This window comes from Neoarius graeffei, chromosome 14 (assembly GCF_027579695.1).
Source record: "Neoarius graeffei isolate fNeoGra1 chromosome 14, fNeoGra1.pri, whole genome shotgun sequence".
NCBI lineage: Eukaryota > Metazoa > Chordata > Actinopteri > Siluriformes > Ariidae > Neoarius > Neoarius graeffei.
Window position 1 is genome coordinate 1,645,187 of NC_083582.1, and position 72,089 is coordinate 1,717,275.

The following is a 72,089-nucleotide window of genomic DNA, read 5'->3' on the forward strand; positions in this document are numbered from 1 at the left end:
TGTTGTTCACTTGGTTGGCTGTTGTGAAGGGGTTTCTCTTCACCATGGAAATTATTCTGCCATCATCCACCACTGTTGTCTTCTGTGAGTGTCCAGGTCTTTTTGCATTGATGAGTTCACCAGTGCTTTCTTTCTTTCTCAGGATGTACCAAACTGTAGATTTTGCCACTCCTAATATTGTAGCAATTTCTCGGATGGGTTTTTTCTGTTTTCGCAGCTTAAGGATGGCTTGTTTCACCTGCATGGAGAGCTCCTTTGACCGCATGTTTTCTTCACAGCAAAATCTTCCAAATGCAAGCACCACACCTCAAATCAACTCCAGGCCTTTTATCTGCTTAATTGAGAATGACATAATGAAGGAATTGCCCACACCTGCCCATGAAATAGCCTTTGAGTCAATTGTCCAATTACTTTTGGTCCCTTTAAAAACGGGGTGGCACATGTTAAGGAGCTGAAACTCCTAAACCCTTCATCCAATTTTAATGTGGATTCCCTCAAATGAAAGCTGAAAGTCTGGACTTTATGTCCATGTCCATTATATAATTACACTGTAAACCCGAATAAGTTGAGTTTACTTAAAAAAATTGAGGAAAGTGGTTGCCTTAAAAAAAATAATTAATTATTAATGATTGAATTGAGTACCTTAAACTTACAATCTTCTGGTAAGTTTAAGGTACTCAATTCAATCATTAATAATTACTTATTTTTTTTAAGGCAACCACTTTCCTCAATTTTTTTTAAGTAAACTCAACTTATTCGGGTTTACAGTGTATAACTTGAATATGTTTCAGTAAACAGGTAAAAAAACAATTTGTGTCAGTGTCCAAATATATATGGACCTAACTGTAGGTCAGATTCCCACTTTATCCTAAGGCTGTCCAGACTGTTCATGTTATGTGTATTGAGTAATGTATAAATTCTGTCTTTTATTTTTTTCATGTCAACTTTACATTTTAAAATTGTTTCAAGCAGAGATTCAGGAGGGCTCAGTGGGAAACAGTCGGAGTTGGAAGCCACAAAACCTCTAAGCTGCAAATACCTGTAGAAGTGAGATTTGTGAAGACCATATTTCTGTTGTAACTGTACAAAAGAGGCAAACTTATTTTCAGTGTAGAGGTCAGATAGTGTACCTGTTCCACTTCCCGTCCAGACATTAAAAACTTCATCCATCATTGACGGAACAAACATATGATTCTTTATCAATGGTGTAACAAGTGAAAGATCAGTAAGATTAAAGGTCCTTCTAAACTGGTTCCAGGTTTTAATTGAATGGATAACAACTGGATTAGTAGTGAAGGCTGAGATCGGCTGTTCCAAAGGTAATTTGGAACATAATAGAGCTGCTGGGGAGGAAGACCCGATGGATGCTCTCTCCAACCCTGTCCATTCAGTACTATTAACATCCGAGCCATCATCTCTCAACCAATACAGCAAAGCTCTTATATTGGCAGCCCAGTGGGAATACATAACATTTGGAAGTGCCATACCACTTTCATAATCTTCATCGTCCTTACTCTCTCTATGTTGCTTTTTGCCAACAGGGGCAAAAAAGGACATAATGTCCTTCTTGCTCCTTTCCATGATGACAGCCTACAGTAGGCCTATACTAAAAAGTAAACGGAGAGGAATGTAGCCTCTACATATCACAAGGCCATCCGAGTTTTACAAGAAGGTTAAACACTGTCGGTTATTTTACCCATTTCCCAAAAATATTAAGTTAGGCTACTTATTGCTGTGCAACGCACTTTTAAGAAAGCGCAATAAAACGGATTTATTATTGTAGTGAACAACAACAGTAAAACACGGATATGTGCAAACACTGATGTTACAAAATTGAATAATTTTCCTTACCTTCGCCTCTTTGCAATAGCCTAGTTCTTGCAGGGCTGAAGCTGTTATCTCTCACGTCCAAAGTTTACAATTCGCACTGCCGCTGGTCTTTCTGCTGCAGGTAACAGTGTGCATGTAGCGCTTTAAGGAGTCCGTGTAGAACACTCCGTCATGTCAGTTCCGATCTTCGAGCCAGCGCACGTCGAAATTAATAAAGCTTATTATCTGTTCAGCACAGGGGCCACAACAGGGGCCAGGAGCAATTTTACAGGGGCACTGGCCCCCCCTGGCCCCCGTTTAAAACCGCCTATGGTCCCAACACTCCAGGTCTTGTTTAAGATTACTTAAGAGGGGATGATAATTAGCCTTATAGAGATCTTTGTGATTACGTGTGACCCAAATACCTAAATATTTTATTTTGTTAGGACTAAATTTAAAAGGGGTCATCCCAAAGTATGATCTGTCTGCAGAAGAGATGGGCATAAGTTCGCTTTTCTCAAAGTTGACTTTATAGCCAGATAATCTTCCGAACTTTGTGAGTAAAGTCGATAATTCAGGAAGGCTTGAGAGGGGTCCGATATAAATAATAACATGTCATCGGCATAGAGTGAGACTTTATGCTCCAAACCTGCCCGGTGTGTCCCCTTGATGGTGGAGCACTGCCTCAGGGCTAATGCAAGTGGCTCAAGTGCAACAGCAAATAAAAGTGGTGGCAGAGGACACCCCTGTCTCGTACCCCGCTTCAGCTCAAAATAGGTGGATCAATTATTATTGGTGCGAACTGCAGCCATCGGGAGTGCGTATAGGATTCTAATCCAGGAGATGAATTTAGGGCCGAAATTAAACGCTTCCACAGTCTTGAAGAGAGAGTCCCACTCCACCCGATCAAACGCTTTTTCAGCATCGAGTGAGAGCATCACCTCAATATTCCCAGGATCGGGCGGAGTGGCACAATAAAGGATATTAAATAAACGCCTGATATTAAAAAATGAATCGCGATTTTTTATAAATCCTGTCTGGTCGGATGAAATAATAGAGGGGACAATGTTTTCAAGATGACAGGCCAAAATTTTGGCAAGAATCTTTGCATCTGTATTCAGCAGTGAGACAGGGCGCTATGAGCTACAGTTGAAGGGATTTTTATTCTTTTTAAGTAATAAAGAGATGACTGCTTGACGCATAGTTTGGGGCAAGGAATTAGTGACTAAGGATTCTTCAAACACTGACAATAACAGAGGAGATAACTGGTCGGAAAACTTTTTGAAAAATTCAGTTGGGAATCCGTCTGGTCCAGGAGATTTGCCACTTTGCATGGCACCGATTGCTGACACCATCTCCTTAACTGAGAAATCCCTTTCCAGTTCAGCCGAGAGTTCTACACTTACAGAAGGCATTTTCAGGGATTTAAAAAAGTCCTCTGGGACAGAGGGATTGGTGGGCACATCTGAACTATACAATAATTGGTAGAATTTCTTGAAACAGGAATTGATTTTCTCATTGTCAGTGCATTTTATACCACATTCATCATTAACTACAGGGATGGTTTGATTAGCAGTTCTTTGGCGCAGCTGGTGAGCGAGTGCTCGGCCGGACTTTTCCCCACGCTCATAATGACCATGTCTGGATTTGGAAATCAGATATTCAGCCTGTCTGGTGGACAGGAGATCAAACTCTGTCTGTAATGACGAGCGTTTTTTGAGTATGTCTGCTGATGGGGAATGGCTATGCAGCCTGTCTAATTCTAATATCTCATCTGTTCATTTTTTAGTACGGTCAGTGCTAGTCCTTTTTTTATTTGCACAGTATGAAATAATTTGGCCCCTTAAATATGCCTTTAGCGACTCCCATACAGTAGATGACGACATCCCTGGGGTTTGATTGATGTCAAGAAACATTTTGATTTCAGATGATATGAACTTAGTAAACTCATCTTCTGACAGAAGCAAGGGGTTAAACCGCCATGGACGCTATGATGACTGTGTCGGGAATGTACATTTTCATGATTAAGGGACCATGATCCGAGATGACCATAGCCCCGTAGTCACATTCTTTTGTAAGATGCAGAATTCTTTTATCCAGGAAAAAGTAATCGATACGTGAATACGTCTTGTGAACTGGGGAGTAGTAAGAGTATGCTCTGGAGGTGGGGTTGCGAAACCGCCACACATCCGCTACACCGTAGGTCTTCAGAAAGAGCTGAATAGATTTTGCTGACTTCGACAGGGATGCCCTCCTAGAAACACTCCTATCTAAGAGAGGAGAAAGTGCACAGTTAATGCCACCACCAAGTATAAGATGATGTGAAGTCATATCTGGTAAGTGAGAAAAAAAATTCGTGAAGAATATAGGATCATCCCAGTTCGGAGCATAAACACATGCTAAAATAACTGGGAGTGAATATAATTTTCCTACCACGATCACAGATCGCCCTGCAGAGTCAGCCCGCACATGAGATGCCGTGAACTGTACACCTCTACTTATCATAACTGCAGCACCCCGAGCCTTTGAGCAGAAATTGGACTGATGCACCTGAGCAGCCCATCCCCTAACACGACGAGAACCATCACAAGAACGTACAGTGGCGTGCACAGACATTTTGGGGGGCAAGTGCTCTGGGGGGAAAAAGGGCACTTTTTTGCACATGTGGAACACCTTATTATAAAAGTCTGAGATTTAACCCTCCTCTTGTGTTCATAATCATATCAAAGTTTTGGGTATTTTTCTGTAGTTCCATCTTTAAAAAGTCTGATCTTCCCGTCACTGACTTGAGTCTCAAGACTGTGTTTATTCACAGAGTTCCGTGAGATCATCTTAAAATTTGTAATGAAATATACACACTCAATGGGCTCAACGGAGCTCTCCTTTATTTGCATAACGGCGTGCATACTAGCACAACGTGATATTCTTAATCATGTTATAAAAACAGGTCGGAATTGATGGAGAGTGGGGTTGCCTCAATGGTTTAGGCTACATTTAAAATGTTGTTCAGTTTGTTTCTCCATATGGAAAGGGAGCAAATAAGCTGGCAAAGGCTGCCATGTGCAGTTGTTTCTGTATGCGACGGGCTACTTCACGACAAAATAATTACAGCTTGGGCTTAGAGGGCAAACAATACATTTTCACTCGATTCATGTGTTAGCTGGCTGGTGGGGCAGGGGAAGAGCTGACTGACTGCCCGATGTGTTGTCTGCGCTACGACAAGGCCGTGGCTTCCAGAACGCTATGCTGCTGCAACCTCACATTGAATGCACTGCACGCTTGTTCACGTGACAGAGCAAGAGAGACAGAGGTCCGGTGTGTGTGTGGAGGGGGCACACATCGGGACATTATTTTCACACACGCTTTTAATGCCGCGGCTTTTCTAAAAGATCATGTCGACATTGGCCTCAGTAAACTGTAAAAAAATAAAATAAAAATTTCAAAAGGGCACTTTTTTGGACAGAGGGCAGAGGGGCAGGTGCTTGAGCACCACCTCGTGTCTATCTGTGCACGCCACTGAGAACGTATATGGGTCTCTTGTAAGAATGCAATATCTACTCTGAGCTGTTTTAGGTGTGAGAATAGCTTTTTAAATTTCACTGGATGATTAAGTGATTTAACATTCCAACTTATGAAATTAGCAGGGCAACCATCATAACCTCTGGTGTTATTTATATTGGCCATCTAGTGTACACAGAGAAATGAGCACCATATATGAAACCCAAGGACACAAAAACAAACAAAAATAAAAGTCTGGTGGAGTAGATTCAGTTCGTACAGAAGTCCAGTAGTTACCCACCCCTATCACCCACACGAGCAAGGGGATTACAGCAACCCTCAGAAATAAATCCACACATTAAGTGCTTATGGTTAGAACTATGAAGCTCAGCGCTCAGGCTCCCGTCGAGCCTCAAACATAAAGAAAATAAGAAAAAGCAAAGGGCAAAGTAGTACATTTTTTAGCTATGCATAGTAAACTGAGGCCATGTACACACGTAGCCGGGTATTTTTAAAACCGAACATTTCCCCCTCTCCGTTTATAAAAATGTTTTATCCACACCACCTCGTCTTCGAAAAAAATCCCTTCCACACATAACCGAACATCTGCGTTTTCAATCACATTCATAAGCATTCCAAACCTGTAGATGGCATTATTTCCCCAAATCCTACCCCCTAATCACATCAGAATAGCACCTGCAGAATAATTAACACTTTCAAGGCACTACTCTGATCCATTACTCTTTGTCCATGCTTAATCTGGCTTCTGCAGTAAACAAAGGTCGCACGTTTGACGTCAGGGCAGATTTGTTGTCATTTTTTGGCGCAGATTGTGACGTCCTAAAACGCAAAACTCCGGTTATCTCTGTCTACACAAAAAGGCATACACGGAGTTTTCAAAAATCTTCACTTTGCCCGGAGTTTTTTTAAATATTCGTTTTTGATGTGTTTTCATGTGGATGACAGGCCAAAACGTAGAAAAATATCTTCGATTTAGCAGATACCCGGCTACGTGTGGACGGGGTCTTAGATTATGATTCTTGGGAGAGGATGTATTAGGCTAATCGTGGTGTACTTCCTTAATTAACATTGCATGCCATCAAGTGTAACGTCAACAGATAACCAACTATGGCCGACCAGATTGACCCATAATAGTAATCAGGAACTGAAATAGCATGTCTTTAATTTTAACTATGATATCCTAGAAGTAAGAACATCAAATCAGAACCTAGTAACACTAAGCCAAGCATGAAATACTGTCGGCCCATGAGCACACAGTTCAGTCAGATATTTTTCTTGACACAAGTCATAGCCGGCGGCACGGTGGTGTAGTGGTTAGCGCTGTCGCCTCACAGCAAGAAGGTCCTGGGTTCGAGCCCCGGGGCCGGCGAGGGCCTTTCTGTGCGGAGTTTGCATGTTCTCCCCGTGTCCGCATGGGTTTCCTCCGGGTGCTCCGGTTTCCCCCACAGTCCAAAGACATGCAGGTTAGGTTAACTGGTGACTCTAAATTGACCGTAGGTGTGAGTGTGAATGGTTGTCTGTGTCTATGTGTCAGCCCTATGATGACCTGGCGACTTGTCCAGGGTGTACCCCGCCTTTCGCCCGTAGTCAGCTGGGATAGGCTCCAGCTTGCCTGCGACCCTGTAGAAGGATAAAGCGGCTAGAGATAATGAGATAATGAGAAGTCATAGCTTTGTCCGGGTCAGTAAACTCCCTGTCCTCGCCTCTGAACGGGACTCGGAATCGCGCTGGAAACAGAATCCCGTACCGGACTCCCTCTTGGTCGCGAAGTAGCTTCCTCACCTCTGTAAATGCCGCCCGCGCTTTAGCCACCGCTGCCGTGTAGTCCGGGAAGATGGTCATTGGTTCCCCGTTGAAACGGAGCGGACCCCGGGTGCGAGCGAGTCGCAGTATCTGGACACATTCCTGGTAGTAATGCAGCCTAGCAACGATGGCTCGAGGTTTTCCGCCCGGCTTCTTCGGCCCCGGTGGGATCGATCGATCAGCGGCTCTTTATCCAACTGTAGCACCTCAGCTAGTAGCTTTGATACAGAGGTTGTGGTGCTGGAGTCGGGTGTCTCGGGTACACCAATGATTCTTATGTTGCATCTCCTCGACTGCCCTTCCATATCCTCACACTTCACTTTCAGTTCTGCAATTTCTGTCTTCATCTCACTCACAGTTTCTTGTAAAGTAACCACTTCATCCGACCATGCTGATAGCCCCCCCCACCTCTTTGATGCTAACTTTGGCCTGGTCGATCTCGTACTTCAGCGCCGCAGTGTTGTTTATTATCTCCGTTTTCACCGCCTTCAGCTCGTTCTTGAGGATTTCAAAATAGTCAGCGAGGGCATTTTTCAGTTCTGACTTCAACACCGTTGAAACGTCCGCTTTCAGAGAGAGAAGGATTTCTGACTTCAAGCCTTCAACGTTCATCTTTCCCGAGGCAGGTGAGGGCGGAGTTACTTTAGCTGGGATCTTGGCAGTACTCTGGTCCCCGGAGGTGTTGGGCCTTGTGTTGGAGGGTCCGGTGAACTTGAATTTATTCAACCTCGTTTCCATCTGGACGTCGCCGTGGATTTGTTACACTGTCCGATTGAGTTTAGAAACAGTTTACTGTAGCATGAGATGGATTACCCTTTACTTTTTTTGCTTAAAATAGAGGCTTAACGGGAGCTCGCGTCAAACACAGCCTACTCCATAGCGTCCAAGCCACGCCCCCCATGCAGGATACATTTTAAAGAAATTCATCACGTGAACGGCTCTGTGATGTGCTGAATAAACTGAAGGTTCTGGTGGAGCCCGGACTGAAGGTCAGTGAGAGCGTGGTTGTGGGGAGATGTGCTGATGTCTTCTGTTTTAAAGGAGGTTTAATGATATTTTTCACCAAACTGCAGGGTTTTTTAAGATTTTAAATTGTAAAATTTATGATTTAGATATTTAGAGAATACATTAAGAAAAATAACTGCACTCAACCCTTTGCATGGTTTATACTTTTTATTCGTGATGTATTGAGTCTGAGGGTTTGTTCAGTCAGGAACTTGCAGATAGAAGCTGAAACAACTGACAGAATCCACTTACTGTCTCAATTTTGATTCATGTAAATTTTAAGTAATCTGAAACTGTCGATTTAATTTTATTACTTGATTTTTCTAGATTTGTCACTGGCCATGTCGAAACCTGACCTTGTCCCAGATCTCAAACTCCCTCTTCACCTGGACTGAACATGATGCAGGAGTTCTCGGCCCACACTGTGTCTGATGGGTTTGGGATGTTATGAATGATTTTCTCTGCTTTATTTATATTTTTAGCCCCAGCTCTGTCACACTTCCTGCCATTATGATCAGATCAATTTCACCACATTTAATCAGGGATGTGAAAATTCCCAGATTGTTCATGATTCTGTGATGGTGAGTAAATCACAAGGGTTTGTGTTTTAAATGCAGTTTTTAATTCCTGTGTAATGGAGATTCGTCCACTAGGGGGAGCCTTTTGTTTTTGTAATTGAAGCTCTACTTGCTGAGGGACTGGAGTGAAGTGGAATTGCAAAAGTTCACAGTGCTGGAACCGGTTTTAAGGCCGAGGCCTTTTACAGCTATAGACCAAAGTCATATAAATAAAAATTTATGGTGAAAGTAAGAAATCCCGTTACCGACTCGCTCAACTAAGACTGATTTGACTTCACTGATTGTGGTTTGACTCTCATTAAAACAGGATGGGTGTTATAACTTATGCAACATACATGTACATGCATGCATTTTCACTGATAAAACGTAAAAGGCTCATTAAATAATCAGATGAACTGAGACAATCACATTCTGAAGCAAATTAAATAATCTTATACCGCTAACTTCAACACACAATACAAGTTACATGGATTAATCTAAATGCAGAGAAACTTTTTTTTTTTAATCCAAATGAGAGTCGGAGCTTACCCGTCTGTGTTCTCACTTCTTGTAGCTGATTCTTTTGAAACAGTCTGACTTTTGGTTGTTCATTCAGTACTTCGTTCATTCGCTTCTTCCACGTAAGGGCGAGATGGCAGCGATATCCAGTTTAGAAATCAGATGGCTGCACCACTCATTCACTTTTCTCCATGCTGTGTACTCCGCCATTACTGCTGGGCTCAGGCAATTACTAAAACCCGGGACGACACCAGTTTTAGCAACAACTGCGGGGAGGTCACTGCCCGAGCGATATGTCCCATCCCATCGTGTTCCATCCCAGGTTTTAGCAACAACCCTCGGCTCACTCGAGGAGGACTGGTGCAACTGAACTCACTTTCCTTTATTTAAAAATTAAAATAAATACTTTTCTTGTAGTTTTCTTTCCTTTAATTGTTGGTACTGCACCCTCTTTCAATCCGGGCTTATAGCCAACGCTCCTCAACAGATCAGAGGTCTCGTACGAGTCTTCAGTAAAATGTGCAGAGCAGAGGAGAGACCACTTCGTAGGCGCCCAATGTGCCCGTGAACTTCTCGCAAAACACGTCCAAATCTTTGCAGTTTGCACATTCTTGGGCCATGAATGCAACGTAAATCCACCTTCTGTTGTGTTGCTGCACTGGCCAGCAACACATCTATGTGACATGGCGATAAATTAGCTCAAAATGGAGGATCGGAGTTGCAGTCAGCTCTGTGTTTTAGTATAGCGGAAATGGTGATGAGACCGATAGACTTCCTGCTGTGACGTCACAGACATTAAGGTCATTCACTCAGACCGCTACCTATATAAATCACTTTAATCATAAAAATTACTATATTAGATTTATTTTTAACGCTTAAAACTATTCCTGTGCCATTCTTGAGGTCTCAAGGCATTTATAAACAAAAAGTGAGGCTGTGGTTCTGCGTATATGCTTTAAGAACTAAGAGCAGTTAGACCAACAGGCACACAGACACGTATATGTAATCTATGTGGATAGTAGGCACCTAGAAAGTAGCCTATATTGTATAAGTTCATTCTACATACTGTACATATGGAAAGTTTTTGACACACACTGATTTTTAATGTAAATGTTCTCATGGGAAGGTAGCCTAGTGCACCCCAATGTTTCAATGTTCATGTTCAGCACGCCCTTACAAAAATGCTCCACATTATATTTCAAATTTATGAAATAAATAGATTTAAAAAAAAAGAAAAATCCATATGGGGCAGAAACAGGCAGTGCATCCCACATTTTTTATATTAACCTTCAAATTCAAGTTCATCTTATGGTTTATTGTATTAAACAGAAGTTTTTTGTCGACTACGTTTCATCTTAATACATATTGACGTGATTCACAAGGACGTTATGTCTGTTGAACGCAGCAGCATATCTTGAAAACCATACTCCGCCACAAGTCTCCTAACCTCTTGAGGCTGAAGGAGCATCTCAGAGCGGGAGAACGTTAATTTTGGCTGCTTTGTGATTTTATCGCCACTCTCATCCTCCGCTTGCTTCCTTGCTAACTTCATGTTCCTGCGGCACCTCTGTAAATGTTTAGTTAAATTACTGGTGCTATTTCGGGAAGTGGACAGTTGACTATGATGTTCTTCACATCCTTATTTTTCACAAACTTAAAGTAATAGGCGTGTGCCCATCTGGAGAATGTGCTATCCGACGTTAGATCAGCTGCAGGTTCACTCCTCTCTCTCTTCTGTGTGACTAGCCTAAAGGAAAAGGAAGTGAAACATTTTGCGCAGATGTTTCACCTCTGCTGATCTCGCGGTGATTTTGGCAAATTTGTATGAAGGAAAAAAAACCCCACCACTTCATTCCAGGTTAAAAATGCATTTTAACGCGCGTTACTGACATTTGTACCGAGTAAAATATTACCAAATTTTTCTCTGTAATGCCTTTCATTACCACATTACCGCAAAAAGCAATGCATTACAGTCATTTGCTACTTTTGTAACGTGTTACTCCCAACACTGTCCACAAACTACCAGCACATCAGCATTGTGCTTCCACAAACTAGCAGCAGGTCAGTATTTTTCTTCCACAAACTACAAGCATGTCAGTATTTCTCATCTATAAACTATCAGCAGGTCAGTGTTTCTATTCCTCAAACTACCAGCAGGTCAGTGTTTCACATCCATAAACTCCCAGCAGGTCGGGATTTTTCTTCCACAAACTAGCAGCATGTCAGTATTTCTCATCTATAAACTACAGGCAGGTCAGTGTTTCTATTCCACAAACTACCAGCAGGTCAGCGTTTCTCACCCATAAACTACAGGCAGGTCAGTGTTTGTATTCCACAAACTACCAGCAGGTCAATGTTTCTATTCCACAAACTACCAGCAGGTCAGTGTTTCTCATCCACGAGCTGGGCTTCCCCCAACAGGAACGGCAGTAGGTGAGCCGCCCACTGTGAGGTTGGCCATGAGCTCGCTTCTGCAACATGCTCGACGAAAGCGTCGGGTCATCCTGCGGCCCCATCTTCACCAGCTGGACGGGCACGCTGGCTGCAGGAATGACGGCTGGAGCACCCACAGACTGGACCCAGCTGCATATCACCTGCTGATTCTCTGCCTGGGCTTCAAGCAGAGCCCAGAAGCGCCGGTCCAGGTCGACGGACAGCACGATGAGGGTGTGCTGCTGACGCTGGAGGTCGTCGCCGAGCGTTTGGAGGAGTTCTTGGACTGGTTCGGATCCCATGGCGGCATTTGTTCCTCAGTCCTCGGTTTCGGCACCAGTGTAACAGTTCTTGGACTTTGGGAACCTGAGGAACAGGAAGCAGGCTGCAGAACAGGTGAGTTCTTTTATTCTAGCACACTTTTAGTGGCCAGTCACAAACAAAAACACACACACACACACACACACACACACACACACACACACACACACGACAGGGTGTCACAGCTTTCTCTCTTGTTTGTCTCTTGTTGTTGTCATTCACAGCCAACGTTTGACCACGCCCCCACTGCCACAATTTGGTAGAAAGGGAAGATCACTGAGAGAACGTGATCGCTGGAAAGACACGATGGCAATAACATCATTTTGTGCGATCACACTACATTCAAAATCAATCAAATATTTTAATTATTTATTATTATTATTATTATTGAAATCTGTTGTTTTTTTTGTTGCCTGGTTATTTATTTGTTTGTAGAAGTTGCTGTGGACCCCACAGTTGTTATTTAGAACCTGAAAATAAAAACAGAATTGAAGGAGGGTGTACTTTCTTTTCTCCCTCAACTGTAGGTTTATTTCTGAAATTTTCAACCAAAGCGATGACCTCGAGGAGTCAAGTTGGGGATTTTGCGTTCACCTATGACAGTTAAGTATCTGAATAATTTTTTAAAAGTCGTGGTAAAGTCCCGAGCGTTGTACTGTACAGTTTAAAGTTAACAGGTGTTAGTTGAGCAACAAGGATAAAAATTAAACATCTTAATTCCCATAAATGAAGATCTCATCTCATCTCATTATCTGTAGCCGCTTTATCCTGTTCTACAGGGTCGCAGGCGAGCTGGATCCTATCCCAGCTGACTACGGGTGAAAGGCGGGGTACACCCTGGACAAGTCGCCAGGTCATCACAGGGCTGACACATAGACACAGACAACCATTCACACTCACACCTACGCTCAATTTAGAGTCACCAGTTAACCTAACCTGCATGTCTTTGGACTGTGGGGGAAACCGGAGCACCCGGAGGAAACCCACGCGGACACGGGGAGAACATGCAAACTCCACACAGAAAGGCCCTCGCCAGCCACGGGGCTCGAACCCGGACCTTCTTGCTGTGAGGCGACAGCGCTAACCACTACACCACCGTGCCGCCCCCTGTAACCTTCATGGCTGAGGTTTTATACTCCATGTACAATGATCCTCAAAACATCTTGTATCTGACTTTTTTGAAGTCAGTGCTGGGTGAGGTACAGTTGGCCATCAAGGCTTTTGAGGGAAAGCAGGTAGATCCTCTTAAACTTCTTGACAGCTTGGTTAGCTTTGTAGGGACAGCCACAGTCCCCGTCCAGAACTACATATCCCATCAACCAACTTCCGCGATGACCTAAGTCACGGCTGGGCGGGATCACCTACGTCATGTCCTCCATGACTCTATAAGTGATCCGGAAACCTCCAACTTGCTCTCTCTCTGTCTGTGGACCTCGCGTCATACGGACATATAGAGATACCTCCGCTCATCGGACCGTCCGAAATCACGGCGTCTGCCTTGCAAGAAAGAAGACTCAACGCACTTTTGTATATACCACTGGCCACGGTAAAGAGTACCTAAGTTGCGTCGTCTCACTCAATTGAGTTACAACCGGTTTATTTGTTTATTATAAGTAACGTTACGACTGCAGCCCAAGCAGTTAATTAAAAGTTAGATGCGACCGGATTCCTTCTGACTTAATCGCTGTGCACATTGTTTGATCAGAGACTTTTCCTCACGAACAACGAAGTTCGGATCAAGGAATTCTCTGCGCCTCCACCCGAAACCCCGCGAAACTTCGGGACATCTTCGCATTCCTACATAGGAGCAAAATACTGGAAGTAAGGCTAGCATTTGGGCAAACTAGTCTTAGGAATTAGCTTTATGAAGTAGTATGAATTTAAACTCAGAAACTGTTTAACTGTGCACACCGTAGACACTCAGTGTTGAGTTGATCATTGTTGTTCTATATTGTTCTCTCAGTTGTTTTAATAGATAGGTTGTTGCATGCTTTTCTCTTTCCTTTCTAACACCCTTAATTTCATTATTACACACTTTGACTTCATCAAGATTTCAGAGGATTTGGTAATGTTATAAGTTAGTGAAATTAGCAAGCACGACGAATTCCTTTGTCTCAAGAAACCACGAGGTGGTATTCCTTTGTCTCAAGAAACCACGAGGTGATTTCCCTTCCCCCCCAACACCTTAGATAACATTCCAAACTTTACAGCTCTCCCTCATACACACACACACACACGCTCACACACACACACACATATTGCTGCTGACCATATTGAATGTATTCAACTGCTATTACCCATTTAGTATCATTGTTATAATAAATTCTATTATTCTGTTAAACTGTGCTTGTCTGTTTGCTGCTGTATCCTTGAAGTCACACAATCTCAAAGAATTCCAAATTGCCTTCACCCAAGTGTATATGAATACTATTGGCTGTAGTGTCTATGTAATACGGTAAGTAATACATTATTGCTGCATCAGTAGTGATCATAATCTCATCTCATCTCATTATCTCTAGCCACTTTATCCTGTTCTACAGGGTCGCAGGTGAGCTGGAGCCTATCCCAGCTGACTACGGGAGAAAGGCGGGGTACACCCTGGACAAGTCGCCAGGTCATCACAGGGCTGACACAGACACAGACAACCATTCACTCTCACATTCACACCTATGGTCAATTTAGAGTCACCAGTTAACCTAACCTGCATGTCTTTGGACTGTGGGGGAAACCGGAGCACCCGGAGGAAACCCACGCGGACACGGGGAGAACATGCAAACTCCGCACAGAAAGGCCCTCGCCGGCCACGGGGCTCGAACCCGGACCTTCTTGCTGTGAGGCGACAGTGCTAACCACTACACCACCGTGCCGCCCCCTAAATGAAGATTACTGGTTCATTATTTTGAAAAAGACAGAGCAGATCTCCCTGAAAGCATATGACATAGTCAGAAATGTGTCTCTCAATGACTTCTGACATCGCTGATGTGTAAATTTGTCTTTTTGAATCTTTAATAGCTGTTTTTTTCCTGTTTACCCATTTTTAATTCCTGCTTCTTATCCTGTTTTTTTACTAGAACAGCTCATATGTCACAGAACGCACAAACACACACTCACTCTCTCTCCCTTTACACAACTGTTTCACTCCTGTTATGCTGTTTTGCAGACACCACAGTGTGCACAAGGAAAAGTGAAAGGAAAACCACACTGTGGCAGCGGGGGCGTGGTCAAGCGCCGGTCTGTGACAGGAGGGCGGAGTTGGGGAAGGTAAGTGGCAGAATCGCTTCACCTGAGTGTCATTAACCTGTGTTTTGTGTGTGTTCTCCCCAGTAAACCGCCCTACTTAAGGAGGGAAAGGGAGAGCGGAAGGGAGCTTCTTCCCCGGCAGAGCCGACAGTGTGTGTGTGTGTGTGTGTGTGTGTGTGTCTCTGCCTGCTTAGTGTAAACATTGTTAGACTGAAAAGTTCAGCAATAAAGCCATCTGAAGAACCTTGATCTCTGTCCTGCCGTCCTCTGTGCTCCACCCACACGCTATTCGTGCTACACACACCATGTTTCAGTGAATTCATTCCCGTGTCATGTGATTTCAGGGAAAATGGCCTGATGTTTTTCTAATCACTCTCAGCAGTAATTTTCAGTTTCAAGATGAGTTAACACAACACACAAGCAACAAGAGCTCGCACAAAGCTGAACTGTGCCTTTAGAAAAGTAAATCCTTTCTCTTATTTCTACGCTGTGACGGGCACGTTAACATTTTTATGCTTCCTGTACTGTTCATTTCAGTTTATACAGTTTACTGAGTAAATGATAGTGTACTAATACATTAGAAATGAATTTATCAGGCTATTTAAGTGAAAGTTGTTCTTTTGTCTTCAGTCAGCTCTTTATGATCGTCAGGTACAGGGCACCGTTTATTAAAACAGTTGAACCTTTTAATGGGTGCCATTTATTCATCATTTAGCACAATGTCAGGAAGAGAAAGGCACGTGGAAGTGGAAGCAAGTGCAGACTTGTCTTTAAGTAATCTCGTCAACATCAAACATAAAAGCATCAAATCAACACACGGTCCTGGAGCCTTAATAGTTGTTACTCAAATCTAAATGAACAAAGTAAAAATAGTTCTAAGTTCAGTAGAAATGAAGCTCTCAGAAGTCTGTGAGGAACAGCAGGTTTTTACTGCAGCACAGTGAACACGAGAGTTCAGCTCAGGCTGATAGCCATCTTTTATTTTCTCTCACACTGCGCTACACGATCTTATTCTAGGAATTCACCGGACACGTTTTTCTGAACCATGCACCTCCTTTAACTGACCCTGTGTTTTTCCACCATTATAACTGGTTCTACCTCTTTCTTTTTTGCTCTCAGGGCCTCATGTTTTCTTTCCGTTATTTCTGCTCTCATCACTGTTATTTCCTCATTACCCAGGCCAGCAAGAGGCCAAGTGTTTTCTACCAGTATCATTATTCCTCAGTCAAGTCAAGGCAGTTTATTTATTTCGCACCTTTAAGAGTAGACATTGCTGCAAAGCAGCTTTACAGAAAATAAAGATTTTAAACATGAATTAATAAATTTATCCCTGATGGTGAAGCCTGAGGTGACGGTGAGGAAAAACTCCCTCAGACAACATGAGGAAGAAACCTTGAGAGGAACCAGACTCTAAAGGGAACCCATCCCCATCTGGGTGATAAGAGACAGCATGATTATAAATCACTCACTTCTCTAACTGTGTCCTACAGAGTCGCAAAGTACAACTGCGTAACCAGGAAATTCATTATAGTTTAACAGGAAGTCTGTTTTGTTGAAGTTATAAACTGTTCACTGATGGAGACTTGAGTGTAAAACTGTTCATGACGACTGCAGTCCTAAAGTTATCATGGGGATTGGAGTCCCAAACCATCGGAGCAGAACTGTTTGCATTAAGTGTCCAGAGCCATCTTGTGAGTTCCCTATTTTCAGGCCCAGAACTTTTATTTTAACTATTGTAACGATCTCTACATTTTTACTCCTCCTTTTCACAGGCCCCTGCACCTCCTTTACCTGTTTCTAAACGCTCTTATAATTCTTATACTAAGAAGAAATACATGATTGTCCCTCTATGAGGATCACTCAGGGGTAGATGTTTTTTTTAGAATTTTCCTCCACAGTTTCATTCCAGTGTGAACATCTGCAGCGACATCTGCTTGCTGCCATGTTTTCAAGGTCACAAAGTCCAATACTGCTATAGTTAGGAAGCTTAGACTTTGAACATTATATTACATTACAGGGGGCGGCACGGTGGTGTAGTGGTTAGCGCTGTCGCCTCACAGCAAGAAGGTCCGGGTTCGAGCCCCGTGGCCGGCGAGGGCCTTTCTGTGTGGAGTTTGCATGTTCTCCCCGTGTCCGCGTGGGTTTCCTCCGGGTGCTCCGGTTTCCCCCACAGTCCAAAGACATGCAGGTTAGGTTAATTGGTGACTCTAAATTGACCGTAGGTGTGAATGTGAGTGTGAATGGTTGTCTGTGTCTATGTGTCAGCCCTGTGATGACCTGGTGACTTGTCCAGGGTGAACCCCGCCTTTCGCCCGTAGTCAGCTGGGATAGGCTCCAGCTCACCTGCGACCCTGTAGAACAGGATAAAGCAGCTACAGATGATGAGATGAGATGAGATTACATTACAGGCATTTCACAGATGCTCTAAACAGTGTCATGTGATTTCAGGGAAATCTCTTCTTCAAAGACCCAGGAATGCAGCACACCTGCGTTTCATTTGGAGGAAGCGCTTCAAGCAGCAGAGAGCAGAAATCTGAACTGCCTTTAGACAGGTAAATCCTTCATACTTCTGATAAACTCTAACACATCCATTTATTATGTACGTGTATCAGAGGGGGACAGTAACGAAGTACATTTACTGGTTAGCATGTAAACATGGAGTTACGCTAACAGGAATAATGTGAACTTATCTGATGTGCTTTCAGAAATATGTTTTAGCATAATCTTGCCAAATAAACAGAATGTAAAAATCTTTATTTTCTAGTAGCATTAGCTACCCAATATGATTTCGAGTTTGAAAGGCGTTTGCTAGCATGTCAGGTGGAGCTTCACTGACCAGCTAGCTTAACATTAAGCCACCATGATTCCACAGGCAGATTCATATGTGCATGAATACATACACTTGTGTATGTGCGAGACCTGTGAGATGGACAGTATTGTACTAGTCAGTCACAAATTGTTGGTGTTTTTTGTTTTGATGTCAGATGATGGTCTTGCACTTTTTTTGTCTTGCTTAAAGCAGTGTTGCTGTTGGGCCGTTATTAAGCTCGAGGTGTGGATCTGGGTTTTAATCTGGTTGGATTGTCACTTATTTTCTGAGGAAGCTGCATTTCCAGCTGTTCCACTGTCTTCCTGATTAACACACACATGCATGTGTGCACACGGCCAGAGCCGGGTCAGAACACTGCCATGCTGCTTTGTGGGGGACGGGAGGAGTGTGACAAGTAAAAAAAAAAAAAGACAACGGCTCTTTTTCAGTTCGGTTGTGTTTCATGTTGTAACGTTCTACCAGGCGTTTTATTCTACAGGTTCTACAAGTTAGTCAGTAAATCCAGTCGGTTGTTTCAGAGGCGTTAGGGTTTTGTAAGCGTTGTGGCAATAATACAACGATGCACTGACAGAAAATGTATTTTTAATACTTAAGTATTTTTAAAAGCAAATACTTCAGTACTTTAAAGTAAAAATTTGACTGGACAACTTTCACTTGTATCAGAGTAACATTTGACCAGCGGGATCTGCACTCTGACTTCAGTAAAGCTGGGTTCTTTGTTCACCTCTGACGTGTATATGCATTATTTGTGTGCCTAAAGAACTGCTGCAGGAAAAAGTTGTTCATCCCGAATATTGATTTGTTTTAATTTTTAGTGTTAACTGAATGTTAAATAAGTATTTTTTATATTCAGGATCATTTAATTTCACTAATATTCAAAAAAGTATTTATATTACAGAATTTAAATGTTTGTACAGTGCGTGTGTCAGAGAGAGATCTATATAAATATCATAGAATGTAAGAGATATACCTCAGTGTTATTAGGGGTCAATAATCTCAGTACTGCATCTTAAATATTCTAATTAATTAATCAGTGTCATTTATTTTAAAAATTGAAATGATAAATGCAATATAAAACAGTAATGGACAAACTGGCAATAAATAACTAGAGAGAGATGGACCTGGAATACTGACTCATCTGAACACAATGGACATTTATGTTGGTGTTGCTCAGCGTGCCTGCTCTCTTCCACTGCATCCATTTCAAAGGTAAAGTCTTCTGTCATGTCATGGGCAAGAGACGGATGTCAGTCTGGTGGTGGTAAATGTCACTGCAGAAGAGTTTATTAAAAGCCATGCAGGCAAACGATCCAAATCTGCAGGAAAAATCATGAACAGTAAGGTTAAGGGTTTTTATTTGTCATGTAGCCTCCCACTCAACTCTAATGTGTTACAGAATTGTTATGGCCTACACCTGATAACCCCTTAAGCATGGGAGGCAAATTGGAGGGAGTCTACTAAAAATATAAAATTTGGGACATATCTACTTTAACTAGAGCATATGACCCTGACTTGGATGCCGAGAGGCCTAGTTAGCTGATTTTATAGCTATACCGTCACTGTTAGCTTACAGCCTCCCATGCATACCTTTCAACACACCATAGCCCAACCCGAACCACATTTATTGCACATAAAACACTGCAACTGCAGATCTACATTGCAACAACATGAAATGCTTAACACACAAACAGGCATCACCCCTTTAAAATGTCCTGGTGGCCCTTGAAATCAATAAAATAAAATAATACCCGGGGTTTTGTAAAACTCAGTGATGGTACCATGTCGTTGGTGCGCATGTTGGAGCTCATTTGAATCCTCATGAAAAGTATTTTCTTAGTATTCACTGATCCTTGGAAATTCAGAAATAGTTAGCAGCAGTTTTCCTCAAACTCTCTGTTCAGTGAAGACAGGTGAGATGAGATGGAGGAACCAGTCCAGAAGACAGGTCCATGTGCAACAGTAGGTTCCCTAGAGGCAGTGCGAAGTCCCGAGCGCCCTCTACAGCAGCAGCAGCAGCGTTGCCAACTTGGCGACTTTCACGCTAAATCTGGCAACTTTACAAATCCTCTTGGTGACTTTTTTTGTCAAAAGTGACTAGCGACAAATCTAGTGACTTTTACTGGTGTTACTGGAGACTTTTCTGGTGTTTTGGAGACTCTGACGTGAACGCACGTACATTTCTGCAGGTTCTGTCCTCAACGAGCAGCAGGTGGTGCCGTGAGCCCCTCCGCCCTCCCACAGCACTCACAGGCAGACAGTGTCACAGCGGCCTCGCGCAGCCCCAGCTGCAGTCAGAGTGGAGAGGAGTGGTGGGGGCGGGGCACTCCTCTCCACTCCACACTTCTAATGAATCGCGCATCATGTGCAAAGCCGCCGCTGTTCCCGCCCTGGCTTAGAGAGCGGGATGTAAATGTTTCTTCACTGTCACACTAAAATAAATCACTGCATTTTACTCACACAGCCTCAGTCACTTACTCACCTCGTCCACTGTGTGTGCGCCTCTGACATCAGCTAAACATCTGGCTAGCTAGCTCATCATGTCTCAGTCCAAACTGTATACTCAAATACAGAAAGCAGTGGGAATCAAACCCTGAATTCAAAGGCTGGTTGAAAGTTTATTGGGGATGATACGTGGGCATACTGCCTGAATTGTAAGGCTGATTTCTACGCCAAACTTTGTGTCATTTAAAAAAAAAAGGCAACTCAAAAAGATACTCAAAAGGCAAAGCCTTATAACAGTTCCACCCAAAGCAAGCTGCCATTAATGTGTAAAAAAAAAAATTGACTCTGCAAAAAAGGCTGAAGCCACCATGGCATTAGCTCTTGCTGAACACTGTTCCCTGCTGGCATGTGATCACATTAGGGAAGCATGTAAAGCTGCTTTCTCAGACTCCACTGCTGCTACTCACTTCAAAATGCACAGGACAAAGTGCACGGAAATGATTAATGGTGTTCTAGCATCATACTTTCTAAAAAAGTCGGTTGCAGATGTGGGTGACCAGCATTTCAGCCTCCTCCTCAATGAGTCCATGGATGTAAGCGTTTCTAAGTACTTGGGGGTTGTGATAAGGTTCTTCATGCCCCTTTTCCACCAAATCAGTTCCAGGGATGGTTCAGGGCCAGTGCTTAGTTTGGAACCGGGTTTTCTGTTTCCACGGACAAAGAACTGGCTCTGGGGCCAGAAAAAACGGTTCCTGGCTAGCACCAGCTCTTTGCTGGGCCAGAGGAAAGAACCGCTTATGTCAGCAGGGAGGCGGAGTTGTTAAGACCAACAACAATAGCAAGACCACGAAAGGTTGCCATTTTTAAGCGACAAGATATCATGGATGCAGTAAAGCAGCAGTGGTCTGTGGAGGAGACAACCTGTCTCCTAGTGATATGGTCCACTCAAAACCTGTCGATCAACACAAACATATTGGATCTGCCGTTTTCTGATCCCAATGAAGCACCGTAAAGCCAGAAGCAGCAGCTGTACAAACGCGAAGTCATCCGTTGTTGTTGCTGCTTCTTCTTCTCCGTGTCATTGTTGCTTTGATGTTCGCGCCAAGGTTTATGCAAATTCAGTGATGTAACTGACGTATACAATGACGTAATGACGTGGATCCCCTTAGCACCCCGAGCTATGGAAAAGCAAACTGGTTCTCAGCTGGCTCACAAGTTGAACGAGTTGTGAACCAGCACCAGCCCTGGAACTGATTTGGTGGAAAAGGGGTATCAGTGACAAACACACAATTGTCTCAACATGTCTGGGGCTAGTTGAGTTGGAGGGAGGAGATGCCAGATTTATAACCTGAGCTGTTGTGGCTTTCCTGGAGAAGTGTTGTCTTAAAGAGAAACTCCTGGGGATGGGGACTGACAATGCCTCAGTTATGATGGGGATTAACAATGGGGTTCATAAAGTGCTAAAGGAATAGTATGGCCTTAAAGATCTGGTTCTTATTCGCTGTGTATGTCACTCTCTGCAGCTTGCTGTGAGCCATCCTTCCAATGACTCCATCCCCCGTAGTGTGGAGTACTTGGTACGGGAGACTTATAACTGGTTTTCAGTGTCTCCAAAGCGCAGGGAGGGCTACAAAGCACTATGAGACCATCAACTGTGGGGAGAAACCCTTACAAATAACCAAGGTGTGTGCTACATGTTGGATCTCCATTGAACCAGCGGTTTCACGCATTTGACCAGTGGGAGGCGCGTAAACTGCATTTCGCAGTCACCAAGTCCAGTGAACACTGCTTCATGGCTGAGGTTTTATACTCCATGTACAATGATCCTCAAAACATCTTGTATCTGACTTTTTTGAAGTCAGTGCTGGGTGAGGTACAGTTGGCCATCAAGGCTTTTGAGGGAAAGCAGGTAGATCCTCTTAAACTTCTTGACAGCTTGGTTAGCTTTGTAGGGACAGCCACAGTCCCCGTCCAGAACTACATATCCCATCAACCAACTTCCGCGATGACCTACGTCACGGCTGGGCGGGATCACCTACGTCATGTCCTCCATGACTCTATAAGTGATCCGGAAACCTCCAACTTGCTCTCTCTCTGTCTGTGGACCTCGCATCATACGGACATATAGAGATACCTCCGCTCATCGGACCGTCCGAAATCACAGCGTCTGCCTTGCAAGAAAGAAGACTCAACGCACTTTTGTATATACCACTGGCCACGGTAAAGAGTACCTAAGTTGCGTTGTCTCACTCAATTGAGTTACAACCGGTTTATTTGTTTATTATAAGTAACGTTACGACTGCAGCCCAAGCAGTTAATTAAAAGTTAGAAGCGACCGGATTCCTTCTGACTTAATCGCTGTGCACATTGTTTGATCAGAGACTTTTCCTCACAAACAACGAAGTTCAGATCAAGGAATTCTCTGCGCCTCCACCCAAAACCCCGCGAAACTTCGGGACATCTTCGCATTCCTACATAGGAGCAAAATACTGGAAGTAAGGCTAGCATTTGGGCAAACTAGTCTTAGGAATTAGCTTTATGAAGTAGTATGAATTTAAACTCAGAAACTGTTTAATTGTGCACACCGTAGACACTCAGTGTTGAGTTGATCATTGTTGTTCTATATTGTTCTCTCAGTTGTTTTAATAGATAGGTTGTTGCATGCTTTTCTCTTTCCTTTCTAACACCCTTAATTTCATTATTACACACTTTGACTTCATCAAGATTTCAGAGGATTTGGTAATGTTATAAGTTAGTGAAATTAGCAAGCACGACGAATTCCTTTGCCTCAAGAAACCACGAGGTGGTATTCCTTCCCCCCCAACACCTTAGATAACATTCCAAACTTTACAGCTCTCCCTCATACACACACACACACACGCTCACACACACACACATATTGCTGCTGACCATATTGAATGTATTCAACTGCTATTACCTATTAAGTATCATTGTTATAATAAATTCTATTATTCTGTTAAACTGTGCTTGTCTGTTTGCTGCTGTATCCTTGAAGTCACACAATCTCAAAGAATTCCAAATTGCCTTCACCCAAGTGTATATGAATACTATTGGCTGTAGTGTCTATGTAATACGGTAAGTAATACATTATTGCTGCATCAGTAGTGATCATAATCTCATCTCATCTCATTATCTCTAGCCACTTTATCCTGTTCTACAGGGTCGCAGGCGAGCTGGAGCCTATCCCAGCTGACTACGGGCGAAAGGCGGGGTTCACCCTGGACAAGTCACCAGGTCATCACAGGGCTGACACATAGACACAGACAACCATTCACTCTCACATTCACACCTACGCTCAATTTAGAGTCACCAGTTAACCTAACCTGCATGTCTTTGGACTGTGGGGGAAACCGGAGCACCCGGAGGAAACCCACGCGGACACTGGGAGAACATGCAAACTCCACACAGAAAGGCCCTCGCTGGCCACGGGGCTCGAACCCAGACCTTCTTGTTGTGAGGCGACAGCGCTAACCACTACACCACCGTGCCGCCCAGTGATCATAATAATTTGGAATATACCATAATTTAGCTGTTTGGTAATTTATTATTAAACACCAAAATTAATGGTATTATTAATGAGACTGATTTAATGAGACTGATTTAATGAGACTGATTTAATGAGACTGATTTAATGAGACTGATCACTTAAGACCAATTGCACCCACATATTTATTGGTGCCCCATGGGAGGAGATTGGTTTGTTGACTTCTTGAATATTGTTGCAGCAACAGATAAACTATCAGTTTGATTAAGCCACTGCCAAGGTATATCCCCAGGTGTGTTAAACGGTTAACAATAGCGCGATAACCATATCACAAAATACTAATAACCTTTTGATAACTTAGGATAAGAGATAGCATTTCCAAACAAAAACAAACTTTATTAATTGATTGATTAATTATGTAGTTAATATTAATTAATAATTAATAAATTAACTCTAATTAATTACCTAATATCCAACCTAAGTAAAATGGCATCCCCTCGTGTCTCAGACACTGAAGACAACGCTCAAGATGTGTCTCTCTTTGATGTCATCGCAGACCTCATTCACTGCTCTGCCTCCGAAAAAGCAAACATTAGGAACATGAGTAAGGGTGAATGCCAAAATAACATAGATAACTCAATAAAACATATGAGAGATCCAAAAAGAACAACTATTAGTGCCCAAGAGGCACTAGGTAGGCTATTCCTGTTACACCTCCAAGATACTGATTTAGAAATCAGATACCTCCGTGGAGAGGTTGACAGGCTGACCACCAGCAATGCCGAGCTGGCAGCCAATAACGATGATTTATATAGGGAGCGTGGGCTCTTGAAAAACTCCCTTGATGACTGCGTCAAAAGGCTAGAGAAAGCCGAAAAGGCTGCCAAGGAGCAAACCCCCCAAGAAGGGTGCAAGGGGCGTGAAAGACCCCCAGCAATGCACCAAAGCTCAGAGCGGGAAGAGGCATCCGAACCGGACACCGTGGATTACCTGGTCGTGGACCAGACACCCTGCCAAACTCAGGGTTCCTACACATTTTCAAATTTAAAATTCCAGACTTTTTCCATACTCAAATTCTCAGGTTTGGAGACTTCAGCGAACAAACTACTCATATATTTAAAAGAATTACTTGAAAATCAAACAGGTCCTCACATTATGACATACCACCAAAATGCATACCATATTTAGCTTGGCCTAAAATTTGTATCAGTGCCCTGTTTTTGTCATAAATATATATACACATTACACAAAATACAGGATGCCACTCTGACGCACACGTATCTGATGCACACTTCAAGACATTAAAACACAGGTGTGTGAAGATGTCAAGCACATACAGGATGTCCCGAAAAAAAATGTATACACACGTTTAATCACTGTAAAGTACTGTATGTGTTTATTAAAATCCATGTAATTTTCAAAGAGTAATAGAATTTACAGACATTTTATTATTTAGTCACCGCCTGTTCTCAAACTGACATCCATTCTGGTCCAGTCACTGCTGACAATGCAAATCACATTCAATTCTCTTGGTATTTTTGGACATTCACTTTCAGTGACTGTTGCAGGTCTCATAGCGTAGACTATAAACATCAGTTAGAGGCAGTGATAAAACAATAAAGTGATGTCTGTAAATTCTATTACACCTTGAAAATGAAATGAATTTTAATAAACACCTACTTCACAATGATTCAAAGTGTGTATACATTTTTTCGGGACACCCTGTATGTTGTGCACACACAGAAGTTTACTGAAGCTTCTAATTTGAAAACAGTCATTATGGCATTTTTTGTATTTACTATTGTGTTTTATGAAGGCCCTGTGTTAGTTCCACTGTAGATCACATTTTGTCCACATACCAAGAGATGGCAGACGTGGCCGAGACGTGGCCACCCTAACCAGTATGTAATGGCTGCAGTGCCCTTGAGCAAGGCATTGAACCCCACATTGCTCCAGGTTGTAACCATGTTGTACCCTGTAATAACTAAGTGGCTTTGGATAAAAGCGACAACTAAATGTAATCAGAGATGCCTACCCCAAATTTAGAATTTTGAATCTTGAAAACATTTTTCAGTATTTTGGAATGACTTTCAGTAACATTAATTTATGTGCATTTCCATTATAAAAGAGGTGTATATACCAATATGTTTAACATTTAAATTATTAAAAAGTACTGTTTTGTGTGAATTGAATAAACAAAACACGAGCAGCCATCTCAACTGAATTTCCACTCAACAAATTTCTAGAGCATACAATATATCACATTTTTCTAAATACAATAGTGTTCCCTGTTTGCAGACATTACGGTTGACTACCAATCATTGGTATTGAATGTAACTCCTCAAAAGTATTATATTATATTGCCTGGCAAAATGTTCTACCTGTTTACGGATTCTAATAAAATTAAAAAAAAATTTCTTAGTTCATGCCAAAGAGAGTCCGACATTGTTATCTTAATGTCCCAATATATAAATACTTCAGCATAATGCCTCAGAAGAGACACTGAATAAAATGACATTTATAATTGTATTTAAAACAGTGGAATGATCCATTTTTTGCCACAATCCCAACAACACTAATCATAAAATTCTGTTTTTGATCATACTACATGTACATTTGCACTTGCAACACTGAAAAGACTTTGAATTAAAGAATTACAACCACTGTTTGATATTTCAGTGAATAAAAATCAGACATGTAAAAAGAAACTGAATAAGTTTAACTCACATTTCATGGCACTAATTGGCAAGTTCAACTCCAAGCACAGGTCAACCATCACCGCTTCAGCACGCGTCACGTTCCGTGTCTTTTCATCCACAGATTTCGTAAAAAACTGCTGGAAACCCCCAGATTTACTTTCCGCCTGACTCGCCATTTCAGCATACTCCATATGTTTGTTTTTTTGTAGTTGACATGCCGCGTGCAGTCATCGCGACCACCATGAGTGATGTTAATGTCAGTTCTACACAGTTTGCAGTGCGCGTATCCATTGCCTTTTTGACTGGGTGTAACGCACGGCCATTCTACCGTATCGAAAATGGTGCGAGCAAATGTGCGGAATCTGCGCATGTCACACACAGCATGTGTGGTTGTCGTAAAAATAAATAGCCGTGAATTGCGCATGGATTGAAAAAGTCGCTTGGACATTTAAAAACAACTCACTGGAATTTTTTAAGACTTTATAATAATTCCGTACAGAATAACACTGTTTGCCGTAACATCGTATTTACGTAACTTTTCCGTACAAAATACGGCCAATCCGCACTAGTAGGCATCTCTGTGTAATGTAATTATAATAATAATAATGTAATAACAGCATTGTTCAGTTTATATGTACGTTTGCGTACACAGCCTTCATATTTTTGTTGGCAGGTTTTTTTGTCTTGGGTCGCTTGTTTTCAGGGTCCATGTGCCTTATTTTTCTAGCAAATTCTGGCAACACTGCCAAATAAGCCATAAGCATTTTTACACCGACTGGCGCTATGATGTGTGTTCACGCGTGTTCAAGAGGCATTTTGTAGCAGGGGGTTTTCCTGCGTCTTGTCCAAAGTCTTGCAAGAAGCAAGCAGGTTCAGGGGGTGTGGCGGAGCGCATGCCAGTACAACAGAACACCCGTTTCCCTCCCTCCGCATTTCAACACATTTCTTTGGCAAAATTCAACTGAATGTCGGAATGTTGAGCTTCATTTTACTATGTAGCGGCAAAGGTCTGGAAACACAAATATTTCTCCATACCCTAATTTCCATTTTCCATACTTTTCCAGACCGGGAAAATACTAAAATCAAATTCCATACTGCGTAGGAACCCTGAGTGCGCCCAGAAGTTTGATATTTAGCTGTGTCACGCAACACAATTATTGCAGCGTTCAGTGAAGGCTTAGCTAAGTGTTATATTTCCTCCTCCCCTCCCGTGTCTTTTTGGAGTGCTAGTTTTAACTGTCTGTAGTAGCCAACAGGATAAAGCCCTGGCAGATACATGCAATAAACACGGGCAGTCATGGAAAGATGCTGATAGCTCCTGTTTTAATTAGTTAGTTAGTGCTAGTGTAGCCTGGTGGCTATAAAGCTTGCCAGTTGTTGTTGCTAATTAATGAAAACTCTGTGCATGAAATTAGACAACAGAAGAAAGATGCAAGCCTTGTGCAGGTTAAGAATCTGTGCTTTTGTCACTATAGTTTTCTTTTTGCCCAGTTTGAACTCAGTCATAGCATAATTTCTTTTCACCTGAGCTAAATACATCATGGCAACATGTAGGCTATATTCCAGTCCTCATGTTTGTTAAAAATGCACAGCAAATTTCCCAGTGTTGAATTAACACTTTCAGAGTTCATTTGTGTCCAATTGGACACATATAAACACAGTAGGGTGTTAAATCAACACTCTGGGTGTTAATTCAACACTGGGGATTTTGCTGTGTGGGTTCATGAATCTTTTTCATGAACATTTTGTTTGATTACATAGGACACAAAGAAGTGTAGCGCCAACCAGGAGGAGGTTTCGACAGAGGAAGCAGAACCTACAGGTGGTCAGGTGAGGTGTAAAGTTAAGAACAGGCATAAGTAGGTCAGCAATGACACTGAATGTGATATATGTTGAATAGGGCAGCCAAAAGTTAATTCACATTGGTCTGAAATAAATAGAGCTCTGAGACACAGCTCCCAAGATATGTCTACTAATTATATGTTCTTTTTCACATAGGATGTTCAGACATCCAGTGAAGGGGCAGGACAGATAGAAGGAGAGGTGGCTGGAGCTTCAGGGCTCCAGGTGAGGTTTTGGTTCTCTGATGTGACATATATGGAATATACTAACAAATGATCTTAGTAAATATGCCATTTGAAGTGTTCGTCTTTATTAAGTCAAGCTAGTGTGAATATAAACCAGGTTACATTTTGTTTGCTCTATAGGAGGCAGTCAGTCAGTGCGTTTACATGCACATAGAGAAAATCGAATTTCTGCCGTTGCTCGACTGAAATCGAAGTTCTAAATGGCATGGAAACACCTTAGCTCGGCTGAAATTGAACCGAACTTGATTCCTCGTAATCGAGCTACACGACCTGGATTATGCGATTTTTGCCGAGCTACTTAGTGGATGTAAACCCTATCGAGCGAGCTACTTACTTCAGCACTGCCCCTTCCGGAAGTGACGAGTGATGAGACCGCAAGCGGGAAACACAACAGCCTCAGTCGAAAAAAACAACAAACAGGCTCGGTCGGCATGACACGTCACCTTAGCTGCCACTTTATTAGGAACACTTGTGTCTGGGCATGTACGCACCCATTTCCAATTAGTTGGTAAGTTATTAGCATGTTAGCAGGCTAACAGTTAATATGTTCACCATTACAGATCAACTTCAACTTAGTGGCCATTTTAGAACTGATAACTTTGTTTATATAGTGTTGCCAGATTGGGCAGTTTTAAGTGTATTTTGGCGGGTTTTGAACATATTTTGGGCTGGATAACGTCAGCAGTATCTGGCAACACTGCTCTTGAATAGCTCTTCTTCATGACAACAACCGGAAGTGTACCAACACAATGGGGCGTGTAGCGCCACCTGTGGCTCGGGTGCACAATGTACCTCACACAATAGCTCGATTTCCTTGTGTGCATGTAGGATTGGATTTCTCTGGCACCCCTGCTGGGACCCTTTGCTCGATTACCGACAGCAGCTTGATTTGGATGTGCATGTAAAAGTACTGAGTGTGAGCGCCAGTGACCATCAAGCAAGTCAGGGTAGCAGTGTCCTGGACATTGGGAGTGCGCCATACCAGCCTGATGCAAAATTCATTTCAGCACAGCAGCTGTCCAATAGGAGGCTGCTGTTTCAGGCCAAATGGTTTAGTCTCTATCCATGGCTGCATTATAGCCCCACCATACAAAAAGTTCTTTGTTTTGAGTGTGTCAAAGCCTTTACGATCAAAAAGACCTCCCTAGAAAAAAAACACGATCCTGCATTTAGCCTAAATGGTTTTGGCAATTGGAAAAATGCTTCTGAGAGCTTTACCCGCCATCAAAATAGCAAAGCACACCTTCATGCGGTCACTGTGAATGCAATGGAGCAAACTCCAGTCCATACACAGCTGGCCAGTGCTTTAGCCAAGACGCAGCAGGAAGCCAGGCATTGTCTTGTGGAAATTATGGAGTGTGTGAGGTATCTGGCTAGGCAGGGACTTGCAGTGAGAGGGCATGATTCAAATGAGGGTAATTTGTTCCACCTTCTGAAGTTAAAGGCAAAGGATGACCCAGTCCTAACTTCCTGGCTGACTCGCTGCCATGATTATGTAAGTCCGCAGTGCCAAAATGAATACTTGGCTTTGTTTGGCAACACAATTGTGAGAGGAATTGCCACAATGATTAGGTCCCTCCCTGTTGTCCAATTTTCCATCATTATGGATGGAACCCAGGACATCCAGGGCAAAGAGCAGGTCTCTATATGCCTGAGATATGTTGATAAAGACCTGGTGCCAGTGGAAGCATTTCTGGGCTTGTACAATACACCAGCAACAACTGGCGAGCAGATGGCAAAACTAACTGTGGACGTGCTCCTCAGACTAAACCTGCCTATCTCAGGTTTGCGAGGACAGACGTATGACGGGGCAGCAAACATGGCAGGGCATTTTTCTGGGGCCCAGGCAGTGCTTAAAAAGGAGCAGCCCCTGGCATTGTATGTACACTGTGGCGCACATTGTGTCAACCTAATTACACAATGTGCATGCAATTCCTCACCGTTACTGCGTGATGCGCTTCAGTGGGTCCATGAACTTGGAACACTGAGCAACCAATCTGGCAAATTTAAAGGCATACTGGCACAGCATACTGTACCAGAGGGGCCCACCAGGACAGTTAAACCACTCTGTCCCACAAGATGGACTGTCCGTGGGCAAGCTGTGCAGGTAGTCCTCAATGAATATGAGGCTAACCTAAACAGTCTGGAGGAAATGGCCTCATTTGGTTCGGACACAGGCACTAGGGCAAATGGTCTATTGGAGCGATTCCAAAAGGGGAAGACCATTCTGGGCCTCTTTCTAGCCACAGAGGTGCTCGGAGAGCTTGAGTGTTTGAACAAATTCCTGCAGAATCATTCCCAAACAATTGCCGGCATGCAGACTGCAGTTCTATATGTAAGCTCAACTATTCAGGAGAAAAGGACTGAGGAAAAGTTTGCAGAATTGTTTGAGAAGGCAGTGCAGATGGTGGATAATTTAGGGATTGAGGCTATTGAAATTCCTCACCAAAGAAAACCCCCTAGGAGATATACTGGTCAGGCTAGTCATCATCAGCCAAAGACAGCAGAGGAGTTCTACAGGATTGAGTTTTTCAAGGTCTTGGACTGTTTGGATATGCAGTTCAAAGACAGATTCAACCAACCTGATCTGGAGAAATTCAAACAGGTTGAGGATGTGCTCCTCACCGGTAGGCTTAATGACACTATTGGAGAGTATCCAGAGATTGACAGGGAGAGTCTGAGGATTCAGCTTCCCATGTTTCTCAACAAGCATGCACTGAAATCAAGTGGAGAAGCTGCAGATATCCTGAGAGGGATGCCCAGTGAAGTATGTGGCCTGTTTGATGAGGTGGAGGTGGAGAAACTTGTTAGGCTGTTGTTAGTTATCCCTGTGGCATCAGCAGAAGCTGAAAGAAGCTTCAGTGCTTTGAAAAGGCTAAAAACTTGGCTGAGGTTGACAATGACCCAGCAGCACCTTAACAACGTCAGCGTATGCCATGTGCATCAAACAGCACTTGACCTCATTGATTTGAAAGAAATTGGGCAGCAGTTTGTGTCTGCTAATGACAGACGGAGGCATGTGTTTGGTGAATTTAAATAACATTACAGACATATTCATACCCCTGTAAAAATCTGCAGATTACACTGCATTTAGATGGGTGTAAAAGTTCGAAGCATTTATGTTTACATATTTAGTTTTGCCAGTTGATAAACACAGATGCACATAAGCATGCAACAAACACTGCAATAATACAGAGATTTTTATTTATTTATTTTTATATAGTGCAAGATATTATTTATTTGTTCTTTTCTGGATATTTTTCTCTTAAATGCACAATATCCCAATAATGTAGAGATTGCATCATTTACCTGAAGTGCAAGAAGTTATTTCTTTGTTCTTATCTGGATTTGTGTTTGCTGTATAATACAGAAGATCCCAATAATAGTTATTTATTTTGATCTTACCTGGAATGTTTTTCTCTTAACTGCATAAGAGGACAAAATGCAAAATGTATGCTGAATTTGGAAAAGGAATAAGTAAAGTGTTCTTGAGCTGTTCCGCTGAGTATGAGTGTGGTTGTGTACAGGCCAATTTACGCTGACAACCCAGTCCTCGCAGATAGCGTCGCAGACAGTGTCTGCGTAGCCCCCTCCACCTTCGCAGACGCTCTGCACACACCTCCCAAAAATTGTTACCACCGCAGACAGCCTCGCAGACAGCGCCGCAGACAAGAGGGCTCTGATTGGTCCACTCTACATCCGCTGTACACGCACTTCTGCTTCCCTACTTTCCCGGTTTGGTTTGTTTTCACGACCGCCATTTTTAAAAACACAAGCAAAGATGGAGCAGTACGAAGAGCGGTTGATCGAGGAAGTGAGGAAGTACGTACATCTATACGACTCCAGTTCTAGTCATTATAAGTAACCGGAGGATAAACACTCCACTAACCACACCCACCAACTACTCCTAGCGACTTCGCGCCCCCTTGCATTGTGCCGGTGAACAACATCGCGCACGCCTATTACTCCCCGCTCAACAATAAATTACAACTGTCTGCGAAAAGCTATCTGCGAAATTCTTGTCGCAAGAGCATGCAGAGGCCATTACATGTGATGTATGATCAAGTTATGGGGGGGGGAGTGGGAGTAAGTTGTAATGTCCCTACCAAAGCTTAGACCAAACCTACGCCCTTGCCAGGACTATTCAAACTTTTGCCCCATAAGCCGCACTTCCCATGTATTTTTTGGGAACTCCCATTCCCAGTTTTTGAGGGTGAACCACATTACTTTTAATTTTTTTAACCTCTGCATGTTTTCACTCATAAAGCTTTCTATGCAATGAGCATAATTGTAATAGCTGCAGACTATAATGTAGCCACCTTTAGTGTATTATCAGATTTACAGCTCAGTGTCAATAAATACTGTAAAATGTTCTAATAATTTACTGGCAGATTTGCCAGTAGAGTTCTGCAAATTTACAGTAAATAATTGTAGTATCTGTACCTTTTAGTGTAATTGCTGTGGGGGTTTTTTGTTTTTTGCCGAATACCACTGTATGTTTTGAGTAATATAGTCTCATCTCATCTCATTGTCTCTAGCCGCTTTATCCTGTCCTACAGGGTCACAGGCAAGCTGGATCCTATCCCAGCTGACTACGGGTGAAAGGCGGGGTTCACCCTGGACAAGTCGCCAGGTCATCACAGGGCTGACACATAGACACAGACAACCATTCACACTCACATTCACACCTACACTCAATTTAGAGTCACCAGTTAACCTAACCTGCATGTCTTTGGACTGTGGGGGAAACCGGAGCACCCGGAGGAAACCCACGCGGACACGGGGAGAACATGCAAACTCCACACAGAGAGTAATATAGTGTAAATTTAAAATAAATAATAATACCCTACATTGCTCATTTGGCTGACATTTTTAAGGTTAAGGATCCTGCTCCAGTATCCAAACAGAGCAATTTGGCAATACTGGTGTGGACGTGGGACCACAATGTCCACGGCCAAAACAAAATTGGAGTAGAATCACAGTAGCGACTGCACCACCCTGAGAAAACCAGGGAATCTATTGGTTTGATCCAATGGCAAATAGAACAAGAAGACAGAGTCGTCTATATCCCCGCCCTATACACCAAGTTTCAAGATATTATTTGTCACATTTTTCAAGTTGTGCTGCAGGAACCCAACCCGACCTCTTTACACTGATCTCAGCAGCCCATGGCATAAATACCCACTGGGTCTTTGGTCCAGGGGAGCTAAAAATTAACATTTCTCACATTTCTTAGTATCAAAAGGCAGAAATACATTACAGAATCAACACATTTACCAACTTTCAACACCAAACCACTCATAGCTTTCAAGTTCTGCTCCGGAAACAAAACCTGCCCCTAAGACTAACCTGAGAGACTAAGTCTGAAATTGTTTCCATGGAAACATTAAAAATTAAAATTTCTCAAATTTCTTAGTATGAAAAGTCACATCTACATCACCTTGTTAACATGTATACCAAGATTCAAATCCGTATCAGCAATAGTTTTGGATATATGCTCCAGAAACGAACATTGCTCTTAGAAACTAAGTCAAAATAAATTTATGTAAAAATTTGAAAAATACTTTTTTTTCAAAAATCCAAAATGGCAAAAGGCACCAGTTCACATGTTGCTTGATATGTATACACATTTTCATGAAGATATCTTCAGTAGTTTTAAAGATATGGCCCGGAAACACAGATGGAACCCATTTTTATATCCCCCACTCAACTTCATTTGGGCGGGGGATAACAAGTACGAGCTGTGTTGCTGCCCAATCACAAGCCTTTTAACTGAATGAAAGAAGACAAGCAGAGATGTGAATTCTCAAATATGTTCTTATTTATTGCAAGGAAAAAGAGTAAAAATAAATAAATAAAATCCACTGCAAAAAAGAAATCGCATTAACAGTAATTAAAAACTCTCTACAGCTTTACTATGGTCGAACAATATTATCAGCTGCTCAGGTCTTTCCCAGCAGTACCCCAACCTACCTGTGGAGGAGTCCAACACCAACATGCTAGGGGCAATCCAGTAATTCACACCTACTCAATTTTATGAGATACACACCAAATCTAAATTCCACTACATTGACCCACACAATACTGTAGCCCCAGGCACTGCAAAATGAAGCTCTCCATGTTGGCTCGGACCCCGACTGGGTGATGCTCCTGGAACAACCAAACAACAATTACAAATTTGATCATTCCAGTTGGCAAGACAATAGAAGAAAATGTTTGCCTTTGTCCTATTGAGAGAAGCCAAACATCCAGTCAACAGGAACATACTGAAATATAATAACTAAAAATATTTTTAAGGGAGGGTGGCACGGTGGTGTAGTGGTTAGCGCTGTCACCTCACAGCAAGAAGGTCTGGGTTCGAGCCCCGTGGCCGGCGAGGGCCTTTCTGTGTGGAGTTTGCATGTTCTCCCCGTGTCCGCGTGGGTTTCCTCCGGGTGCTCCGGTTTCCCCCACAGTCCAAAGACATGCAGGTTAGGTTAACTGGTGACTCTAAATTGAGCGTAGGTGTGAATGTGAGTGTGAATGGTTGTCTGTGTCTATGTGTCAGCCCTGTGATGACCTGGCGACTTGTCCAGGGTGTACCCCGCCTTTCACCCGTAGTCAGCTGGGATAGGCTCCAGCTCGCCTGCGACCCTGTAGAACAGGATAAAGCGGCTACAGATAATGAGATGATGATGAGATTTTTAAGGGAAAGAATTAAAAAGAAGAAAAATAAAGGGAACACTACAGTAAACTCAGCTTAATCACAAATTTAAGAAAGGGGGAAAGGGAGGTGAAAAAGACCAAACAAAAAGAGAAAGGCTGGACTTTTGGAAGGACTGGGCTGCAGAGGAGCAAAAATAAATATAGAAATATATATGAATTTTGTTTTCAGCAAATATCTTTATTCTGGTCACCATGCTGCAAGTGTGCTGTGAAAGTCAGAAGGCCTGTAGAACAATTTACTATACTTCAGGAGGCTCTCCTTCCATGCTAACTGGAATACTACCAATTTAGTTTGATGCCATTTCCGTTCTAATTTTTCAGTGGTCTGTCTTCAGGTGTAAGTGTGATTGTAGATCCACTTGGTTTTGAGTCACATTCCAACTCGTGTTTTAGGATTTTCAAGCCAAAATGATTTATTTCTCCAAAAAGGCACAACAAAAATTAACAAAACCGATTAAAATGCTTAAAAACTGAAAAACTATTTCCTTATCTTAATATTTTTACATCCTAAGTCCTAAAACTGCGGTCAGAAAAGGTGAGACTCCATGACCAAAACCCGAATGGTTTTGTCTCCTGATCATGCCTATTGCTCGTGACTTTCTAACACACAGTAATTAACCAAGTCTCAATGACTACTGCCACCTACAGGTACCTAGTGGAAACACATTTCTAATACCATTACTGTTATACTAATACTGGCACTTACATATCCGGCCCCTAATTGTCTTGTAAATAAACAAACAATTACCATAAACATTAAACTATACTAAAGTACTAAACTTAATAACAGTAAACAATTTGTTATATAAAACAACCAAATTTTGTACAATCTTCCTTTTTTTTTTACAATGTTTTCACGTCTGGAACTTTTTTGATCATGTTTTCAAAAAAGGGATGTTCAAAGTTTAATCTCTATTAATGCCCAATATGTCTTCATAAACTGGAACAACATGGAGTCAGAGGTTCAAGCACATGACTCACCGTTGGAGATCAGTCTTTACCACTGTCTCATGCACCAAGCAATATGCTACATATCTGCTTCAAGTAGGAGACACAGCTTGGTGACTGGTCTCAGGAGAAGATTCGTGCTGGTCTTCAGTCGAACTTGTCGAACTCTTCCCCTACTGTCCTGGATGGTCTCGATGACTCGCCCCATGATCCAGGAACTTCTGGGAGCCGAATCATCAATCAGAAGCACAATGTCCCCAACTGCAACATTACGCCTTGGGTGCAGCCACTTTTGCCTTCGCTGCAAGTCTGGCAAATACTCCTTAGTCCAGCGTTTCCAAAACAACTCTGCCATATGACCTGGCGCCATCTGCGTCTGGAGTAGATATCCTTGGCATTGAAGATACCTGGAGGTATTACAGGTTTGGTCTTCATCAGAAGAAGATGGTTCGGGGTAATTGCCTCCAAGTCGTTAGGATCATCCGACACTTTCGTGAGAGGGCGGCTATTGATGATGGCCTCAACCTCACACATAAGTGTTTGCAGACCTTCCTCATCCAAAGTCTGCTGCTTCACGATAGAATTCAGGATCTTCCTCACTGATCTTATCTGGCGTTCCCACACCCCGCCATGGTGGGACGCTGTTGGGGGGTTAAAGATCCACTTAATGTTCCTTTGTGCCATTTCAGCTTCAATCTGTTCCTGATTCAACTCCTGTACTGCCTGTCGCAGCTCACGTTCTGCACTGATGAAGTTTGTGCCGTTGGCCGATCCGATCACTTTGACTTGACCCCTTCTAGCAACAAATCTTCGTAGGGCATGAATACAGGAGTCTGTATCAAGTGAACTTGCCACCTCGGTGTGAACTGCTCTCACTGCAAGACACGTAAAAAGCACTCCATATCTCTTCAATGTTGTACGGCCTCTCTTGACGTCGAATGGGCCGAAATAATCGACACCGACATTAGTAAATGGCGACTCGTCAGGTAAGACTCTGTCTTTTGGAAGGTCGGCCATAATCTGACTGCTTGCAGTGCCGTGAAGCCGTCTACAGGTGACGCACTGAGACAGCATGTTCCTAATGACGGCATGAGGCTTAGGCAGCCAATACTTTTGCCTCGACTTTGACAGCATATAATTGCGACCACTATGTCCAACTTCTTTATGAACTGCTCTTAGGATAAGCAATGTAATGTGCATATCCTTTGACAAGATAGCCGGGTACTTTGACTCTTCAGGCATACTGGCTCTATTCAGTCTGCCACCCACTCTCACAATGTTGTCCTGCAAGACAGGTGACAACCTGTAGAGGGGGCTGCTCTTTGAGACCAACTTCCCTTGTTCCAATGCAGCTATCTCTTTAGAGAATGCACGTTGCTGGCTGATTTGTACAATCTCTAACTCAGCCTCCAAGATGTCATCCAAGGATGGAGGACTGACACACAAAGAAGCCTTCAGTTCAGCCATCCTTCTTTCCACGTTCTTCTTATCCTTTCCAAGACCATCACTTCCTTCTTTCAAGGCTGATGCAAATTCCTTTTGTTTTTGACTTAGAAGCTTCAGGGTGTTCTTAAGCTTGATCATCCACGCAACCACTCGCTTCAGACGATGCCAATCTGAATAATGATGGATGAACTTTAGGACTACATCCTCTGCGTTCTCAGTGACCACAGTGAATACCGCAGCTTCCTTCACTTCAGGATCCTTCACCAGAGACTGATTGAAACTGTCTGGAAAGCTAGGCCATGCGTCCTCAGGCCGCAACAGGAATTCCGGCCCCGATAACCAGGTATTGGCCCTCAGGAACGCTTCCACTGTGCAACCTCTGGAAGCATGGTCCGCTGGATTGTTGAAGGATTCCACATACCTCCACTGGCTTACTTTGCACTGTTCCCTGATTGCTGTAATCCGGTTGGCAACAAATGTACGAAACCTTGCTGATTCATTCTGGATGTACCTAAGGACTGTGGTACTATCAGTCCAGAATACCGATTCCTCCAAATCCATGTCTAGCTCGGCTCGTATCATGTTGTCCATCTTCGCAGCTACAGTCGCTGCAGTGAGCTCCAGCCTGGGTATCGTGACTGGTTTTAGAGGCGCAACTCTTGCCTTTCCCATGATGAAAGAACACTGTTCTTCATGCTTCTCATTTTTCAAGACCAGGTAAGTACAAGTGCCATAACCTCGCTCACTAGCATTGGTGAAATGATGCAGTCTGGCTGTTGTAGCTGTTCCAAAGTCATGTGTCTTAACACATCGCCTCACTTCCAGCTCTGACAACTTGTGCAGGTGAGTTATCCATTGTTCCCACTGCTTCACTAGGGGTTCTGGCATATCATCATCCCAACCATGTTTCCTCACACACAATTCCTGCAGTATACCTTTCACTGGGAGGATTATGGGAGAGAGAATTCCTAGAGGGTCATAGATGGAACTAACCATGGACAACAAACCTCGTCTTGTAAGCACTCTCCTCTGAATGGTTACTTTGAACTTCAAGGCATCTGATTCAATGCACCATTGTACCCCTAGAGCTCTTTCCAGAGGAAGCGAGTCTTTGTCCAAATCCAAATTTCTGACCCCTGAGGCCCTTTCCTCTTCTGGAACTGATGCCAGGACTCGGCGGCTATTAGAGGTCCACTTGGTCACTCTAAATCCGCCCAAAGCGCACAGAGCTCTTACTTCCTGTATCAGTGCCACTGCTTCATCTTCAGATGCAACTGACCGTAGGCAGTCGTCGCCATAAAAGTGTCGCATCACTGTCTTGGATGCCTCTGCACTGAACTGATCTTGAAAGCGCTCAGCACACTGCCTGAGTGCATAGTTGGCACAACTTGGGGATGAGGTTGCCCCAAATAAGTGCACAACCATCCTATGTTCCTCCAACTCTTGTCTGTGGTCCCCCTGTGGCCACCACAGGAATCTCAAAAGGTTCACATCTTTGGCAGGGACCCGTTCCTGATGGAACATGCCTTCTATATCTGACATGAAGGCTACTGTTTCTTGCCTGAACCTTAACAAGACACCAATCAAGGAGTTGGTTAGGTCAGGTCCTTGAAGTAGCTGTGAGTTCAGAGAAATTCCTTGGAACTTGGCTGCACAATCGAAGACTACCCTGATCTTATGGTTGGTAGGGTGGTAGACCCCGTGATGTGGGATGTACCACGTCCGCCCGTCATCTTCGTTGTTGTGGACCTCATCTTCGGGAATTTTCTCTGCATAGCCCTTCTCCAGCATGTCACTCATGAACTTGACATAATCCTGACAGAACTTCTCATTCCTCATGAATTTCCTTCGCAGATGCTCTGCCCTTTGCACAGCTATCATGGGGTTGTTTGTTAACTTGGCATCCACCGCTTTCAGGGGAAGACCAATGCTAAAGTGTCCGTCGACCAATTGTACCGACTTAGACACGGAATCCATGAATCGTCTGTCTTCTACAGACATTTCTACTTTCTCTGCTTGCTGAGCTTCAGGAAAGTCAAGCTTCATCTGATGTTGAATGAGATTGTCAAGACATGCCACAGAAATTCTGTTCGCTGCCACTTCTGGCCATTCCTCATCATTCTCCATTGGGTCTTCCTTCTGTAGAGGGCCATTTACAACCCACCCAAGGACGGTTCTGATAGCATAAGGCCCATTACCCTCGCTATTAACAACCTTCCATGGCTCCAAAGCCTTCGGCACATTGGTTCCTATTAATAATCCTACGCCAGCCTCAATCTCCTGGACATGGATTTCTTTCAGGTGTGGCCATTTATCCACATCATCTTGTCTAGGAATGCAGTCCTCCTTGACGGGAATTTCCTTTTGTGAATACACCTGAGGCAGTGACACATAGGAATCACCTTCCAATCCACAAATCTCCAGTCCTGTGACAACATATGTGCTAACAGGTCTTTCTTGTCCCATCATGCAAAGTAAGATGTTTGTCTTTCTTCCAGTCACATTTAGGTCACGCATCAAGTCTTCAGAACAGAAACAAGCTGAACTGCCTGAATCTAAAAATGCATAGGTCTGCACAACATGTGTTCCTTTCACAGACTTAACTTTCACTGGAACCACAGCTAGGGCACATTTTGCATCCCCGGCCCCAGTGCAACCACAAGTTTCCTTATCCAGAGATGGTGGACTGCTGTCAGTCACTGTCTTGTTATTCTCGGTTTGGCCAGTAAGCTTGCTGGCTATGTGCAGAATAGTAGGGTGTTTCAATGAGCACTTCTTGCATGTTATTTTCTGCTCACAAGTTTTGCTCAAATGCCCAGGTGACAGGCAACCAAAGCATAAGCCTTTGGACTTCAAAAATTCTAGCCTCTCCTTGTGAGGTTTCTGCACAATGGTCTTACAAGATGCCAGCTTGTGTTCTTTCTGACAGAAATGACACTTCTCGCTAGAGGAACTCAAGTCCTTTGCCTTGCTTGTTGACTGTTTAGCATCAGTCACAGGTTCAGCACTTATTGCAAATGTGCTTTTCATTTCTTTGGACTTTTGTGTGTGGCCAGGTTTAGCTATGCCTTTGTCTTTTGAACTCGCAGGCTCTTGAATGTTGCCAAATAATGGATCAGTAGCTATTCTTGCCTGTCTCTCCACAAAGTACACCAAATCTTCAAACCTGGCTCTGAAACCGGTCTTTTCTTGTATGTCACACGCGAATCCCCTCCACCTTTCTCTCAACCTGAAAGGAAGTTTTGCAATAATTGCACGCATGTTAGTTGGACTATCCATCTCTTCTTTAAACTCCATTCCTTCCACTGTATTAAGATAACTTGTGAGAAAAACAGCCAATTCAGTCAAAGATGCTACGTCTTCTGATTTTAAGACAGGCCACTTCAAAGCCTTCTCCACTTACGTCATAGCAATGGTGTATTCGTTAACATAATGCTGGTGCAATAGCCTTTTGGCCTCTTTGTACCCTAAGACAGGATGCATATGCTGACAACTTCGTACAAGCACTTTGGGTTGACCGCTTGTGTACTGCTCCAGAAAGTATAGACGGTCTTTACTACTGGGGGTTCTGTCTTCAATTCCATGCTCAAAGGCTTTAGTGAAAAATCTGTATTCAGTTGGGTCACCACTAAAAACAGGAATGTCCACTTATGGTAAGGATGACAACCTTTGTTGTTTCACAAGCAGCTCGGTGATATCATTCTGATGCTTCATAACATCAAGCAGGTCTTTAATCTGCATGTCGTCATGTCTTCCACCAACATGAGCACTGTCAGCACATGAGCGTGAAGGAGATGAAACATTGCTGTGTGCATTTTGCATTCTACTTGTAGAGTAATGTGGCCTTGGTTGTGAAGACTGCCTTGTTGGTAGTAGTACAGGAAAAGCCACATCTTCCTCACCTTCCTCTTCATCTTCCGAGAATACTGCTTCAGCATGCAAATTCCTTACCTCAGGTGCCTTTACTTGTTCTTGCACTTCAGACTCATGCAAACTAAGCACTTCAATCTTCGCACTTGCTGCAGCAATAGCTGTTTGCAGTTCAAGCTCCTCTTTCTTTGCTTGCAACTGGGCCAATTCTCTGTCAATTTCTTGTTTTTGTTTCAATGCACTAGCCTGTGCAATCAAAGCTGCTCTTTCAGCCTCATACTTAAGCCTTGTAGATGAGGTAGTTGAAGACACAACTGAACCTGCTCTGCTGCAAGGAGCATTCCCCAACCTATGTGATAAACTGACCATCGAAGCACTATCTGCAGGGCTCACTTCAGCATCATACTGTCTTGCTTCTTTAGCTTGCTCAGCAGCTCTTTGTAACCAGTTCTCAACATCCTCCACAAAACTGTTAAGATATTTGGTCCTAGATTCATACCAGGTTTTCTGATCTTTAATCATATCCTGTTCAGACATTCTTTTGCTGTTTTATTCAGGCTGCAAAAATCCATGTGCACTTGTGTAAACTCCGTTGATAATTTCTGGGACACACTATCAGCATTATTTTCATCTTCCATTAGGACATCAATCTCCTTCATTATTCGACTGAGGTGTGCAAACTTGGATTTCCTATCTGCCAATGTCATGCTAAGCTTTTGTTCAATGCCTTTAGCAGTCAGCTTTAATGTCCTCTTAGGACAAACAGCAGCATCACTTTGTTCATACATTTTAAATCCTCCAAAATGTTCCTATTTTCCACAGACACAATTCCAATAATCGTTATATGTGGTTATTTTCCATAAGCCAGGCTTCCATATTCAGCAGAACTAGCATTAGCAGACAGCAGTAATACGAAAATTTAGCTGAGTCATTGGCTAACTCCATTAGCAAAGCCGGACACATTTTCTTACTTGTTCCTTCGACAAAATTCCAAACTTGAGGTCAATACTTGCATGTAGATGACTGAATCCACTCTTAAGGACATCCACAGAGTTTTCTTTATCCATTTGGAGCTCTTTTCTGACTATTTGTAGATCCACTCGGTTTTGAGTCACATTCCAACTTATGTTTTAGGATTTTCAAGCCAAAATGATTTATTTCTCCAAAAAGGCACAACAAAAATTAACAAAACCGATTAAAATGCTTAAAAACTGAAAAACTATTTCCTTATCTTCATATTTTTACATCCTAAGTCCTAAAACTGCGGTCAGAAAAGGTGAGACTCCCTGACCAAAACCCAAATGGTTTTGTCTCCTGATCATGCCTATTGCTCGTGACTTTCTAACACACAGTAATTAACCAAGTCTCAATGACTACTGCCACCTACAGGTACCTAGTGGAAACACATTTCTAATACCATTACTGTTATACTAATACTGGCACTTACAGTGATTATTATACCAGGGTGCAAGTTGAAAAGTAAAATAAGTGAAAAATTTCCCCTCACACAAACTTCGTGTTGCATCCTGTGGGATCCCAGCCCTGATGATCAAGTCTGATCTTATCTAGATCTCCTGTGAAGCTTTGGAAAGCTTCATTCAAAAAAAAAAGCTCACAATCTCTTTGTTTCTGCGTTTGTATTTGTTTATAAAGCATCACCTGTTCAATCTGGATCAAGTATTCACACTGATTACATCCCAAACCTCAAACATTACCAGTGACTCTCTTCATTGGGATTGCAAGCTGAGAACTTGCTAGTGGTGGAAGATGTTTATTATTATTTATTATTGGTGGTGACAGACATTAATTACTGCATTTCGTTGCCTTAGTACTTGTCACTTGTCAAATGACTATCAAGTTGAATCTGATCTGATCTAATCTAATCTGTTCTCAGCATCCAGGAAAGCAGTCTGTCCAACACTATAAGTTGAGACCACAACATTCACTGGAAGAAAACAAAGAGCACCAGATGGTGAGCAACACCACAACACAGAAAGATGTCCATCCTCAGCTTGTCTACATGTCTAGCATGCGGAGAAAAAGGCATTTAGGTTATTTATTTTAAATGCTGGTGATATTTTGTGTGATTTTTTTTTCTCAGGAGAGAAAATCAAATGGAGTAGAAGACCTGTTGCTTCGACTTGGTCTGAAGAAGAAATATGAAGACAAACTTACCAGCACACACTTTCTTGAAATATCCAAATCCACTTTAGAGTACAAAGAGCCCAGTAAAGAGAACGAACTGGTTCATGTTTTCATGCAGCGGCTTTTGACAGGAGATTACAGAGCAAGACACATCTCTGTCAGAAACGAAACCAACGTACCTAAATCTCTGACAGGAGCTAAAGGAGGTGCTTTTGCTGATCTTTTTAAAAAACAGAATGTAAAGACTGAAAGGAAACAGGCTGAGATTCACCCAATGGATGTTCAGATGGCAGTGTTCCTTTGTGCAGATCATTTTCTTCAACAAATCATGGTGACTAAACTGGCACAGTGTCAGTATGCGATCCCTCTGCTGGTGCCCAATCCCTTTAGTGGGAAAATTGAATTTCCTCTCTGGACAATGCGGCAAATCAACAAGAGCTGGAAGTCGACTGATGCTTCAGGACAAATCATCAGCGAGACTCGACCTGTTTCCAAAGCAGAAACTCCAATGGTGGCATTCTTCAGGCTTGGGTCTGTTTCCTCATCCAAGTCTCAGCTGATTAACAACCTGATTAATGAGAGGCACAACACATTTTTCCACAGACACTGTCCAGGCAGCAGCAGAAACTGTCTACTGATGGATGGAGTGGTAGAGATTGCTTGGTACTGTCCATCTGGGAAAAGCTCTGATCATTTCACTGAATGTGTTGCTTTCTGTAATCTTCATGGTGATTCCAGCAGAGCTGTAACTCAGAGAGAGATACTTACGACCATGGCCTCTGTAAATATTGTACTTTTGCCTAAGCTTGATGAGAATGATAATAATATGAGACTTGTAGAGGAGCTTTGCAAATCTCCAACACCTCTCATTGTTGTTCTTACTGATGAAGAGAATGATGATGAAGATGATGTGTGTGAGATCGGTACAGGAAAATACAGAGTGGAACTAAAAAGTAGAAGTCAGTCTAATGCATCTATTGTACTCAGAAATATTATCAGGAAATGTCTCTCACAAAAACACAGGACCTTCAATCTTGAGAAAATGACCAACAACTCAGAGGTCAGTGTGGATGAGCACAATGAGGCCTGTAAGAGAGGAAAGGAAGCTGCACAAAATATAATGGGTTTTCTCAAAGGAAAAGATCCACTGAGGGTAAAAGAGAAATATCTGCCCTGCCAGGGAAAACTGTGGCACGACTGGTGCCAAACGAGCAAAGACTTACGGCGACTTCAAAGTAACAACATAGAAAATGAGCTCAGCAACAAGAAAACTAAAATGAAGGATCTCAGAAGGAAACAACAGGAACATGGATTCAGTGACCTCATGAAGTTATTTGTCGATGGTTTGATCAGTGAGAGATTAAACCTGTCAGTCAGTGAGAGAGTGTATTTCCTCAGATGGACTGAAATTGGGCTGACTGAATTCACTTCAGAGAAACTCTCTACCATCCAACAAGAATATTACCAAAAATGGATAGATGTGCATGACTTAAAAAAGCAAGACAAACCTGAAAAGCAAAAAACGGAACGAATAAATCTGGACAAACTGAAGGCTGAAGAATCAAACTTAAAAAAAATATCAAAAGAACTGAATGCTACTAACTTTGGCTTGGAGCACATGCTGAGAGAGATGGGCCAGATTTATGAAGCCTCTGTCTCTGAAGACAAGAGCACGACAGGGAACCGGGTTGGAAACATGAATAAATTGCCTGAACTTGCTGCTAAGCTCATGATATCTGGGCACCCGATGGAGCTGATGGACGGTGATGCAGCTTATGTTCCTCTAACCTGGGTTTCAGCTGTTTTTGATGAAGTCATCAGGATACTGGGAGACCAGAGAGTTTTTGTGTTGTCAGTTTTGGGAATTCAGAGCTCTGGGAAATCCACTATGCTGAACGCCATGTTTGGGCTCCAGTTTGCAGTCAGTGCAGGCAGATGCACCAGAGGAGCCTTTATGCAGCTGGTTAGAGTTTCTGAGGACATGAAGGAAGAGTGGAAGATTGACTACATTTTAGTTGTTGATATTGAAGGTCTCAGAGCTCCAGAACTGGCTGGAAGCAACACCATCCATCATGACAATCAACTTTCCACATTTGTGGTAGGATTAGGAAACATGACTTTGATTAACATCTTTGGAGAGAACCCAACTGAGATGCAGGAAATACTTCAGATTGGTGTTCATGCATTCCTGAGGATGAAGAAGGTCAGGCTAAACCCCAGCTGCATGTTTGTGCATCAGAATGTTTCTGATATTGCAGCTAGAGAGAAAATCCTGGATGGAAGGAGAAATTTGCAGGAAACACTGGATAAAATGACTAAATTAGCAGCTAAAGATGAAGACTACTGTACAGAAAATTTCACTGATGTCATTGCGTTTGATGTAGAGCGTGATGTGAAGTATTTTTCACAACTCTGGGAGGGTTCTCCACCCATGGCACCACCAAACCCATGCTACAGTGAGAACATCCAGGAACTAAAGAGAGATATTCTTTCTCATGCAAAAACTAAAGATGGCCTGAAGTTATCACAGTTTCAAAAGTGTGTGAAAGATCTGTGGAATTCTTTACTGGACGAAAATTTAGTTTTCAGTTTTAAAAATGCACAAGAGATCTCAGTGTACAGGAGACTGGAGCAGAAGTATGGGAACTGGACCAGGAGTCTGATGACTGTACAAAACAAAATGCTGAACAGAGTAGCCAGTGGAATCATAGAAACAGACCAGATGAAAGTTCTGGAAGAAGAAATGGCAGGAACACTAAAGGATGTCCAAAATGCATTTAAACAATATTTTGAAGAAGACAATGAAAAGGAAACACTGATTCAGTGGAAATGCAGATTTGAGACCCAAATCCAGCATCTCCATGATGATCTAATAGAGGAAGCAAAGAGGAAAGTGGATGATAGCATTCAACAGAGACAAAACTTTGATCAGCAACATGTGAGCTACGAGAAGACACTCTTTGAAAAGAGCAAAGAGCTTGCTTCAAGACTTAAAAGACAGACTAACTGTAAAATGGACACAAGTAAGGAGTTTGATTCCCTGTGGGAACAATGGGTCTCTGAAATAACTAAACAAGCTCCAAAAATCAAAGATGTTAACATCTCAAACGAGATAATGGACGTTCTGGGAGAGGTCTACAAACATGACTTGGTTTCAAATCGAAAGCGTTCTTCAGAGTATAGAGGAATTGGAATTGTCAGTGATTACAGCAGCTATATCCCAACTTCCAAGGGCATGATGAAATGGATTATGGGTAAAATTTTGAGAAATCCTCTTACACCAGAGAACTTAAACCAACCCATACATGATCTCATTAATCAGGTCACTGAAGAAACCAAAAAACAGGTGGAGTCATTTCCGTTCTCAACACAGGGATACAATTCACATTATATTCAACGCATTGCACAGGACGTCAAAACCCAGGTGCAGGAATTTGAAACACGATTCAAGAAAGATCAAAAGTTATCTGACGATGTCTCTGTCCTTACCCAAGATTTCTATGTCGATCTCTCACTTTATGTGTGTGAACAGTCAGCAGAACGCATCTCAGAGCTTCACAGGAAATTCAGAGAAGTAAATGATCCACTTAATTATTTTGAAAAGAAAAGGGATGAGTATTTTAACATCTTTCAGAAATACTATGAGGGAGCAACATCAGCAGCGATACTTGGAGACCGGGTTTGCGGTAAACTGAAAGAAGCGATTCTTCAGAGTGTCTACAACAAGATCGCTCTATTTGTGTCTGGACAGATGAGAGAGAAAGCACCATTTAATGGGAACAGAGCTGATCTGGAAAAACACATTCTCAAGTCTTTAGCAGAGCAGAAGGGAGATAAGGATGAGAGGTTTAAAAACTACTTAACGTACATGTACCGTCCTAAAGTCCACTTTGAGGAGTTCATCAAGGCCAGGGTTAAAGAGTTCATGGCAGCTGAAAACCCAAAAGCAGTTTCTGTAATTGAAGAGTGCATTGATCAGAAACAGACCAGCATCATCACTGCTGCAACAAAGACGACAGATGAAGTCAAACGTGTCAAAGGTGATGCAAATCAGTGGCTGGATGTTTTTACTAAGAGCCTTGCAGATGAGTTAGGAGATACGAGAGTTCAGTTGTGTGATGAAGAGTGTAAGAATAGCATTGACTTTGATATTCTTGTGGAAGCCATAAGGAAGGAACTCCCAGCTGTTGTTGAAGAGTTAAAGAAACGTCTCAGTAAGATTTCACACTTTTCCATGGAGAAGTTCAGAGAAAGACCTGATGAGATTCTAATCAAACATTTCTGTGGGTGCTGCTGGAAACAGTGTCCTTTCTGTGGAGCCGTCTGTACCCACAGCCAAGAAGGTCATCCTGGAGATCACAATGCTGATTATCATCGCTCCGCTGCAGTGAGAGGAATCTGTTATAGGGGCACAACAGAATTCTGCATAGAGTTTTGCACAACAAAGGTAGCAAGTGACCGCTCCTTTTACCCATCCAGTGAACCTGAGACTCCTGTTCCTTATAAAGATTACAGGAAAGCAGGTGGGGTGTATCCTGAATGGGGAATCTCCCCTGATTTTTCCACATTCGCTTACTGGAAATGGTTTGTTTGTGAATTTCAGGAAAATCTTGAAAAACGCTATAACAAACAGTTTTGTGGTAAAGGGAAGATTCCTGCTGAGTGGAAAAAGTTTACCCTGTCAGATGCTGTTAAAAGTTTAAGAATACATTAATACAACCCCGATTCCAAAAAAGTTGGGACAAAGTACAAATTGTAAATAAAAATGGAATGCAATAATTTACAAATCTCAAAAACTGATATTGTATTCACAATAGAACATAGACAACATATCAAATGTCGAAAGTGAGACATTTTGAAATTTCATGCCAAATACTGGCTCATTTGAAATTTCATGACAGCAACACATCTCAAAAAAGTTGGGACAGGGGCAATAAGAGGCTGGAAAAGTTAAAGGTACAAAAAAGGAACAGCTGGAGGACTAAATTGCAACTCATTAGGTCAACTGGCAATAGGTCATTAACATGACTGGGTATAAAAAGAGCATCTTGGAGTGGCAGCGGCTCTCAGAAGTAAAGATGGGAAGAGGATCACCAATCCCCCTAATTCTGCGCCGACAAATAGTGGAGCAATATCAGAAAGGAGTTCGACAGTGTAAAATTGCAAAGAGTTTGAACAGATCATCATCTACAGTGCATAATATCATCAAAAGATTCAGAGAATCTGGAAGAATCTCTGTGCGTAAGGGTCAAGGCCGGAAAACCATACTGGGTGCCCGTGATCTTCGGGCCCTTAGACGGCACTGCATCACATACAGGCATGCTTCTGTATTGGAAATCACAAAATGGGCTCAGGAATATTTCCAGAGAACATTATCTGTGAACACAATTCACCGTGCCATCCGCCGTTGCCAGCTAAAACTCTATAGTTCAAAGAAGAAGCCGTATCTAAACATAATCCAGAAGCGCAGACGTCTTCTCTGGGCCAAGGCTCATTTAAAATGGACTGTGGCAAAGTGGAAAACTGTTCTGTGGTCAGACGAATCAAAATTTGACGTTCTTTATGGAAATCAGGGACGCCGTGTCATTCGGACTAAAGAGGAGAAGGACGACTCAAGTTGTTATCAGCGCTCAGTTCAGAAGCCTGCATCTCTGATGGTATGGGGTTGCATTAGTGCATGTGGCATGGGCAGCTTACACATCTGGAAAGACACCATCAATGCTGAAAGGTATATCCAGGTTCTAGAGCAACATATGCTCCCATCCAGATGACGTCTCTTTCAGGGAAGACCTTGCATTTTCCAACATGACAATGCCAGACCACATACTGCATCAATTACAGCATCATGGCTGCGCAGAAGAAGGGTCTGGGTACTGAACTGGCCAGCCTGCAGTCCAGATCTTTCACCCATAGAAAACATTTGGCGCATCATAAAACGGAAGATACAACAAAAAAGACCTAAGACAGTTGAGCAACTAGAATCCTACATTAGACAAGAATGGGTCAACATTCCTATCCCTAAACTTGAGCAACTTGTCTCCTCAGTCCCCAGACGTTTACAGACTGTTGTAAAGAGAAAAGGGGATGTCTCACAGTGGGAAACATGGCCTTGTCCCAACTTTTTTGAGATGTGTTGTTGTCATCAAATTTAAAATCACCTAATTTTTCTCTTTAAATGATACATTTTCTCAGTTTAAACATTTGATATGTCATCTATGTTCTATTCTGAATAAAATATGGAATTTTGAAACTTCCACATCATTGCATTCCGTTTTTATTTACAATTTGTACTTTGTCCCAACTTTTTTGGAATCGGGGTTGTACATTTTAATGAAATGGCACTTTTCTCTGCTTTCTGACACAAAAAAAACATCTGGATCTGATTGAAGAGAGTCTGTGGGTGGTAAAAGAGAGCAACTGGACTTGCTTGAAGATTCTTGAAGACGTTCCACCTCTCATCCGAAAGGCTTCTTCAGTTCTGCCTGACTAATAGGGAGCATCAGGTATTTATCCTCTCATGGATGAAAACAACTTTAACTCCTCACTCATACCAACGATCCTCTCTGGCAAAAAACACGTACTTTGCAATCCTGAAAGGAGTGTCCTTTGTTGTTAAGATGAAGGTAGACAGCAGAGTCCTGGCCTGAGGAACTGGCTCTCCTGTGTTGAGTCATGCGCCTGTGAAGCAGTTGTTTTGTTTCCCCATCAGGCAGAGGTCAATCCATTGATCACCCTAATGACTCTCGAGGCCGTTCACATCCAGTCCCCAGTGACCCAAACCAACAGGATGACTCAATGACACCTTAAGCCAAGGTCACAACCGGACGTACGATTTTTTGGCCGTGCGATTTTTGGCGTTTCCCAAATCGCTGCGTTTTTTTTGTTCGTGGAGAAAGACGCACGTTGGCCGTAAGTTTGTCTTGCAACCTGAAAAACGTAAGCGTCTGTAGAGTTTGTTTGACATGACAAAGAACCTCTGCGGCCAGTCTACGGCTCAAAAATCAGCACGTCACACGCACGCCCTCCGTGCGTTTCTTGCGTTTTTTGCACGTAGACCGGCCGTAGGAGCACGTACGGCCAGTTGTGACCGAGGCATTAGATGAGCTTTTCATCCATGAGAGGATAAATACCTGATACTCCCTATTAGTCAGAACTGAAGAAGCCTTTCGGATGAGAGGTGAAACATCTTCAAGAATCTTCAAGCAAGTCCAGTTGCTCTCTTCTACCACCCACAGTTTACTATGACCTGGATGACTGAGAATCTTCACAGACATTGAAGAGAGTCCAGCTTACCTGAATGAGAAGACTTCAGCCACATCCACATCCCACAATACCCAACAACACATTCAGCTTCACAACCAGATTCTAGTGATATGTACGAGTATCACAGTGGCTGATAATTCATTTCACGAGACACTACTCATTTAACAGGACGACAGTTTTCAGTATTCTTTGCATGTGTTTTATTTTGGATTAATCTATTAATATATGAGTGATTAATTTACTCTCGATAGGAAAGTGAGGTTTATTGATTTGTCAAAGATTCTCATTATTATTTTTAATGTAAAGTGGATATAAAAATCTACATGAACTTGTGATTAAAAAAATAATTAAAATCAAAAATTGAGAATGAAATTTCCAACCTTTTACATTTATATAGAAACCAACAAAAATGCAACCAATTTATTCTTTTTCCCCCTAAAACATTTTGATTTGTTTTTCACTTGTTGGTGTTTACTATATCACATTTAAAGGTGGAAAAAAAATCAGACATAATTTCTTTTGTTTTATTTTTTTTTTTTACATTTAAAAACCCTGTGATTTTAACAGGGGTGTGTAAACTTTTTATATCCACTGTAACTGTATTGTGAAGAGGCTTTTTGGGTTCCAATAATTACATATTTTGAAATTATAGAATGTTTATCAGGGCAGCACGGTGGTGTAGTAGTTAGCGCTGTTGCCTCACAGCAAGAAGGTCCGGGTTCGAGCCCCGTGGCCGGCAAGGGCCTTTCTGTGCGGGGTTTGCATGTTCTCCCCGTGTCCGCGTGGGTTTCCTCCGGGTGCTCCGGTTTCCCCCACAGTCCAAAGACATGCAGGTTAGGTTAACTGGTGACTCTAAATTGAGCGTAGGTGTGAATGTGAGTGTGAATGGTTGTCTGTGTCTATGTGTCAGCCCTGTGATGACCTGGCGACTTGTCCAGGGTGAACCCCGCCTTTCGCCCGTAGTCAGCTGGGATAGGATCCAGCTTGCCTGCGACCCTGTAGAAGGATAAAGCGGCTAGAGATAATGAGATGAGATGAGAATGTTTATCAGATATATTCTCTAATCTTTAAACTAATAACACAAACTGATTCCTCTGCTTATAAATCTGTCTTCAAAGCTTTACCTGCAGTTTCACTGTTTGTCCAGTAGATGGAGCAGAGAAAGTTATTCTCCATGGCAGGACAGGAAAGGGTTAAAATCACTGACCAACTTTCTAACTTGCTCTGTGAAATATATCTTTCTGCATTTGTGTTTTTTTCATATAATATTTTCCTTCTCATGTATCTGTAAGTTTAGTGATCATTAGTGTTAATTAGCCTTTTGATTGTTTTGGAGAATCTGAACCTTGTGAGAAATAAAATCTGGAATACTTTACATTGGACGTTTAATCCTTTTAATCATGTTGTTATCATTCACAATGTCATTCTCTGTGTAATGCAGTCAGATTAATACAGTGGTGGTTTGTCGATAAGGGCAGGTTGTGCAGAGCCCCGCCCTTTATATCATCCATTTAACCAGGGGCGCAGATAGGATTTTTGAACTGGGGGGGACTGAGCTGTCAGCAAATGATTCCATTTTGTGTGTATATATATATATATATATATATATATATATATATATATATATATATATATATATATATGTGTGTGTACACACACTACCGTTCAAAAGTTTGGGGTCACTTTGAAATGTCCTTATTTTTGAAAGAAAAGCACTGTTCTTTTCAATGAAGATCACTTTAAACTAATCAGAAATCCACTCTATACATTGCTAATGTGGTAAATGACTATTCTAGCTGCAAATGTCTGGTTTTTGGTGCAATATCTCCATAGGTGTATAGAGGCCCATTTCCAGCAACTCTCACTCCAGTGTTCTAATGGTACAATGTGTTTGCTCATTGCCTCAGAAGGCTAATGGATGATTAGAAAACCCTTGTACAATCATGTTAGCACAGCTGAAAACAGTTGAGCTCTTTAGAGAAGCTATAAAACTGACCTTCCTTTGAGCAGATTGAGTTTCTGGAGCATCACATTTGTGGGGTCGATTAAATGCTCAAAATGGGCAGAAAAATGTCTTGACTATATTTTCTATTCATTTTACAACTTATGGTGGGAAATAAAAGTGTGACTTTTCATGGAAAACACAAAATTGTCTGGGTGACCCCAAACTTTTGAACGGTAGTGTGTATACATGTTATTTCACCTCCCTCACTGCCATCACCAGGAACTACCTGCAGGCCAGGACAATGATAACATTTTAACATAGCCTATGGAAATCCAAAGTTTACACATTATCATCACGCACAGAAATTGCAAAACTGCAAAACTAGTTTTAAAACTGCTAAGTTCCAACTGTTAAACATAGCGAGAGGCTGGGCTACGTGTGTGTGTGTAAAGTGTAAACCAGTGCATCCTGACTTTCTAACTATGCCTGTGTGTTGCGTGAGCGGCAGTCAGTCAACAACTCTTCGCAAAGTTTCCTTATGAAACAATATGCTCGCTGAAATTATGGCAGGGAACGCCAGATTAAACATTAAAACTGCCTTCTGAGCACTGTATCTACTGGCTGCCACCGAAAGAAGGAGGCTACCAGAAAGGCTTCTCTACTCCGTATGATTTTACTTTCACTACGACATTACTTTGAACAGACTATCAAAAAATTGCAAGGTGATATGATAAAGTAAGGCACAGTTTACTTACAGTCGCGTTTTTTTTTTTTAAACGATGCAATCGTTTTCTGCCTTTTGGCACCCTTCATCATGCTGTGTTGGGGTCCTGAACTAGGAGGAGCTGTCCCCGATATGCCTGTCAAACTTGTGGGTAACCATAGCAACCAAGCTCGAGCTCACAAACTGTGCAGTCTGTGCAGTTGCAACTATGTCTGTACTGCTGTGCACCTCAATAAACGGTAATGGTAATTAGTCTTTTGATTTTTCCGTGAGGTTTGCCTTATGCAAAGAAAGACAGCATAGACATTTTTTTCTTCCCTATAAGTGGGGGGGACCAAACGAGGTGAATTTAAGTCTGGGTGGGACGAATCCCCCCCGTCCCCCCCTCTATCTGCGACCGTGCATTTAACAAATATTAATCTTCCAGTCCTCATTCACAACTCTATACATTTTAAACTCCACTGAAATATTAATTACCTTATGAATGACCAAAGATTTTTAAAATGTTGCTGTTTGACAGATGTAAGCTCGTGTTCTGTCGATTTTCTCATCTTTCTCAGCGTTGTGTAATCATTGTGCACTGCGTTCACAGCCCCATTTAGAGTGATTATTGCACCTAGGGGTCAAAAATGGGAATGATCTGAATCACTAATGGAGGTCTACTGGGGAGCGAATCCCAACACTTGACCATCACACCTGGATGAACTTGTTGGACATCCTGTTCCAAAACTACGGGCATTAACGTGGGGTTAACTCATAACCCACAATCACACGCCCACACCCCCATAACCCACACACCCCCATAACCCACACCCACACACCCATAACCCACACACTCATAACCCACACACCCAAATAACCCACACCCACATCACCCTCACACCCACACACCCATCACCCACACACCCATAACCCACACACTCATAACCCACACACTCACACACCCATCACCCACACACCCATAACCCACACACCCATAACCCTCATACCCACACACCCATCACCCACACACCCATAACCCACACACTCACACACCCATCACCCACACACCCATAAACCACACACTCACAATCCATCACCCACACAGCCATAACCCACACACTCACACACCCATCACCCACACACCCATAACCCACACACTCACACCCATGACCCACACACCCATAACCCACACACCCATAACCCTCACACCCATAACCCACACACACACCCATAACCCTCACACCCATAACCCACACACTAACACACCCATAACCCTCACACCAGGAACCCATAACCCACACACCCATAACCCACACACCCACACACCCATCACCCACACACCCATAACCCACACACTCATAACCCATAACCACACACTCATAACCCATGACCCACACACTCATAACCCATAACCCACACACCCATAACCCACACACCCATAACCCACACACTCACACACCCATAACCCTCACACCCATAACCCACACACCCATAACCCACACACTCATAACCCAGACACCCAAAACCCTCACACCCAAAACCCACACACCCATAACCCACACACCCATAACCCATAAACCTCACACCCATAACCCTCACACCCATAATCCTCAAACCCATAACCCACACACCCATAACACACACATCCATAACCCATAACCCTAACACCCATACTCCACACACTCACACATCCAAAACCCTCACACCCATAACCCACACACTCACACACACCCATAACCCTCACACACATAACCCATAACCCTCACACCCATAACCCAGACACCCATAACACAAACACTCACACACACCCATAACCCTCACACCCATAACCCATAACCCTCACACTCATAACCCTCACACCCTTAACCCACACACTCACAAACACCCATAACCCTCACACCCATAACCCATTACCCTCACACCCTTAACCCTCACACCCATAACCCACACACCCATAACCCACACACTCATAACCCTCACACCCATAACCCACACACCCATAACCCACACACCCATAACCCACACACTCATAACCCACACCCATAACCCATAACCCACACATTCATAACCCATAACCCACAAATTCATAACGCATAACCCACACACTCATAACCCATAACCCACACACTCATAACCCATAACCGACACAGTAATAACCCACCCACTCATAACCCATAACCGACACACTAATAACCCACACACCCATAACCCACACACTAACACACCCATAACCTTCACACCCATAACCCATAACCCTCACACCCATTACCCACACACTCATAACCCTCACACCCATAACCCACACACTCATAACCCACACACCCATCACCCACACACTCATAACCCACACACCCCTAACCCTCACACCCATAACCCACACACCCATAACCCACACACCCATAACCCAAACACTCATAAGCCTCACAAACATAACCCACACACCCATAACCCACACATCCATAACACATAACCTTCACACCCATCACCCACACACTAATAACCCATAACTGACACAATCATAACCCACACACTCATAACCCACACACCCATAACCCACACACTCATAACCCAGACACCCATAACCCACACACCCATAACCCACACACCCATAACCCACACACTCATAACCAAGACACCCATAACCCACACACCCATAACCCACACGCCCATAACCCACACACTCACACACCCATAACCCACACACCCATAATCCATAACCCACACACTCACACACCCATAACCCACACACCCATAACCCACACACTCATAACCCATAACTGACACACTCATAACCCACACACTCATAAGCCACACACCCGTAACCCACACACTAACACACCCATAACCCACACACCCATAATCCACACACTCACACACCAATAACCCACACACACATAACCCACACACCAATAACCCACACACACATAACCCTCACACCCACAACCCACACAGCCATAAACCTCACACCCAGAACCCACACACTCATGACCCACACACACACCCATAACCCACACACCAATAACCCTCACACCCATAACCCACACACCCATAACCCACACACCCATAACCCAAACACTCATAGGCCTCACAAACATAACCCACACACCCATAACCCACACATCCATAACCCATAACCTTCACACCCATCACCCACACACTAATAACCCATAACTGACACAATCATAACCCACACACTCATAACCCACACACCCATAACCCTCACACCCATAACCCACACATCCATAACACATAACCCTCACACCCATCACCCACACACTCATAACCCATAACTGACACACTCAAAACCTTCACACCCATAACCCACACACCCATAACCCACACACTCAAACACCCATAACCCACACACTCATAACCCATAACCCACACACTCACACACCCATAACCCACACACCCATAACCCACACACCCATAACCCTCACACCCACAACCCACACACCCATAACCCTCACACCCAGAACCGACACACTCATGACCCACACACACACATAACCCACACACCCATAACCCTCACACCCATAACCCTCACACCCATAACCCACACATCCATAACACATAACCCTCACACACATCACCCACACAATCATAACCCATAACTGACACACTCATAACCTTCACACCCATAACCCACACACCCATAACCCACACAATCAAACACCCATAACCCACACACTCATAACCCACACACTCATAACCCATAACTGACACACTCATAACCCACACACTCATAAGCCACACACCCGTAACCCACACACTCACACACCCATAACGCACACACCTATAATCCACACACTCACACACCCATAACCCACACACACATAACCCACACACCCATAACCCTCACACCCACAACCCACACACCCATAAAACTCACACCCAAAGCACACACAGTCATGACCCACAAACACACATAACCCACACACCCATAACCCTCACACCCATAACCCTCACACCCATAACCCTCACACCCTTAACCCACACACCCATAACCCACACATCCATAACACATAACCCACACAACCATCACCCACACACTCATAACCCATAACTGACACACTCATAACCTTCACACCCATAACCCACACACCCATAACCCACACACTCAAACACCCATAACGCACACACTCATAACCCATAACCCACACAATCACACACCCATTACCAACTCACTCATAACCCACACACGCATCACCAACACATTCACACACCCATAACCCACACACCCATAAGCCACACACCCATAACCCTCACACCCACAACACACACACCCATAACCCTCACACCAAAAACCAACACACTCATGACCCACACACACCCATAACCCTCACACCCATAACCCTCACACCCATAACCCACACATCCATAACACATAACGCTCACACCCATCACCCACACACTCATAACCCATAACTGACACACTCATAACCTTCACACCCATAACCCACACACCCATAACCCACACACACATCACCCACACACCCATAACCCATAACCCACACACCCATAACCCATAACCCACACACTCATAACCCATAACCCACACACACATAACCCTCACACCCATAACCCACACACTCATAACCCTCACACCCTTCACCCACACACCCATCACCCACACACTCATAACCCATAACCCTCACACCCTTAACCCACACACCCATAACCCACACATCCATAACACATAACCCTCACACCCATCACCCACACACTCATAACCCATAACTGACACACTCATAACCTTCACACCCATAACCCACACACCCATAACCCACACACTCAAGCACCCATAACCCACACAGTCATAACCCACACACTCATAACCCATAACTGACACACTCATTACCCACACACTCATAAGCCACACACCCGTAACCCACACAATCACACACCCATAACCCACACAACCATAATCCACACACTCACACACCCATAACCCACACACACATAACCCACACACCCATAACCCTCACACCCACAACCCACACACCCATAAACCTCACACCCAAAACCCACACACTCATGACCCACACACACACATAACCCACATACCCATAACCCTCACACCCATAACCCTCACACCCATAACCCTCACACCCTTAACCCACACACCCATAACCCACACATCCATAACACATAACCCTCACACCCATCACCCACACACTCATAACCCATAACTGACACACTCATAACCTTCACACCCATAACCCACACACCCATAACCCACACACTCAAACACCCATAACCCACACACTCATAACCCATAACCCACACACTCACACACCCATAACCCACTCACTCATAACCAACACACCCATAACCCACACATTCACACACCCATAACCCACACACCCATAAGCCAAACACCCATAACCCACATACTCATAACCCACACCCATAACCCTCACACCCATAACCCACACACCCATCACCCACACACCCATAACCCATACACCCATAACCCACACACCCATAACACACACACCCATAACCCAAACACCCATAACCCACACACTCATAACCCACACCCATAACCCACACACCCATAACCCATAACCCACACATTCAAAACCCATAACCCACAAATTCATAACGCATAACCCACACACTCATAACCCATAACCCACACACTCATAACCCATAACCGACACAGTAATAACCCACCCACTCATAACCCATAACCGACACACTAATAACCCACACACCCATAACCCACACACTAACACACCCATAACCTTCACACCCATAACCCATAACCCTCACACCCATTACCCACACACTCATAACCCTCACACCCATAACCAACACACTCATAACCCACACACCCATCACCCACACACTCATAACCCACACACATCTAACCCTCACACCCATAACCCAAACACCCATAACCCACACACCCATAACCCACACATCCATAACCCATAACCTTCACACCCATCACCCACACACTCATAACCCATAACTGACACAATCATAACCCATACACTCATAACCAACACACCCATAACACAGACACTCATAACCCAGACACCCATAACCCACACACCCATAACCCACACACCCATAACCCACACACTCATAACCCAGACACCCATAACCCACACACCCATAACCCACACGCCCATAAGCCACACACTCACACACCCATAACCCACACACCCATAATCCATAACCCACACACTCACACACCCATAACCCACACACCCATAACCCACACACTCATAACCCATAACTGACACACTCATAACCCACAAACTCATAAGCCACACACCCGTAACCCACACACTAACACACCCATAACCCACACACCCATAATCCACACACTCACACACCAATAACCCACACACACATAACCCACACACCAATAACCCACACACACATAACCCTCACACCCACAACCCACACAGCCATAAACCTCACACCCAGAACCCACACACTCATGACCCACACACACACATAACCCACACACCAATAACCCTCACACCCATAACCCTCACACCCATAACCCACACATCCATAACACATAACCCTCACACCCATCACCCACACACTCATAACACATAACTGACACACTCATAACCTTCACACCCATAACCCACACACCCATAACCCACACACTCAAACACCCATAACCCACACACTCATAACCCATAACCCACACACTCACACACCCATAACCCACACACCCATAACCCACACACCCATAACCCTCACACCCACAACCCACACACCCATAACCCTCACACCCAAAACCGACACACTCATGAACCACACACACACACATAACCCACACACCCATAACCCTCACACCCATAACCGTCACACCCTTAACCCACACACCCATAACCCACACATCCATAACACATAACCCTCACACCCATCACCCACACACTCATAACCCATAACTGACACACTCATAACCCACACACTCATAAGCCACACACCCGTAACCAACACACTCACACACCCATAACGCACACACCCATTATCCACACACTCACACACCCATAACCCACACACACATAACCCACACACCCATAACCCTCACACCCACAACCCACACACCCATAAACCTCACACCCAAAACACACACACTCATGACACACACACACACATAACCCACACACCCATAACCCTCACACCCATAACCCTCACACCCATAACCCTCACACCCTTAACCCACACACCCATAACCCACACATCCATAACACATAACCATCACACCCATCACCCACACACTCATAACCCATAACTGACACACTCATAACCTTCACACCCATAACCCACACACCCATAACCCACACACTCAAACACCCATAACGCACACACTCAGAACCCATAACCCACACAATCACACACCCATTACCCACTCACTCATAACCCACACACCCATAACCCACACATTCACACACCCATAACCCACACACCCATAAGCCACACACCCATAACCCTCACACCCACAACCCACACACCCATAACCCTCACACCCAAAACCGACACACTCATGACCCACACACACCCATAACCCTCACACCCATAACCCTCACACCCATAACCCTCACACCCATAACCCACACATCCATAACACATAACGCTCACACCCATCACTCACACACTCATAACCCATAACTGACACACTCATAACCTTCACACCCATAACCCACACACCCATAACCCACACACACATCACCCACACACCCATTACCCATAACCCACACACCCATAACCCATAACCCACACACTCATAACCGATAACCCACACACACATAACCCTCACACCCATAACCCACACACTCATAACCCTCACACCCTTCACCCACACACCCATCACCCACACACTCATAACCCATAACCCTCACACCCTTAACCCACACACCCATAACCCACACATCCATAACACATAACCCTCACACCCATCACCCACACACTCATAACCCATAACTGACACACTCATAACCTTCACACCCATAACCCACACACACATAACCCACACACTCAAACACCCATAACCCACACACTCAAAACCCATAACCCACACACTCACACACCCATAACCCACTCACTCATAACCAACACACCCATAACCCACACATTCACACACCCATAACCCACACACCCATAAGCCAAACACCCATAACCCACATACTCATAACCCACACCCATAACCCTCACACCCATAACCCACACACCCATCACCCACACACCCATAACCCATACACCCATAACCCACACACCCATAACACACACACCCATAACCCAAACACCCATAACCCACACACTCATAACCCACACCCATAACCCACACACCCATAACCCATAACCCACACATTCAAAACCCATAACCCACAAATTCATAACGCATAACCCACACACTCATAACCCATAACCCACACACTCATAACCCATAACCGACACAGTATTAACCCACCCACTCATAACCCATAACCGACACACTAATAACCCACACACCCATAACCCACACACTAACACACCCATAACCTTCACACCCATAACCCATAACCCTCACACCCATTACCCACACACTCATAACCCTCACACCCATAACCAACACACTCATAACCCACACACCCATCACCCACACACTCATAACCCATAACTGACACAATCATAACCCACACACTCATAACCCACACACCCATAACCCAGACACTCATAACCCAGACACCCATAACCCACACACCCATCACCCACACACCCATAACCCACACACTCATAACCCAGACACCCATAACCCACACACCCATAACCCACACGCCCATAACCCACACACTCACACACCCATAACCCACACACCCATAATCCATAACCCACACACTCACACACCCATAACCCACACACCCATAACCCACACACTCATAACCCATAACTGACACACTCATTACCCACACACTCATAAGCCACACACCCGTAACCCACACACTAACACACCCATAAGCCACACACCCATAATCCACACACTCACACACCAATAACCCACACACACATAACCCACACACCAATAACCCACACACACATAACCCTCACACCCACAACCCACACAGCCATAAACCTCACACCCAGAACCCACACACTCATGACCCACACACACACATAACCCACACACCAATAACCCTCACACCCATAACCCTCACACCCATAACCCTCACACCCATAACACATAACCCTCACACCCATCACCCACACACTCATAACCCATAACTGACACACTCATAACCTTCACACCCATAACCCACACACCCATAACCCACACACTCAAACACCCATAACCCACACACTCATAACCCATAACCCACACACCCATAACCCACACACCCATAACCCTCACACCCACAACCCACACACCCATAACCCTCACACCCAAAACCGACACACTCATGAACCACACACACACACATAACCCACACACCCATAACCCTCACACCCATAACCGTCACACCCTTAACCCACACACCCATAACCCACACATCCATAACACATAACCCTCACACCCATCACCCACACACTCATAACCCATAACTGACACACTCATAACCTTCACACCCATAACCCACACACCCATAACCCACACACTCAAACACCCATAACCTACACACTCATAACCCATACACTCATAACCCATAACTGACACACTCATAACCCACACACTCATAAGCCACACACCCGTAACCCACACACTCACACACCCATAACGCACACACCCATAATCCACACACTCACACACCCATAACCCACACACACATAACCCACACACCCATAACCCTCACACCCACAACCCACACACCCATAAACCTCACACCCAAAACACACACACTCATGACCCACACACACACATAACCCACACACCCATAACCCTCACACCCATAACCCTCACACCCATAACCCTCACACCCATAACCCTCACACCCATAACCCTCACACCCTTAACCCACACACCCATAACCCACACATCCATAACACATAACCCTCACACCCATCACCCACACACTCATAACCCATAACTGACACACTCATAACCTTCACACCCATAACCCACACACCCATAACCCACACACTCAAACACCCATAACGCACACACTCATAACCCATAACCCACACAATCACACACCCATTACCCACTCACTCATAACCCACACACCCATAACCCACACATTCACACACCCATAACCCACACACCTATAAGCCACACACCCATAACCCTCACACCCACAACCCACACACCCATAACCCTCACACCCAAAACCGACACACTCATGACCCACACACACCCATAACCCTCACACCCATAACCCTCACACCCATAACCCACACATCCATAACACATAACGCTCACACCCATCACTCACACACTCATAACCCATAACTGACACACTCATAACCTTCACACCCATAACCCACACACCCATAACCCACACACACATCACCCACACACCCATTACCCATAACCCACACACCCATAACCCATAACCCACACACTCATAACCGATAACCCACACACACATAACCCTCACACACATAACCCACACACTCATAACCCTCACACCCTTCACCCACACACCCATCACCCACACACTCATAACCCATAACCCTCACACCCTTAACCCACACACCCATAACCCACACATCCATAACACATAACCCTCACACCCATCACCCACACACTCATAACCCATAACTGACACACTCATAACCTTCACACCCATAACCCACACACACATAACCCACACACTCAAACACCCATAACCCACACACTCATAACCCACACACTCATAACCCATAACTGACACACTCTTAACCCACACACTCATAAGCCACACACCCGTAACCCACACACTCACACACCCATACCCCACACAACCATAATCCACACACTCACACACCCATAACCCACACACACATAACCCACACACCCATAACCCGCACACCCACAACCCACACACCCATAAACCTCACACCCAAAACCCACACACTCATGACCCACACACACACATAACCCACATACCCATAACCCTCACACCCATAACCCTCACACCCTTAACCCACACACCCATAACCCACACATCCATAACACATAACCCTCACACCCATCACCCACACACTAATAACCCATAACTGACACACTCATAACCTTCACACCCATAACCCACACACCCATAACCCACACACTCAAACACCCATAACCCACACACTCATAACCCATAACCCACACACTCACACACCCATAACCCACACACCCATAACCCACACACTCATAACCCATAACTGACACACTCATAACCTTCACACCCATAACCCACACACCCATAACCCACACACACATCACCCACACACCCATAACCCATAACCCACACACCCATAACCCATAACCCACACACTCATAACCGATAACCCACACACACATAACCCTCACACCCATAACCCACACACTCATAACCCTCACACCCTTCACCCACACACCCATCACCCACACACTCATAACCCATAACCCTCACACCCTTAACCCACACACCCATAACCCACACATCCATAACACATAACCCTCACACCCATCACCCACACACTCATAACCCATAACTGACACACTCATAACCTTCACACCCATAACCCACACACCCATAACCCACACACTCAAACACCCATAACCCACACACTCAGAACCCACACACTCATAACCCATAACTGACACACTCATAACCCACACACTCATAAGCCACACACCCGTAACCCACACACTCACACACCCATAACCCACACAACCATAATCCACACACTCACACACCCATAACCCACACACACATAACCCACACACCCATAACCCTCACACCCACAACCCACACACCCATAAACCTCACACCCAAAACCCACACACTCATGACCCACACACACACATAACCCACATACCCATAACCCTCACACCCATAACCCTCACACCCATAACCCTCACACCCTTAACCCACACACCCATAACCCACACATCCATAACACATAACCCTCACACCCATCACCCACACACTAATAACCCATAACTGACACACTCATAACCTTCACACCCATAACCCACACACTCAAACACCCATAACCCACACACTCATAACCCATAACCCACACACTCACACACCCATAACCCACACACCCATAACGCACACACTCATAACCCATAACTGACACACTCATAACCCACACACTCATAAGCCACACACCCGTAACCCACACACTAACACACCCATAACCCACACACCCAAAATCCACACACTCACACACCAATAACCCACACACACATAACCCACACACCAATAACCCACATACACATAACCCTCACACCCACAACCCACACAGCCATAAACCTCACACCCAGAACCCACACATTCATGACCCACACACACACATAACCCACACACCAATAACCCTCACACCCATAACCCTCACACCCATAACCCACACATCCATAACACATAACCCTCACACCCATCACCCACACACTCATAACCCATAAATGACACACTCATAACCTTCACACCCATAACCCACACACCCATAACCCACACACACATAACCCACACACCCATAACCCATAACCCACACACCCATAACCCATAACCCACACACTCAAAACCCATAACCCACACACACATAACCCTCACACCCATAACCCACACACTCATAACCCTCACACCCATAACCCACACACCCATAAAACAGACACCCATAACCCACACACCCATAACCCATAACCCACACACTCAAACACCCATAACCCACACACCCATCACCCACACACCCACAACCAACACACTCAAAACCAATAACCCACACACTCATAACCCATAACCGACACACTAATAACCCATAACCAATAACCCACACACTCATAACAGACACACTAATAACCCACACACCCATAATCCATAACCCACACATTCATAACCCATAACCGACAGACTAATAACCCACACATTCATAACCCATAACCCACAAAGTCATAACCCATAACCGACACACTAATAACCCACACACCCATAACCCACACACCCTCACCCATAACCTACACAGCCATAACCCTCACACCCATAACCCTCACACCCATAAACCACACACCCATAACCCACACACCCATAAGCCATAACCCACACACTCACACACCCATAACCCACGAACCCATAACCCACACATTCATAACCCATAAGCCACACACCCATAACCCACACACTCACACACCCATAACCCACACACTCACACACCCATAACCCACACACCCATAACCCATAACCCACACACTCACACACCCATAACCCACGAACCCATAACCCACACATTCATAACCCATAAGCCACACACCCATAACCCACACACTCACACACCCATAACCCACACACCCATAACCCACACACTCACACACCCATAACCCACACAATCACACACCCATAACCCACACACTCACACACCCATAACCCACACACCCATAACCCATAACCCACACACTCACACACCCATAACCCACGAACCCATAACCCACACACTCATAACCCACACACTCACACACCCATAACCCACACACCCATAACCCACACATTCACACACCCAAAACCCACACACTCACACACCCATAACCCACACACTCACACACCCATAACCCACACACCCATAACCCATAACCCACACACTCACACACCCATAACCCACGAACCCATAACCCACACATTCATAACCCATAAGCCACACACCCATAACCCACACACTCTCACACCCATAACCCACACACCCATAACCCACACACTCACACACCCATAACCCACACAATCACACACCCATAACCCACACACTCACACACCCATAACCCACACACCCATAACCCATAACCCACACACTCACACACCCATAACCCACGAACCCATAAGCCACACACCCATAACCCACACACTCACACACCCATAACCCACACACCCATAACCCACACATTCACACACCCAAAACCCACACACTCACACACCCATAAACCACACACCCATAATCCATAAACCACACACTCACACACCCATAACCCACACACCCATAACCCACGAACCCATAACCCACACACTCATAACCCATAAGCCACACTGCCATAACCCACACACTCACACACCCATAACCCACACACCCATAACCCACACATTCACACACCCAAAACCCACACACTCACACACCCATAAACCACACACCCATAATCCATAACCCACACACTCACACACCCATAACCCACACACCCATAACCCACGAACCCATAACCCACACACTCATAGCCCATAAGCCACACTCCCATAACCCACACACTCACACACCCATAACCCACACACCCATAACCCACACATTCACACACCCAAAACCCACACACTCACACACCCATAAACCACACACCCATAATCCATAACCCACACACTCACACACCCATAACCCACACACCCATAACCAACACACTCATAACCCATAACTGACACACTGATAACCCACACACTCATAACCCACACACTCACACATTCATAACCAACACACCCATAATCCACACACTCACACCCATAACCCACACACTCACAGACCCATAACCCACACACTCACACACCCATAACCCACGCACCAATAACCCACACACTCATTACCCATAACCGACACACTAATAACCCATAACCCACACACTCATAACCCATAACCCACACACTCATAACCCATAACCCACACACTCATAACCCATAACCGACACACTAATAACCCAGACTCCCATAACCCATTACCCACACACCCAGTAGCCACACATCCATAACCCATAACCCACACACTCATAACCCATAATCCACACACTCATAACCCATAACCGACACACTAATAACCCACACACCCATAACCCATAACCCACACACGCATAACCCATACACTCAAAATACATAACTGACACACTCATAACCCACACACTCATAACCCACACACCCATAACCCTCACACTCACACATCCATAACCCACACACCCATAAGCCATAACCCACACACTCACACACCCATCACCCACACACCCATAACCCACACACTCATAACCCTCACACCCATAACCCTCACACCCATAACCGACACAACCATAAACCACACACTCACACACCCATAACCCACACACCCATAACCCCCACACTCACACACCCACAACCTACACCCCACAACCCACACACCCATAACCCACACACTCATAACCCATAAGCCACACACCCATAACCCACACACTCACACACCCATAACCCACACACCCATAACCCACACATTCACACACCCAAAACCCACACACTCACACACCCATAAACCACACACCCATAATCCATAAACCACACACTCACACACCCATAACCCACGAACCCATAACCCACACACTCATAACCCATAAGCCACACTGCCATAACCCACACACTCACACACCCATAACCCACACACCCATAACCCACACATTCACACACCCAAAACCCACACACTCACACACCCATAAACCACACACCCATAATCCATAACCCACACACTCACACACCCATAACCCACACACCCATAACCAACACACTCATAACCCATAACTGACACACTCATAACCCACACACTCATAACCCACACACTCACACATTCATAACCAACACACCCATAATCCACACACTCACACCCATAACCCACACACTCACAGACCCATAACCCACACACTCACACACCCATAACCCACGCACCAATAACCCACACACTCATTACCCATAACCGACACACTAATAACCCACACTCCCATAACCCATAACCCACACACCCATAAGCCACACATCCATAACCCATAACCGACACACTCATAACCCATAATCCACACACTCACACCCATAACCCACACACTCACAGACCCATAACCCATAATCCACACACTCATAACCCATAACCGACACACTAATAACCCACACACCCATAACCCATAACCCACACACGCATAACCCATACACTCAAAACACATAACTGACAAACTCATAACCCACACACTCATAACCCACACACCCATAACCCTCACACTCACACATCCATAACCCACACACCCATAAGCCATAACCCACACACTCACACACCCATCACCCACACACCCATAACCCACACACCCATAACCCACACACCCATAACCCTCACACCCATAACCCTCACACCCATAACCGACACAACCATAAACCACACACTCACACACCCATAACCCACACACCCATAACCCCCACACCCACAACCTACACACCCACAAGCCACACACCCATAACCCATACAATCATAACCCACACACCCATCACCCATAACCCTCACGCCCATAGCCCACACACTCACACACCCATAACCCACACACTCAAAACCCATAACCCACACACTCACACACCCATAACCCACACACCCATAACCCGTAAGCCACAAACTCATAACCCATAACCCACACACTCATAACCCATAACCCACACACTCATAACACAAAACCGCCACACTAATAACCCTCACACCCATAACCCTCAAACCCATAACCACACACCCATTACCCTCACACGCATCACCCACACACCCATAACCCACACACCAATAACCCTCACACCCACAACCCACACACCCATAACCCTCACAACCATAACCCACACACTCATGACCCACACCCACACATAACCCTCACACCCATAACCCACACACCCATAACCGACACACCCATAACTCTCACACCCGTAACCCTCACACCCTTAACCCACACACCCATAACCCACACATCCATAACACATAACCCTCACACCCATCACCCACACACTCATAACCCATAACTGACACACTCATAACCTTCACACCCATAACCCACACACCCATAACCCACACACTCAAACACCCATAACCCACACACTCATAACCCATAACCTACACACTCACACACCCATAACCCACACACTCATAACCCACACACCCATAACCCACACATTCACACACCCATAACCCACACACCCATAAGCCACACACCCTTCACCCACACACTCATAACCCATAACCCTCACACCCATAACCCACAATATCATAACGCATCACACACACACCCATAATCCTCACACCCATCAGCCACACACCCGTCACCCACACACACTCATAACCCATAAACCTCACACCCATAACCCACACACCCATAACCCACAACCCAGACACTCATAACCCATAACCCACACACTCATAACCCATAACCAACACACTCATAACCCATAACCCACACACCCATAACCCTCACACCCATAACCCACACACTCATGACCCACACACACACATAACCCTCACACCCATAACCCACACACCCATAACCCACACACCCATAACTCTCACACCTGTAACCCTCACACCCTTAACACACACACCCATAACCCACACATCCATAACACATAACCCTCACACCCATCACCCACACACTCATAACCCATAACTGACACACTCATGACCTTCACACCCATAACCCACACACCCATAACCCACACACTCAAACACCCATAACCCACACACCCATAACCCATAACCCACACACTCACACACCCATAACCCATGAACCCATAACCCACACACTCATAACCCATAAGCCACACACCCATAACCCACACACTCACACACCCATAACCCACACACCCATAACCCACACATTCACACACCCAAAACCCACACACTCACACACCCATAAACCACACACCCATAATCCATAAACCACACACTCACACACCCATAACCCACACACCCATAACCCACGAACCCATAACCCACACACTCATAACCCATAAGCCACACTGCCATAACCCACACACTCACACACCCATAACCCACACACCCATAACCCACACATTCACACACCCAAAACCCACACACTCACACACCCATAAACCACACACCCATAATCCATAACCAACACACTCACACACCCATAACCCACACACCCATAACCCACGAACCCATAACCCACACACTCATAACCCATAAGCCACACTCCCATAACCCACACACTCACACACCCATAACCCACACACCCATAACCCACACATTCACACACCCAAAACCCACACACTCACACACCCATAAACCACACACCCATAATCCATAACCCACACACTCACACACCCATAACCCACACACCCATAACCCACGAACCCATAACCCACACACTCATAACCCATAAGCCACACTCCCATAACCCACACACTCACACACCCATAACCCACACACCCATAACCCACAC

The 72,089-nt window shown here is 44.1% G+C and overlaps 1 protein-coding gene across 2 annotated transcripts; it reads left to right on the plus strand.

Annotated features, from left to right (window-relative positions):
• The first annotated feature begins 17,708 nt into the window (after positions 1-17,708).
• On the plus strand, positions 17,709-49,042 carry LOC132897869 (interferon-induced very large GTPase 1-like). 2 transcript variants are annotated; one of them, XM_060939115.1, is made up of 5 exons: positions 17,709-17,758; positions 28,444-28,512; positions 28,681-28,749; positions 43,633-43,710; positions 43,840-49,042. In XM_060939115.1, the coding sequence occupies exons 4-5, from the start codon at positions 43,708-43,710 to the stop codon at positions 48,595-48,597; spliced, it is 4,761 nt and encodes a 1,586-aa protein (XP_060795098.1). In that variant the 5' UTR covers positions 17,709-17,758; positions 28,444-28,512; positions 28,681-28,749; positions 43,633-43,707; the 3' UTR covers positions 48,598-49,042. The 2 variants fall into 2 exon arrangements, with proteins under 2 accessions (XP_060795098.1, XP_060795099.1); XM_060939116.1 differs by lacking the exons at positions 28,444-28,512; positions 28,681-28,749 and having other exon boundaries at positions 17,711-17,758.
• The last annotated feature ends 23,047 nt before the right edge of the window (positions 49,043-72,089 follow it).